Genomic DNA, 57,892 nt, shown 5'->3' on the forward strand with positions numbered 1-57,892 from the left:
GCCCAGGCTGGAGAGCAATGTTGTGGTCTTTGTTCACTGCAACCTCTGCCTCCTGAGTTCAAGTGATTCTCCTGCCCCAGATTCACAAGTAGCTGGGATTACAGGTGCCTGCCACCATGCCTGGATAATTTTTTTGTATTTTTAGTAGAGACAGGGTTTCACCATGTTGGCCAGGATTTTCTTGAACTCCTGACCTTGGGTGATCTGCCCACCTCGGCCTTCCAAAGTGCTGGGATTACAGGCATGAGCCACTGCACCTGGCTTTTTTTTTTTTTTTTTTAAACTTGTTTTATTTTAATGGCTGAACTATGTCATCACAGAGGCCAGTATGTACAGACAAAGGGCGAGCTTTTATTTCTCCGTCTCTTCCTCCTTGGACAAAGTCTTGATGATCTTCTTCTTCTTCTTGGCCTGGAGGTGCTCTTCACGTTGCTTACGTGCTTCCTCGGTCTTAGACCTACCAGCCTCAGCCTGGTCAGCCAGGAGCTTCTTGCAGGCCTTGTCTGCCTTCAGCTTATGGATTCCGTGAGAATCTGCTTATCTTTGAACACATTGCTTATCTTCACCTTCAGGTACAGGCTGTGATACACGTGGTGATCGATATTCTTAGCTTCACGGCATCTTCTAAGTAGTCTGCATAGAATCCTCATTCTCCTCATCCACTTGACCTTCTCTGGCATTTGGGCATTGGCTGTACCCTTTCACTTACCTATGCCCATGTGCCAGCCCTTCCACTGGGCCAACATGTTTTTCCGGCATCAAGCCTGGGAATGGACAGTCACAGGCTTACAGATGATCAGCCAATCTTTGATCAGTTTCCGGATCTGCTGATAGGAGTTGGCATTGGCGATTTCATTGGTCTCATTGGGGTCCAACCAGTACTTCTTCTTGCCACAGTGGAGGACACAAGCAGCTAGCGTCTTCTGAAGCCCAAGCATTCAGAAGAATAGCCTATTTTTAAGAAAACACTAAAATGGGGCCGGGCACAGTGGCTCACGCCTGTAATCCTAGCACTGTAGGAGGCCAATGTAGGCAGATCATCTGAGGTCTGGAGTTCAAAACCAGCCTGACTGACATGGCAAAACCCTGTTTCTACTAAAAATACGAACATTAGCTGGATGTGGTGGCTGCAGCAGTGAAAAGAGAGATAACTTTTATTAACATTTTGGTGTTTCCTCTTTTTTTTTTTTTAGATGGAGTCTTACTCTGTCACCAGGCTGGAGTGCAGTGGTGCAATCTTGGCTCACTGCAACCTCTGCCTCCTGGGTGCAAGCGATTCCCCTGCCTCAGCCTCCCAAGTAGCTGGAATTACAGGTACGCAGTACCACAACCGGCTAATTTTTTGTATTTTAGTAGCGATGGGGTTTCACCATGTTGGCCAGGGTGGTCTTGATCTCCTGACCTCGTGATCCGCCTGCCTTGGCCTCCAAAAGTGCTGAGATTATGGGCATGAGGCTGTTTTGTTGGTTTTTTGTTTTTTTTTTGAGATGGAGTCTTGCTCTGTCTGCCAAGTTGGAGTGCAATGGTACAATCTTGGCTCACTGCAGCCTCGGTCTCCCAAACTCAAGCAATTCTCCTGCCTCAGCCTCCAGAGTAACTGGGATTACAGGCGCCCACCACCATGCCTGGCTAATTTTTGTGTTTTTAGTGGAGATGGGGTTTCACCATGTTGGCAAGGCTGGTTTTGAACTCCTGACCTCAAATGATCTGCCCACGTTGGCCTCCCAAAGTGCTGGGATTACAGGCATGAGCCACCGTGCCCGGCCACATTTTGGTGTTTTCTTAAAAATAGATTCTATTCTTATTTATTTGTGCATGTGTGTGTTCTTCCTATGAGACCCCTGGGCTTGCTCACATGTTGCCTTCTCTCTAGCCACTTTCCTCTTGTTGCCATCTTCTTCTAGATTTATTGAGGTATAACTGACAAATAAAAAGTTGTTGGTATTTGAGATATGCAACGTGATGTTTGATATGCTTGATATTCACAGTGGTATCATTGTGAAATGATCACCACAATCAAACTAATTCACATATCGTGTGTGTGTGTATGTGTGTGTGTGTGTGTGTGTGTGTGTGTGTGTTGAGAAATAAGTATACAAAACAGTATTTTTTTTTCTATATGGAGTCTCGCTCTGTCATCCAGGCTGGAGTGCAGTGGCATGATCTCAGTTCACTGCAACCTCCACCTCCCAGGTTCAAGTGATTCTTCTGCCTCAGCCTCCCAGTAGCTGGGACTACAGGTGTGCACCACCACGCCTGGCTAATTTGTATATTTTTAGTAGAGACAGGGTTTCACCATATTGGCCAGGCTGTTCTCAAACTCCTGACCTCATGATCTGCCCATCTCAGCCTCCCAAAGTGCTGGTATTACAGGCATGTGCCACCTCGCCTGGCCACAATACAGTATTGTCAACCATCAGCACCACACTGTACACAGCTTTTTCCAAAATTACCCATCCTGCAGAACTGAAGCTTTGTACCTTCAGCCAGTGTCACTCAGTTTCTCCCATCTCCCCAACCCCTGACAACCACCATTCTACTCTGTGCCTCTATGAATTCCACTACTTTGGAGTTCACGTGTAAGTGAGGTCATGCACTATTTGTCTTTTTATGCCTGGCTTATTTCACATAGCATAATGTCCTCCAGGTTCATCATGTTGCTGCAAATGGCAGAATTTCCTTCTTTTTAAAGGGTGAATAATATTCCATTATAGAAATATGCACACATATATACATTGCATATACCTATACCTACGTACATACATATATACACATATATATTTGTACACACACACACACACACACACACACACATCTATCACATTGTATCTGTCCATCCTTCCATGGACATCTAGGTTGTTTTCGTATCTTGGCTATTGTGAATAATGTTGCAATCAACATGGGAGTGCAGACATTTCTTCAAGATACTGATTTTAGTTAGGTGTGGTGGCTCACACCTGTAGTAAGCCTAGCATTTTGGGAGGAGATCAGTTGAGCCTATGAGTTCGAGACTAGTCTGGGCAACATGATGAAACCCCATCTCAAAAAAAATACAAAAATTAGCCAGGCATGATGGCACATGCCTGTGGTCCCAGCTACTCGGGAGGCTGAGAATGGAGGATTGCTTGAGCCTGGAGGCAGAGGTTGCAGTGAGCTGAGACCGCACCACTGCACTCCCGCCTGGGTGACAGAGTAAGAGCCTATCTCTTAAAAAAGAAAGAAAAATGTCTGTTCAAGTTCTTTACTCATTTGTAAATAAATTTTTTTCCCTCCTTCCTTCTTTCCTTCCTGCCTTTTCTTTTCTTCCTTGAGTTGGAGGCGCATTCTGTCGATGGGACTGCAGGTGTGCACCACCATGCCCGGCTAATTTTTGTATTTCTTTAGTAGAAACAGGGTTTCACCATATTGGACAGGCTGGTCTCAAACTCCTGACCTTGTGATTTACCCGCCTCTGCCTCCCAAAGTGCTGGGATTAAAAGTATGAGCCACTGCGCCCAGCCTTTCTTTCTTTCTCTCTCCTTTCTTTTCTTTCTTCTTCTTTTTTTTCCCTACTGAGTTGTTTGAGCTCCTTATGTATCTTGGATATTAACACCTTCTGGCTGTGCGTGGTCACTCACATCAGTAATCCCAGCACTTTTGGAGGCCAAGGCAGGTGGATCACCTGAGGTCAGGAGTTCAAGACCAGCGTGGCCAACATGGCAAAACCCTGTCTCTACTAAAAATACAAAAAAATTAGCTGGGCCTGGTAGCACATGCCTGTAATCCCAGGCATAGGACTTGGGAGGCTGAGGAAGGAGAACTGCTTAAACCTGAAAAGCAGCGGTTGCAGTGAGCCAAGATTGCACTAGCCTGGGCAACAGAGTGAGACTCTGTCCCAAAAAACAAAGACAAACAAACAAAAACCAAAACCACAGAAACAACAAAGAAGCCACCTTCTCGGTTATGTGGTTTGTAAATATTTTCTTCCATTCCATAGGTTGTGGTTTCACTCTGCGCACTGTTTCTTGCCCGGCAGAAGCTTTTTAGCTTGATGCAATCCTAGTTGTCTGTCTTTGCTTTTGTTGTCTATGCCTTCAGTGTCATATCAAAAAAATCCTTGCCCAGACTGTCAAAAAGCTTTTCTTTATGTTTTCTTCTAGTAGTTCTACTGCTTCAGGTAAGTTTACATTTTTAATCCATTTTGAGTCAATTTTTGTGACAAGTGTAAGATCCAATTTCATTCTTCTACATGTATCAGTTTTATTGAAGAAACTCCTTTCCCCACTGTGTGTTTTTGGCATCTTCGTTGAAAATCAGTTGGCTATAAATTCATGAATTTATTTTAGGGATCGCTGAAATTTTGGTAGGAATTGCACTGAATCTGTAGGTCCCTTTGGGTAGTATGGACATTTTAACAACATTAATTCTTTCAGGTTCAAGCGATTCTTCTGCCTCAGCTTCCTGAGTAGCTGGGATTACAAGAGCCTGCCACCGCACCCAGCTAATTTTTGTATTTTTAGTAGAGACGGGTTTTCACTATGTTGGCCAGGTTGGTCTCGAACTCCTAACCTCAGGTGGTCCAATCCCCCGCCACCCCCCCACCCCCGCCGTCGGCCTCCAAAAGCGCTGGGATTACAGGCATGAGCCATTGTGCCAGGCTGGAAACATTACTTTTAGCCACTGCCAAACATTGTCATTCTCTGAATGTATGGCAAACTTTGGAATGCATCTTTAATTATTCTTTAGGATATACTTCTAGAAGTGAATTACAGAATCAACGCATAATAATTTAAAAGATATAAGCTACATTATCTTTTTATGATACAGAGTCTTTCTCTGTCACCCAGGCTGTAGTGCAGCTGCACGATCTTGGCTCATGGCATCTTCCACTGCCCAGGTTCAAACAATTCCTTTGCCTCAGCCTCCTGAGCAGCTGGGACTACAGGTGCGTGCCACCATGCCCGGTTAATTTTTTTTTTTAATTTTAGTAGAGACAGGGTTTTCACCATGATGAGGATGGTCTTGATCTGACCTCGTGATCTGCCCACCTCAGCCTTTCAAAGTGCTGGGATTACAGGCATGAGCCACCGCACCAGGCCTGACAAGCTACATGATCCTAAAGTTGTACCAATTCATATTCCAATCAGGAAGATGTGAAAGGTCCTGTTTTCTTGAACCCTCTCCGATTCTGCATATTAGCAGGTGTGTTGGTCTGGAGTTCCATTGCAGATAACAGAATCCACTCTAGCTGAAAGCAGAGTTATTGCCAGTTATTAGGAAATTATTAGGAGGTTTGGAGGGGCTGGTCCAAGCTCCCAGGAATAAATCCCAGAATCACATTACAGAACTGGTTTACTAAGGGAGCTCTGCCACTGTCTGGAAGCCTGGGAGTAAGAAAGTTGTGGCTGGAGGCAGTGGCTCATGCCTGTAATAGCAGCACTTTGGGAGGCCAAGGCAGGTGGATCACTTGAGGTCAGGAGTTCAAGACCAGCCTGGTCAACATGGCAAAACCCCGTCTCTACTAAAAATACTAGAATTAGCCAGGTGTGATGGCCTGTGCCTGTAATACCAGCTACTTACAATGCTGAGGTGGGAGAATCACTTGAACCTGGGAGGCAGAGGTTGAAGTAAGCTAAGATCATGCCACTGCATTCCAGCCTGTGTGACACAGGAAGACTCCATCTCAAAAAAAAAAAGAAAGTTCCATAATGATTGCAGTCTCTAGGCTCACAGTGCCTCTGTCATGAATCACACTATCAAAATGATCCATCTTAACCTGTGAAACTAGGAATTGGACCCTGGGACTTCTACAAATGCCACAGCAACTCTAAACGCCTCTGTCACCTGGCTTACTGGACAAAACAGTGTAACTGACAAAATTATGGCTTCTGCTTCTTAATTCCAATTTTTATTTTTCAAATTTTACATGAGCACATTGTTAGCTGTCAGGGAGTCTGAGAAATGTAGCATTTTACTTTCAAGCTCTCAGCAGGCAGTAAGACATGATCCACAGTGGTTGGAACGGAGCTGAATGGGCCATTCTATAGTATCTTCCACAGCCAACCTCTTTGGCAGCATCCATAAATACCCTTCTTCCTTTTTTCTTTTCTTTTCTTCTTTTTTTGAGGCAAAGTCTCATTGTGTCACTCAGGCTGGAGTGCAGTGGCATGATTTGGGCTCACTGCAGCCTCCACCTCCTGGGTTTGAGCGATTCTTCTGCCTCAGCTTCCCAAGTAGCTGGGATTACAGGTGCCCACCACCTCGCCCAGCCAATATTTTTGTATTTTTAGTAGAGATGAGGTTTCACCGTGTTGGCCAGGCTGGTCAGTAACTCCTGACCTCAAGTGATCTGCCTGCCTTGGCCTCCCAAAGTGCTGGGGTTACAGGCATGAGCCAATGTGACAGGCTCATATATAGCCTTCTGCCAATAAATCTTCCCCCCCAAAATAATAGCAAGACCCAACATACTCTCCTAAGGGACCCATATCTAATATAATTAAAAATGAGCTTATCCCAAAAAGGAGACCCAAGTCTCATTGCATCCATCTCTAAGAGATGTTCGTTCCTCTTCTAGTATAATCACATATTGATACCCTGTAATCAGTAGACTCAGTGATAAAGTTTACTATCCCTCTATATTAAATATTCTGACTTACTCCATATAATATAGTAGGTGGGCTGGGCGAGGTGGCTCATGCCTATAATCCCAGCACTTTGGGAGGCTGAAGCGGGCGGATCACCTGAGGTCAGGAGTTTGAGACCAGCCTGACCAATATGGTGAAACCCCATCTCTATTAAAAATATAAAAATTAGCCAGGTGGGGTGACATGTGCCTGTAGTCCTACCTACTCAAGAAGCTGAGAAAAGAGAATTGCTTGAACCCAGGAGTCGAAGGTTGCAGTGAGCTGAGGTTGCGCCACTGCACACCAGCCTGGGCGACACAGCAAGACTCTGCCTCAAAAATAAATAAAATAAATAAATAAGTGAATAAATAAATGTGGTTGAAATTTTCAGGGTTAGGGCAAGGGTCAGGGTCAGGGTCAGAATTAGCTGGGCCAGCAAAAGTCTGGAAGAGGACAGTTAGAGGATTAGAGAGAAGTCATTAGCCAGGGACCATGAAGAGAAGGCAATGAAGTCTATAGAAGGCTTTGTGTCTGGTGACTGGGCTGAAGTTGCTGTAGGTCAGCAGGGCTGCAAGTTGGAAATCAAAGCTGAATGTGAGGCACGGGAGAGTGAGGACAAATTAGAACTGGAACCCATGAAGGTGTATGGGAACCCACATCTTTGTCTCAGCACCTCCAACCTTAATGCCATGGGTTACTGCAGAAAAAGCTAGTGTCCTCTGCCACAGAGCTGCACATGCACCTAGCCCACGCCCCAGAGGGCCTGAAGGAGAACACTCAGAGAGGAGAACCCAGCAAGGGGTGGCACAAGTGAGTCACACTGGCACCTGGAGACTTTGGAGGCCAAGGTAGGAGGATCACTTGAGGCCATAATGGTGGGCTATGTTGCCCAGGCTGGTCTCAAACACCTGGTCCTCACTCCTAAGTTATCCTCCTACCTCAGCCCCGTGAGAAGCTGGGATTGCAGGTGTCTGCAGAGGGGATTTATTGGGGGAATTGGCTTACATGATTATGGAGGCTGAGAAGTCTCATTATAGGCCATCAGCAAGCTAGAGAACTAGGGGATCCAGTATTGAGGCTCAGTTCAAGTGCAAAGCCCTCAGAATCAGGGAAATAGATGGTATAACTCTCTGTTCAAGGCCAAAAGCCTGAGAACCTAGGGGCTGCTGCTACAAGTCCCAGATTCCAAAGGCCAGAGAACCTGGGCCAGGCGCAGTGGCTTATGCCTGTAATCCCAGCACTTTGGGAGGCCAATGTGGGCAAATCACTTGAGATCAGGAGTTCAAGAGCAGCCTGGCCCACATGGCAAAACCGTCTCTACCAAAAATACAAAAATTAGCCAGGTGTGGTGGCACGTGCCTGTAGTCCCTGCTACTCGGGAGGCTGAGGCAGGAGAATCACTTGAATCTGGAAAGTGGAGGTTGCAGTGAGATGGCACCACTGCACTCTCACCACTTACACTTGAGACAGAGCAAGACTCAGTCTCAAAAAAAAAAAAAAGGTGGCCAGGCACAGTGGCTCATGCCTGTAATTCCAGCACTTTGGGAGGCTGAGGTGGGCAGATCACCTGAGGTCAGGGGTTTGAGACCAGCCTGAACAACATGGAAAAACCTCATCTCTACTAAAAATACAAAATTAGCTGGGCGTGGTGGTGGATGCCTGTAATCCCAGCTACTCGGGAGGCTGAGGCAGGAGAATCACTTGAATCCAGAAAGTGGAGTTCGCAGTAAGCCAAGATGGTGCCATTGCACTCCAGCCTGGGCAACAAGAATGAAACTCTGTCACAAAAAAAAAATGTCAGAGAACATGGAGTTCTGATGTCCAAGGGCAGGAGAAGTTGGATGTCTCAGCTCCAGAGAGAAAGAACAAATTCACCTTTTTTTTTTTTTGCCTTTTTATTCAATGTGGGCCCTCAGCTGATTGGATGGTGTTCATCCACTTTGCTGAGAGTAGATCTTCCATATTCAGTCCACGATTCCAATGCCAATGTCTTCTGGAAACACTCTCACAGATACACATAGAAATTACACTTTACCAGCTATCTGGGCATCCTCAATCCAGTCAATTAACCATCACAAACACATTGGCTTTTCTGCATCATAGGCCCAGTGGGGGAGCATCATGGTAGCCTGGACTTGCTGCAGAGCTTTGACTTGTTCCAGACTCTACCAAAACCTTTGGTTTACTCAGTATACACAGTGCAACAGTGTGGCCTAGTAAGATACATGTTGCCTTCAGAATCCAAAGAGGCTCACAGAGCACTGTGCTACTTTCTTGGTGGCAGAAGGCACCAGATAGAGAAACTTGCCCTTCATTTTGGAAGGAATATCTCAAAATGTCATCCCAGATACGTGACCCCCTAGAAACTTTACTGCGTGGCAGATGCTTGCAGTTTTGTGGAATTCACTTCCTATGCTTTGGGATGTAAGTGTCTCACCAAAATAGCTGGGGTAATTGCTACTTCCTGCTCACCAAGTCCAACAAACATGATATGATAAAAAGTAAATTAACCTAATGTCCTGTGGAATGAAATGCAATCCAGTTCCTTCTAGACCGGAGCAGGACAGAGGGCCTGAAGGGTGATTAGCCCTGAGTCAGGAAACTGAAGGTGGATTGCTGGCCCTGGCGGCTGAAAGTAACCTGTGTCTGATGGTGATAATTAACAGGTATAGGCCAGGTGCGGTGGCTCGTGCCTGTAATCCCAGCCCTTTGGGAGGCCAAGGTGGGCAGATCACCTGAGGTCAAGAGTTAAAGACCAGCCTGGCCAACATGGTGAACCCCGTATCAACTAAAAGTACAAAAATCAGCCAGACATGACTGGGCATGGTGGCTCATGAGTGTAATACCAGCACTTCGGGCGGGGGCTGAGGCAGGCAGATCATGAGGTCAGGAGTTCAAGACCAGCCTGGCCAACATGGTGAAACCCTGTCTCTACTAAAAGATACAATAATCATAATAATTAATCTGGCATGGTGGCGTATACCTGTAATCCCAGCTACTTGGAGGCTGAGGCAGGAGAATTAGTTGAACCCGGGAGGTGGAGATTGCAGTGAGGCAAGATCATGCCACTGCACTACAGCCTGGGCAACAGAGAAAGACTCTGTCTCAAAAAAAAAAAAAAAAAATTTACAGATATAGAGGGGAAAAGCATTCTCCAGTAACTGAACAGCAGCTATGTAAGTAAATGTGGTAATTTATTTCAGAAATGAAACCATATCTAGAATAGCAGTGCAGTGGCAGTTAGTATTGATTAAGTTTACAAAATCCACTGTCATTCTTCAAATTTCATCTGTCTTCTGCACAGGCTGAAAAGGTGAGTTAAATGAGGATAGGGGAGGAATCACCACCTCTTGGGATTCTACCAAGTCCTTGATGGTGACATCAGTCTCTGCAATCCCTCCAGCAAGATGGTATTGCTTTTAGTTTAAGATTTGGCGGGGGCAGTTATGGTGGCTTCCACTTGGCCTTTTCTACCCTAGTAGTGCTCGGAGGTCACGGAGCCATTGTGGGGATTCTGCCAGTTGCTGAATGTATCTATGCCCATTATGCATGCTGAAGAAGAAAATGACAAGCTCAGGTTGGCCAATTACCAATTCAGGACCTGGTATGAGTCAGAAGACTCTATGGAAACATTTAAGGCACCTTCATCCAGAGAGCAAAGCATGCTGAAAATCACACCCATGTCTTGATAGCAACAGAACTACAAAGAAGCCTGAATTTATAGCCTTTGCTAGACCTCTTATGCCACCAGAAGGAAGAAATGGGCCCCTGAAACCTGGAATGGTGGTATCGAGGTAGACCTTATGTGATTTCACTGAAACTCCAGATTCCCCTGAACCCATGGGCCTACAAGAGTGTCCCACTATCCCTTACTGGTGTATAGCAGCTTCCCCTTTCCTGAAAATTCTATGTGTTTCAACCAAAGTGGATGCCTTTCAAAATGATATTTGCTGTCCCCAAAGATCAGTTCGCACCTCCCCTATGGCTATGAGACCAGTAATCAGAGTCAAGTCACAGTGTGGCCCATCTGAGGAAGTATAGGACCTGCTAGGGAAGAAAACAGCAGAACTGCAGGGCCCAGAACTGGGAAAAAATACCCACTGGCAATGGATCTTAAGGGATGAAGGGAGAATATAAGATGCAGTAAGGAAGAGCTTGTTGATAAGAAGGATCCTTCCATGGCTCAAGATTCAGCACCTTAGTAAGGGTTCCTGGAATCGTCTCAGCTGCGGTGGCTCCTGGAAGCTTGGAAAAATTGATGGTCCACGTAAATAAAGGTGGGGCATGCTAGAAAAGTCCTGGAGCAGAGTGCTGGGGGATCGGCCAAAACACTTACCGTGTAAGACCTGAGAAACTGACGCATGAGCAGACAAAAGAGGGCCCAGGGATTCTCCCTTTTATTAAGTTATATGAAATGAGTTAGTAAGGGAGCCATTGCCACCACTGAGAAGCTCAGTATTGGCTGTTCTGTGGGGCCAGATGGCAGCTCTTATTTACCAAAGGCAAGGTGGGTGGAATGACTGTAATGGGCAACAAGGCTGGGAAGGCCACTAGGAGGATTTGACTCCCAGGGATCTCTCATAATGACAAAAAGGCGCTGGTGTTCCTAAGCCAAGAAAGTGGGCAGCCAACAAAGTAATGGCATAGTCAGGTGTGATGGTGCATGCCTGTAGTCCCAGCTACTCAGGAGGCTGAGGCAGGAGAATTGCTTGAACCTGTGAGGCAGAGGCTGCAGTGAGCTGAGATCATGCCACTGCACTCCAGCCTGGGCGACAGAGTGAGAATCTGTCTCAAAACAAAGCCACATACAAAACAAAGAAATGGCAAGTATTTACAAAGTATTTATATGTCCTCCATTAGACGGGGCGCAGTAGCTCACCCCTGTAATCCTGGCACTTTGGGAGGCCAAGGCAGGTGGATCACCTGAGGTCAGGAGTTCCAGACCAGCCTGACCAACATGGAGAAACCTGGTCTCTACTAAAATACAAAATTAGCTGGGTGTGGTGGTACATATCTGTAATCCCAGCTACTTGGGAGGCTGAGACAGGAGAATCACTTGAGGTGGAGGTTGTGGTGAGCAGAGATCGCGCCACCGTACTCCAGCCTGGGTGACAGGAGTAAACTCCATCTCAAAAAAAAAAAAAAGATACATGTGCTCCAGAGGGCAAGAAGTTAAACCCTGAAAAGGTTCAGAAACCAGCGAAGCTAGTGAAGTATTCAGGTACCAGTGGTATGGAGTTCTGGAGTGCTGTGTCCTGGTAAAGACTAAGCATCTGACTACTGGAATCAAGTGACTGTCAGACCCACTAAATCCTAAGGTTAGGTGGGCACAGCCTCATTCTACTGTACCATGGAAGCAGTACATCCAGGATTGGGCTCAGACAGGTCCAAAGGGCACAGTACGTTATATAAATGGGTGGCCCAGACCCATGTCGCCTGCCTCCATTGCACCAATCCTTCTCTCTTAGCTTATACCTATGGCCTTGTGGGAGTTTCCCTAAGCCCAGATGACAGATGAAGAATCCTGGGCTGGCTCAGATTATGGACCTCTTTTTGTATAAATAAAGTATTTAAATTTAAAATGATGTGAGTTTTAATCCATTGGCCTGTTTTTTCCTCAACTGCTTTAACATTCTGAGGAAAAACTAGACATCAAAAGCTACTTTAAGATATAGAAGGCTGGGCACGGTGGCTCACGCCTGCAACCCCAGCACTTGGCGGGGGCCAAGGCGGGTGGATCACCTGAGGTCAGGAGTTCAAGACCAGCCTGACCAACATGGCGAAACCCCTTCTCTACTGAAATTACAAAAATTAGCTGGGCGTGGTGGTACGTGCCTGTAATCCCAGCTAGGCAGAGGCTATAATCCCAAGAGGCTGAGGTAGGAGAATTGCTTGAACCTGGGAGGCAGGAGTTGCAGTGAGCTGAGATGGTGCACTCCAGCCTAGGTGACAGAGCCAGACTCTGTCTCAAAAAGAAAAGGAAAGAAGAAAAAGAACAAAAGGGGAGGGGAGGGGAAGGGACACGTCAGCTATTTTCCTCAGACTGGAGCCTGAACCAGGAACCCGAGATAATCATCAGTAAGACCCCATTTAACATTCTGTTGGTTCTCTAAACTACCCATAGAGGGGGCCATATGGTGCTGTTCTAGATTTTCATCATAACTTTAAGGGAAATTTCCATAATGTCCAGAGCCTCAGAGTTCTGCAAGTGAAGGAGGGAATGTCCTCAAGCTTCTTGCAGCAGGAACCCACTTAGGTGGCACCAATCTGGTTCTAAATGGAACAGTTTATCTATAAAGGAAAAGTGATGGCTTTTACATCCTAAATCTGAAGAATCTAATTCTGCTGGCAGCTCATGCCATTGTTGCCATAGAAAACTCTTCTGATGTCAGTCTCATATCCTCCTGGAATCCTAACCCGCAGGCTGAGCTGAAGTTTGCTGCTGCCACAGGGGCCGCTCCTGTTGCTGGCCACTTCACTCCTGGAACCTCCACTGACCAGGTCCAGGCAGCCTTCTGTGAGCTGCATCTGTTGGTGGATACTGATCCCAGACTGACCACTGGCCTCTTACAGAGGCATCTTATGATAACCTACCTACCATGCCTCTGTGGAACATAGGTTCTTCTCTGTGCTGTGTGGATATTTCCAACCCAAGCAACAAGGGAGCTCATTCAGGGGGTCTGATATGGGGGATGCTGGCTCAGGAAGTTCTGCACATGCCTGGCACTGTCTCCCATGGACACCCACTAGTGGTCAGGCCTGATCTCTGCTTCTGCAGAGATCCTGAAGAGATCGAAAAGCTCACACCTATAATCCCAGCACTTTGGGAGGCTGAGGCGGGTGGATCACGAGGTCAGTAGATCAAGACCATCCTGGCTAACATGGAAAAATTGGCCAGGTGTGATGGTGACAGTCTAATCCCAGCTACTCGGGAGCCTAAGGCAAGAGAATCACTTCAACCACGGAGTGGGAGGTTGCAGTGAGCCAAGATCAAGCCATTGCACTCCAGCCCGGGCAACAAGAGTGAAACTCCATCTCAAAAAAAAAAAAAAGTTCAGGTCCAGTGCCTCACGCCTGGAATCCTAGCATTTTTGGGAGGCCGAGGCAGGTGGATCACTTAAGGTCAGGAGTTTGAAACCAGCCTGGCCAATATGGTGCAACCCCATTTCTACTAAAAGAACAAAAAATTAGCCTAGTTTGGTGGTGCACGCCTGTGGTCCCAGCTACTTGGGAAATGGAGGCAGAGGTTGCAGTGAGCTGAGATCTTGCCACTGCAATCCAGCCTGGGTGACAGAGCAAGACTCCGTCTCAAAAAAAAAGAGAGAAAAGGTCCCCAAAGCCAGAACCTAGCTTTGCACAGTGCCCAGAACATAGTTAGTGTTCATGTAATGCTATGATTCCCCAATGGGAAATTTTAGAAGAAACTGAAACTTCAAACCTTAGTTAGATTAAAAAGCTACAGTCTTGCTGGGCCTGGTGGCTCACGCCTGTAATCCCAGCACTTTGGGAGGTGGAGGGGGGCAAATCACCTGAGATCAGGAGTTTGAAACCAGCCTGGCCAACATGGTAAAACCCTGGCTCTACTAAAAAAAAAAATTAGCCGAGCATGGTGGTGGGTGCCTGTAATCCCAGCTTCTTGAGAGGCTGAGGCAGGAGAATCGTTTGAACCATGAAGGCTGAGGTTTCAGTGAGCCAAGATTGCACCACTGTCCTGGGCAACAGGCGAGACGGTGTCTCAAGAAAAAAACAAAAGCAAAAAACGACAGTCTTAAACGAATGTGTTTGATTAAGATGGATAACAGAGACTGGATTTATATTGGATTCCATTTTAAACCACTAAAAAATTGACAAAATGTATGAAATAAGCATGTTCAGATATCACATTTTCAGCCTAGGGCAGTCACGCTTCAGAAAGGAAATGCATGAATGCCCGGCCGAGTGCTAGGAGCGTTTCCAGGCCAGAGCAAAGGGAGGGAAAGCAAAGTGTAGAGCCTGGTGATGTCCCTGAGTTGAGGTAGCATTGGGAGGTTGGGGAGGCCCAGGTGGCTAGCGTTAGCAGGACAGAGTACTGGAGAGGAGAGAGTTAAACACCGGGAGATCCAGAGAGCTGCAGAAGGCTCCTTCGAGTCTTCAACTAAAGACAAATCAGCACAGGCATGTATAGAAGCCACTTGAGGCCGGGCACAGTGGCTCACCCTATAATCTCAGCACTTTGGGAGGTTGATCACTCGGCATGTCCGAATAATGCCTGCATCATCTTATGACATGTACATCCTGCCCACATGTGTAAAATGAAGCAGAGGATGTATTGTGAACACTGGTGGTCTTGGCCTCTTGTGTTGGTGGCATTGTCCCTAGTCTATATTTCCCATTGTTGTTATTATTATTAAATTGGGATTTTGCTCTGCTGCCCAGGCTGGAGTACAGTGGTGCCATCATGGCTCACTGCATCCTCTAGATCCTGGGCATAAGGAATTCTCCTGTCTCAGCCTCCCTAGTAGCTAGGACTACAGCTGTTGCCACTACACCTGGATAATTTCTTTTTTTGAGACAGAGTTTTACTCTGTTGCCCATGCTGGAGTGCATGGCACTGCAATCTCTGCCTCCTGGGTTCAAGTGATTCTCCTGATTCAGCCTCCCTAGTAGCTAGGACTACAGCTGTTGCCACTACACCTGGATAATTTCTTTTTTTGAGACAGAGTTTTACTCTGTTGCCCATGCTGGAGTGCATGGCACTGCAATCTCTGCCTCCTGGGTTCAAGTGATTCTCCTGCTTCAGCCTCCTGAGTAAACCGGGATTACAGGTACCTGCAACCACGCCCAGCTAATTTGTGTGTGTGTGTGTGTGTGTGTGTGTGTGTGTGTGTGTGTGAGAGAGAGAGAGATGGAGCCTTGTGCTGTCACCCAGGCTGTAGTATAGTGGCCTAATTTTGGCTCACTGCAACTTCCACCTCCTGGGTTTAAGCAATTTTCCTGTCTTAGCCTCCTGAGTAGCTTGGATTACAGGCTCCCACCAGCACGCCCAGCTAATTTTTGTATTTTTAGTAGAGACGAGGTTTCACCCTCTTGGCCAGGCTGGTCTTGAACTCCTGACCTCGAGTGATCCACCCACCTCAGCTTCCCAAAGTGCTGCCATTACAGGCATGAGCCACTGCACCTGGCCATTTTGTCTGTGCTTTTGTTTTGTTGTTGTTGTTGTTTTTAAGTAGAGACAGGGTTTTACCACGTTGGCCAGGCTGTCTCAAACTCCTGACCTCAAGTGATCCAGCAGCTCTGCCTCCCTAAGTGCTGGGATTACAGGTGTGAGCCACTGTGCCTGGCCTATTTTTAAATTTTTTGTAGAGACTGGGTCTCACTATGTTGTCCAGGCTGGTCTTGAACTCCTGAGCCCAGGCAGTCCTCCCAACTTGGCCTCCCAAAGTTTTGGGACTACAGGCATTAGCTACTGTGGGCTGTTATTTTGTATTGTCCAAAAATTTAGCTTCCAACTAGTTAAAGTTGTTGAACTTTTACTTTTATGTAATATCTTCAGTCCTTAGTAACCTCTATATTTGGGATAAATGTTGTCTTTTGTTTTCATTACTTTTTCTTTGGCTTATTCTGTGTGTGTGTGTGTGTGTGTGTGTGTGTGTGTGTGTGTGTGTGTGTGTATGTGCATGTGTTTTCTTAATCCATCTGGATTGCTGTTTCAGTTTTCTATGTGAATTTCCAGTTACCTCCACGGTATTCATTCTAGAATGCTTTCTTTTTCTCTGCTGCTTTTTGCTATCCATTTTCTCATATAGTAAACATCTGTTTCTGGGGAAAAAAAAACACTCAGAAATAACATAAATGATAAAATTAGCAGAAAAGGACAATACACAGATATTATATTACCTATGGTCAAGAAAGTAGAAAAAACCACAGGTGGGCCAGGTGCAGTGCCTCACACCTGAAATCTCAGCACTTTAGGAGGCCAAGGTGGGCAGATCATGAGGTCAAAAGATCAAGACCATCCTGGCCAATATGGTGAAATGCTGTCTCTACTAAAAATATAAAAATTAGGTGGGCATGGTGGTGTGCACCTGTAGTCCCAGCTACTTGGGAGGCTGAGGCAGGAGAATTGCTTAAACATGGGAGGCAGAGGTTGTAGTGAGCCAAGATTACACCACTGAACTCCAGCCTGGCGAAAGAGCAAGACTCCATCAAAAAAAAGAAAAAAGGAAAAAGAACCATAGGCATTAAAAGAAAACAAATTATGTAAAAAGACCCAAATAGAACATTTAGGGATACAGCCAGGAGTCGGTGGCACATGCCTGTAGTCCCAGAAACTTGGGAGGCAGAGGGAAAAGAATTGCTTGAACCCAGGAGGTGGAGGTTACAGTGAGCTGAGATTTTGCCACTGCACTCCAGCCTGGGCAATAGTGAGACTCCATCTCAAAACAAAACAAAACAAAAAAACCCCAGAACTTACGGGGTTAAAAAAATATGTGTAATGGGATTAATAGCAGATTACACAATAAACAAAAGAAGATTCATGAAACATAAGGATATAGTAATAGAAGTTTTCCAAAATGAAACATTGAGAAAAAAGACTGAAAACAATAGAGAGTACCAGTGAGCTATGGGACAAATCAAATGTCCTAATGTATGAGCTGGAATCTAGTAAGAGAGGAGATAGAACAGGGAACAAGAACATATTTTAATATTTTAAATAATAGTGGCTTTAGTGGGCTGGGCACAGTAGTTCATTCCTGTAATCCCAGCACTTTGGGAGGGCGAGGCAGGCAGATCACAAGGGCAGGAGATCAAGACCATCCTGGCTAACACAGTGAAACCCCGTCTTTACTAAAAATACAATAATAATAATGGCTCCAAATGTTCTACATTTGATGGAAACTATATGTCCACAGATCCAAGAAAATCAATGAACTCCAGACAAAAGAAACATGAAATTATACTACATATTACTGTATTACATACATACTATATATTACAATCAGATTGCTTAAAATCAGAGATTAAGAGAAATATTAAAAGTAGTCAGAGAAGGCCAGATGTTATGGCTCACACCTGTAATCCCAGCACTTTGGGAGGCCAGAGGTGGGTGGATCATGAGGTCAGGAGTTCAAGATCAGCCTGGCCAAGATAGTGCAACCTCTTCTCTACTAAAAACACAAAAATTAGCTGGATATGGTGGCTGGTACCTGTAATCGCAGCTACTCAGGAGGCTGAGGCAGGAGAATTGCCTGAACCCGGGAGGCGGAGGTTGCCGTGAGCTGATATGGTGCCACTGCACTCCAGCCTGGCAACAGAGAGATACTCTGTCTCAAAAAGAAAAAAAAAGTAGTCAGAGAAATAAGACATTGCATAGAGCGGAAAAAATATAAAAATGACTGCTGATTTTGTTAGAAGACAAAAAGAAAGCAAGCGAGAAGACGTTGGGGCAATATCTTTGTTGGAAATAGATGCTCGGTGCCACAAAGAAGAATTAGCACTGAGACAAAAGGTCTCTCAGCAGTGCGGTGTTTACTTCCTGGACTGCAGGAAGGGTATTCTCACCAGCCATCTTGCCACGAGAGTACAGTGAACAAAGGAAAGCACACAAATGTATCCCTTACACATTTGGTTGGAGCCAGACCTCACAATCTAAACTAAAACCCGACTGGCTAATAACTTAAAACTGTTCTAAATGGGTAAAAGCAGTGGAAAGCTGGGACATGCTTGTGAGCATGCCCAGCACAGATATTTTGGTTAAAGTACAAGGACATAGAATGTACTAAGTGCCTATAAGCATGGCATGCTTAACAGTTACATAGGATAGCTAATAACAAAGTTGTTAGCACACTTTAACAAGAAAGGAAACTTTAAAAAAGAACTTTTCTACTTCCCACAATCTTTAAACTACTAAAAGAAAAAACATCTAAAAAAAAAATGAGAGTCTGGGCATGGTAGTTTATACCTGTAATCCCAGCACTTTGGGAGGCCAAGGCAGGAGGACTGCTTGAACCCAGGAGTTCAAGACCAGCCTGGGCAAAATGTCGAAACCTTGTCTCAATAACAAATACAAAAATTAGCCCGGTGTGGTCTAGCGCACACTTGTAGTCCCAGCTACTTGAAACGCTGAGATAGGATGATCACTTGAGCCCAGAAGGTTGGGGCTACAGTGAGCTATGATCACATTCTAGCCTGGGTGACTGTGAGATCCTATCTCAAAACAAATTAATAAAGAAAGAGAGGTTATTTTTTGTCCTTTGGTTAGGGAAAGATATTTTAAGATATTTCATCTCTGTACAGGAGAGTTTCTTCTTTCTTTCTTCCCCTTTCTTTCTTGCCTATTAAACTCCTGGCTCATTAAAACTACAAAAAAAAAAAAAAAGCCTGGTGAGATGTCTCAAGCCTCTAATCCCAGCTGTTCAGGAGGCTGAGATGGGAGGATTACTTCAGGCCAGGAGTTCCGGACCAACCTGGGCAACATAGTGAGATCTGGTCTCTTAAAAAAAAAGGGTGGGTGCCTGGGTGCAGTGGCTCACACCTGTAATCTCAGAACTTTGGGAGGCTTGGGAGGGCAGATCACCTGAGGTCAGGAGTTTGAGACCAGCCTGGCCAACAAGATGAAACCCTGTCTCTACTAAGAATACAAAAATTAGCCAGGTATGGTGGTGGGTGCCTGTAATCCCAGCTACTCGACAGGCTGAACTATAGGCACAGATCACTTGAGGTCAGTAGTCTAAGATGCTGGAGACCAGCCTGGCCAACATGGTATGACACTGTTTCTACGAAAAATACAAAATATACAAAAATTAGCTGGGTGTGCTGGGGCGTGCCTGTAATCCCAGCTACTCAGGAGACTAAGGCAGGAGAATTGCTTGAACTTGTGAGGCAGTGGTTGCATCGAGCCAAGATCTCACCACTGACCTCCAGCCCGGGCAACAGAGCAAGAGTGTATCTCAAAAAAAAAAAAGAAGAAGAAGAAGAAGAAGGCAAAATATTTAACAAAAATAGGCAAAAGATTTAAATAGACATTTCGTAAAAGACGGTATGTGAATAGCAAATAAGCACATAAAAACATGCTGACCATCATTAGTCCTTAGGGAAATGCAAATTAAAACCACAATAAGATGCCTCCGCAGGAATACTCGATTGTCTGAAATGAAAATGTATTAGGGAGGATGTGTACAAACTAAAACAATCACATGTGGCAATTTACTGTAAAGTGGTGCACAACTTTGGAAACAGTCTGGCTATTTCTTTGCTTTTTTTTTTTTTTTTTTTGCAACAGTCTCACTCTGTCATCCAGGCTGGAGTGCACTGGCATGATCTCAGCTCACTGCAGCCTCGACCTCCCAGCTCAGGAGAGAGCTCAGGCAATCCTCTTGCCTCAATCTCCTGAGTAGCTGGGACCACAGGCATGTGCCACCACACTGAGCTAATGTTTTGTATTTTCAGTAAAGACCAGGATTTGCTATGATGCCTGCTGTGTTGAAGTGATTCTCAAACCTCAGCCTCCCTGCAATTACAGGTATGCACCACCACCCCCAGCTAATATTTGTACTTTTAGTAGAGATGGGGTTTCACGATGTTGGCCAGGCTGGTTTTGAACTCCTGGCCTCAGGCGATCAACCCGCCTTGGTCTCCCAAAATGCTAGTATTGAGATTACAGGTGTGAGCTGCAGCGCCTGGCCCTGACTCTGCAATATCTTTCTTTTTCTTTTCTTTTTATTTATTTATTTTTGAGATGGAGTCTCGCTCTTTCACCCAGGCTGGAGTGCAGTGGTGGGATCTCAGCTCACTGCAGCATCCACCTCTGGGGTCCAGCGATTCTCCTGCCTCAGCTTCCCAGATATCTGGGATTACATGCGTGCACCACCACGGCCTGCTAATTTTTTTGTATTTTAGTAGAGATGGGGGTTTTGTCATGTTGGTCAGGCTGGTCTTGAACTCCTGCTCTCTCTCGTACGGATCTGCCCATCTCAGCCTCACAAAGTGCTAGGATTACAGGTGTGAGTCACTGTGCCCAGCCTGCAATTTCTTAAAGAGTTTAATATGGGCAGGCACAGTAGCTGATGCCTGTAATCCCAGCACTTTGGGAGGTCAAGGTGGTAGGATTGCTTCAGCCCAGGAGTCTAAGACCAGCCTGGGCAATGTAGTGAAACCCTGTCTCTACTAAAAACACAAAAAATCAGCAGCATGGGGTGGCAAGTGCCTTTGCTTAAACCTGGGAAGTCAAGGCTGCAGTGAGGGGAGATCATGCCACGGCACTCCAGCCTGGGCAACAGAGAGACCTTGACTCAAAAAGAAGAGAAGAGGAGAGGGAGGGGAGGGGAGGGGAGAAAAAAAGATTTTAACATAGATGTCCCAGATGAACCAGTTTCTCACCACTACATGTTTATTCAAGAAAGAAAAATCAAAGCAGATGCTTACATAAAAACATTGTCCACAAAGACATGGAAGCTTTTTAGGGGGAAAATATTTATTTTTCCTATTTATTTTTAAACTGACAAATTAACATATATATAGATATTTGCAGTGTATAACAGGATGTTTTAAAATATGCATACATTGTGGAATGGTTACTAACCATTAACAAATTCACAACCATGTAACAAATTCATTTTACATAAATATGTAAAAAATTACATATTTATTTGTGGTGATATGGTATAATATGAAATATATTTGGTCTTTGTGCCAGTATGTGTCACTCTGTTACAGAGAAATTCCTAAAATCCTTGGAATTTTCTGAGTGATATGAGTGCATTTTGAAATTCACAGTGAGCCTTGTTTGTGGATCTTTTTAAATTTTAATTTTTTATTTCAATAGGTTTTTGTGAAACAGGTGGTGTTAGCCAATTTTTTTTTTTCTTTTGAGATGGAGCCTTGCTCTGTTGCCCAAGCTGGCACAATCTCAGCTCACTGCAACTTCCACCTCCTGGGTTCAAGTGATTCTCCTGCTTCAGCCTCCTGAGCAGCTGGGATTACAGAGGCTTGCCACCACACCCAGCTAACTTTTTGGATTTTTAGTAGACATGGTTTCACTATATTGGCCAGACTGGTCTCGAACTCCTGACCTCAGATGATTCACCCACCTCAGCCTCCGAAAGTGCTGGGATTATAAGCATGAGCTACCATGCTGGCCGGCCAAGCCCCCACTTTTTCTTTCTTGAGACGGAGTCTTGCTCTGTTCCCAGGCTGGAGTTCAGTGGCACGATCTCGGCTTACTGCAACCTCCGATTTCCTGGTTCAAGTGATTCTTCTGCTTTAGCCTCCCCCGTAGCTGGGATTACAGGTTCCTGCCGCCACACTCAGCTAATTTCAATTTTTGTATTTTTAGTAGAGACGAAGTTTCACCATGTTGGCCAGGATGGTCTCCATCTCCTGACTTCGTGATCCACCCACATTGGCCTCCCAATGTGCTGGGATTACGGGCATTAGCCATCTCACCTGGCCAAGTTTTTAAATTAATAAAAATTGTAGGTACCAGGCTCAGTGGCTCATGCCTATAATCCTAGCACTTTGGGAGGTTGAGGTGGGTGGATTACTTGAGGTTAGGAGTTTGAGATCAGCCTGACCAACATGGTGAAACTGTCTCTACTAAAAATGCAAAAATTGCCTGGGGCATATTGATGCCCACCTGTCATCCTAGCTACTAGGAAAGTTAAGGAAGACTTGCGTGAACCTGGGAAGCAGAGGTTGCAGTGAGCTGATCGTGTCACTGCACTCCATCTTGGGTGATAGAGCAAGACTCCGTCTCAAAAAAAAATGTTATTTTTAATTAAAATAAAGGTTTTTGTGTGTTGTTTGTTTTCTTTGTAGAGATGGGGGTCTCAGTATATTGCCCAGGCTGGTCTTCAACTCCTGTGCTCAAGCAATTCTCCCACATGAGCCTCTCAAAGTGTTGGGATTACAGGTATGAGCCACCACTGCTCCTGGTCAAAGCCTCACAAAACCTGTTGAATAGGCTGGGCATGGTGGCTCACGCCTATAATCCCAGCACTTTTGGAGGCCAAGGTGGGCGGATCACCTGAGGTCAGGGGTTCAAGACCAGCCTGGCCAACATGGTGAAACCCCGTCTCTACTAAAAATACAATATTAGCCGGGCATGGAAATGGGTGGGTGGGTGGAGGGGTCATCTGAGGTCAGGAGTTCAAGACCAGCCTGATCAACATGGTGAACCTCATCTCTACTAAAACTACAAAAATTAGCTAGGCGTGATGGTGGGCACCTGTAATCCCAGTTACTCTAGAGGCTGAGACAGGAGAATTGCTTGAACCTGGGAGGCAGAGGTTGCAGTGAGCCGAGATTGCGCCATTGCACTCCAGCCTGGGCGACAAAGCGAGACTCCATATTGAACAAACAAACAAATAAACAAACAAAAAGACTCGAGCTGAGTAAATGCATCCATGGCCAGGAGAGTGGTGCACCCCAGCTCCATGGGGACAGAAGCTCCTGTGTTGGCGACCCACCCTTTTAGACCCCACCCGATATATTTCATCTGGAGGTCCATGTGTGTCCTATTTATTTATTCATTTATTTTTTGTTGATACAAATTTGATGTACATATTTTGGAGGGTACATGTGATAATTTGATACATTCACATGATCAAATCAGGGTAATTGGAGTATCCATCACCTTAAATATTTATGTTGGAATATTCAAATTATTTTTTCTTGCTAATTTGGAATGTACCATCAATTAATGATAACTGTAATCACCATACTGATCTATTGAACACCACGTAGCCTTACTTCTTGTATCAAAATATATTTGTACTCATTGATCAACCTCTCTTCATCATTCCCTTCCTCCCATCTGTGTCTTATATAATGTCCTTTTTGTTTAGGTGAGGCAGAGTCTCACTCTGTTCCCAGACTGGAGTGCAGTGGTGTGATCTTGGCTCACTGCAACGTCTGCCTCCCGGGTTCAAGTGATTCTCATGCTTCAACTTCCCAAGTAGGAGCCCAACACTACACCCAGCTAATTTTTGTTATTTTTACTAGAAACTGGGTTTCACCACGTTGGCCAGGCTTGTCTTGAACTCCTGACCTCAGATGATCCACCCGCCTCGGCTGCCCAAAGTGCTGGGATTACAGGTGTGAGCCACCACGCCTGGCCTGCTCTACAATTTATAACAGCACAAGACTAGAAACAACCCAATGTCCATTAATAAGAAACTGGTTAAATAAGAGTATATCCACACTATGTAGCTGTAAAATAGAAAATGCAGCTGTAAATGTGAGAAAAAAACTTTATATGCTGCCATAGAGTAGTGTCTAGAATATATTGCTAAGTGAGAGAAAAGAAAAAAAATGCAAAGCTGCGAATAGAGTATTATATATTGCTTGTTATCTAAGGAAGTATTCCCTAGATCTGTCCATTGAAAAACACTAGAAAAACAACCAATGCAATAGCAATGAGTGCCTTTCATAACCAGAACGTGGTCTCTAATGCCACTTTCCACTGAATGAATCAGAGGCCTTAAAGAAATGACTTAATCTACATCAGGGCAGAAAATGTACAAGATAAACCTGAAATTTTTTTTTAATTGAAAGCAAGTTTATTAGGAAAGTAAAGGAATAAAGAACGGCTACTCCATAGGCAGAGCAGCCTGAACTTGGAACTTTTATTTTATTTTATTAGAGGTTAGGCTTGGTGAAGTGGCTCATGCCTGTAATCCTAGCACTTCGGGAGGCTGAGGTGGGTGGATCACGAGGTCAGAGGTTTGAGACCAGCCTAGCCAACATAATGAAACACTGTCTCTACTAAAAACACAAAAAAATTAGCAAGGCATGGTGGTGGGTGACTGTAATTCTGGCTACATGAGAAGCTGAGGCAAGAGAATTGCTTGAACCCGGGAGTTGGAGGTTGCAGTGAGCCAAGATCGTACCAATGCACTCCAGGCTGGGCAACAAAGTGGGACTCCATTTTGAAAAAAAAAAAAAAGAGATGAGGTCTTGCCATGTTGTCCAGGTTGGTGTCATACCCTTGCCCTTAAGGGATCCTTCTTGCTAAATCACCTAGCTGGGATTATAGGCACAATCCACCATGCTCCATCTGAACCTGGAATATTCTATCATACCAGAATGTAAGAAAGCTGTCAGGAATTGCTGGAATTATTTCACAAAGATATCAATGCCAAATTGAAAGAGCTCTCATTGCCACAATGAACCATTTGAGTACCAAAAAATCATTATTAAAACAAATCAAAACATTAGCTATAGTAAAACTCATGTGCAGGTACAGATACTAAAAAAAAAATTAGTCACCTTCGGAGACACTTAGGATACCACCTTATTCTGAAAACAAGCAAATAAAGGGAAAGAGGAAAGACTCAATCATTTTCCTGCTCTTCTCATACAAATTATTTCTATTCATTTATTTTTTGCTACAGTGTCTTTCCCTGTTGCCCAGGCTAAAGTGCAGTGGCGTGACCATGGTTTACCACAGCCTTGACCTCCATGTCTCAAGTGATCCTCCCTCCTCAGCCTCCTGAGTAGCGGGGACCCTATATGTCAGCCACCACACTCAATGAATTTTAAAATTTTTTGTGGAGATGAGGTCTCCCTTTGTTGCCCAGGGCGGTACAAATTATTTTTGGCCGGGTATGGTGGCTCACACCTGTAATCCCAGCACTCGGGGAGGCTGAGTGGGTGGATTGCTTGAGCTCAGGAGTTCGAGACCAGCCTGGGCAACATGGTGAAACCATCTCCCCCCAAAATACAAAAAATTAGCTGGGCATGGTGGCCTGTGTCTGTAGTCCCAGCTTCTCACTGGGCTGAGATGGGAGTCTCACTTGATCATGGGAGCTGGAAGTGAGCCGAGATCTCCCCACTGCACACCAGGCTGGGTGACAGTGTGACCCCATCTCAAAAAGAAAATTATTGTTTTTTTTTTTTTTTTGAGGTGGAGTTTTCACTCTTGTTGCCCAGGCTGGAGTGCAGTGTTGCAATCTCGGCTCACTGCAACCTCTGCCTCCCTGGTTCAAGCAATTTTCCTGCCTCAGCCTCCCAAGTAGCTGGAATTACAGGCATGTGCCTCCACATTAGGCTAATTATTTTTGTATTTAGTAGAAATGGAGTTTCACCATGTTGGTCAGGTTGGTCTCCAACTCCTGACCTCAGGTGATCCACCCGCCTCAGCCTCCCAAAGTGCTGGGATTACAGGGGTGAGCCACTGGGCCTGGTGAACATTAGTTTTTAGGATATTCAAATAATTGATCAAGAAAGAATTCCAGTTAATGCTGAGTAAGTGATGGAATTGGAATGAACTGAAGCAATAATCTGCTAAAACTCTTTGGTGAAAAGTGAATGGTAGACATTGTAAAGGAAGAATCAGGCTGACAATTCCATAAATTAACAAGAAAAACAACCAGACATTGTGTGCCTCTGATACAATAGAAAGTATTCTTGCCACCTATGAAGTTTCCTGCCATTGAAGTGAACTTGAATCTAGTCAAGCCTCTAGAGCAGCACTGCCCAAATAGAACTTTCTGCAATGATGGAAATATCTTTGTGTACTGTCCAATACTATAGTCATTACCCACATGTGATTATTGAGTGTTTGGCTAGGAAGCAAGATCAAGGAACTAACTTTAATTTTAGTTAAATTTTAATTAATTTCATTTATTTATTTTTTAAGATAGTATCTTGGCTCACTGCAACCTCCGTTTCCCAGGTGCAAGCAATACACCCACCTCAACCTCCCTAGTAGCTAGGATTATAGGCATGAGCCACCATAACAAACTTTTTTTTGAGACAGGGTCTCACTCTGTCACCCAGGCTGGAGTGCAGTGGCACCATCTCAGCTCACTGCAACCTCTGCCTGCCGGGTTCAAGCAATTCTCCTGCCTCAGCCTCCGAGTAGCTGGGACTATAGGCATGCGACACCATGCCCAGCTAATTTTTTGTATTTTTAGTAGAGACGGAGTTTCACCATGCTGGCCAGGCTGGTCTTGAACTCCTGACCTCCTGATCTGCCCGCCTTGGCCTCCCAAAGTGCTGGGATTACAGGCATGAGCCACCACACACACCTGTATTTTCAGTAGAGACAGGATTTCACCATGTTGGCCAGGCTGGTCTCTAATTCCTGACCTCAAGTGACCTTGGCCTCCCAAAGTGGTGGGATTACAGACATGAGCCACCACATCCAGCTGTCAGTGCATCTCTCGATCTACTAACTTACAGAAAAAACAGGAATATGTTAAATGACAACATGACTCAGGGTAATGTGTAGACCTTGTTCAGATCCTTATTCAAGCAAATCAACTGTAAGAGACCGCTAGGGGTATTTGAACTGGATAATTCATAATATTAGAAAAATGTATCTATACATTTACATATATATATTTTGAGACGGAGTCTCACTCTGTCATCCAGGCTGGAGTGTATGGCTCAATCATGCCTCACTGCAACCTCCATCTCCTGGGTTCAAGTGATTCAGCTGCCTCAGCCTCCCAAGTAGGGAAATAATGCCTTAATAAACACCTTTATACATATATAATTATTAATGTCTGATAGTAGTTTTGTAGAATATGTTAAGAAATGAATTTGCAAAGTAAGTAGAGCAGGCACTTATAAATATATGTACAATACACAAAAATGCTTCTTTTCTTTTCTTTCTTTTTTTTTTGTTTGGCCTCCTGCATTCAAGCGATTCTCCTGCCTTAGCCTCCCAAGGAGTTGGTATTATAGGAGCCAGTCACTACACCCAGCTAATTTTTGTATTTTTAGTAGAGACAGTGTTTGACCATGTTGACCAGGCTGTTCTCAAACTCCTGACCTCGTGATCCACCCGGCTTGGTCTCCCAAAGTGCTGGGATTACAGGCATGAGCCACCACTCCTGGCAGTTTGGGTTTTTTTGAAACAGGCTCTCACTCTGTCACCCAGGCTAGAGAGTAGTGCCCCCTTGACTTTCCAGGTTTAAGGGATCCTCCCACCTGCTTCAGCCTCCTGAGTAGCTGGAACTACAGGCACGTGCTACCACACCTGGCTAATTTTTTCTATTTTTTTGAAGAAACAGGGTATCACTATGTTGCCCAGGCTGCTCTCCAACTCAAACTCCTCTCACCTCAGCTTCCCAAAGTGCTGGGATTACAGGAGTGAGCCACCGCGCCCACATTCACCGTTTACATAAGTAAAGCGGTATTATATACATATTGTTCTCTAACTTTGCTTTTTCATTTCATGTGGCTTAGCTATCTTTTTTTTTCTTTTTTTGAGATCTTTCCTCTGCCCCTAGGATTCTAGCGATTTATTTTTTCCATGTGGCTTAGCTTAGGATATAATATATAGAGGACCACTGTATTCTTTTTAGAAGTTGCATAGTATTCCATAAAATAAACTGATATATCATGTTTTTAAATACCAAGTTTTATTTTAATCTTCATTTTTAACACATTTTAGGATGGAAATTTTCAAACATGAACAAAAATAGAAAGAATCCTGTATGAAAGAAAGAATCCTATGATGAACAACCATATACCCATCACCCAGCTTTAACATTTTATCATTATGTAGTCAATCTTATTTCATATATTCCTTAAAATTTTTTTTCCCTTTTTCTGAGGATATGCCAAGTAAATTTCACTGATTCCTTTCTACTCTCGTTTCTTCTCCCCTTTTGCTGGATTTTTTTTTTTTTTTTTTTTAAATCTCAGATAAGATGGGCACCATGGCTCACACCTGTAAACCCAGCACTTTGGGAGGCTGAAGTGGGTGGATATCCTTGAGGTCAGGAGTTGGAGACTAGCCTGGCCAACATGGCAAAACCCTGTCTCCACTAAAAATACAAAAATTAGCCAGGCGTGATGGGGAGGGGGAGCCTAAAATCACAGCTACTTAGGAGGCTACGGCAGGAGAATCACTTGAACCCAGGAGGCAGAGGTTTCAGCAAGCCAACATCATGCCACTGCACTCCAGCCTAGACAATAGAGTGAGACTCAGTCTCAAAATAAAACTTTTCTTAAATAAAAAATGAAGCCTGGCCAACATGGTGAAGGGCGTGCCTGTAGTCCTAGCGATTTGGGAATCTGAGGTATGAGCATTGCTTGAACCTGGGAAGTGGAGGTTGTAGTGAGCAAAGACTGAGCCACTGCACTTAAGCTTGGGCAACAGAGTGAGACTCGTCTCAAAATAAATAAATTAATTAATTAAATAAAATATAAAATCCCAGATGCATCATTTCACGTACAAATACTTCAGTATGGATTTTTTTTTTTTTTTTTTTTTTTTTTTGAGACGGAGTTTCGCTATTGTTACCCAGACTGGAGTGCAATGGCATGATCTCGGCTCACCACAACCTCCGACTTCTGGATTCAAGCAATTCTCCTGCCTCAGCCTCCCGAGTAGCTGGGACTACAGGCGTGCACCACCACGCCCAGCCAATTTTTGTATTTTTAGTAGAGACGGGGTTTCACCTTGTTGACCAGGATGGTCTCGATCTCTTGACCTCGTGATCCACCCGCCTCGGCCTCCCAAAGTGCTGGGATTATACGCGTGAGCCACTGCTCCCGGCCAAGGATTTTTAAAAGATAACACTTTTTAAGCATAACCACATGCTATCATAGTACAAATCAGAATTTCAAGTAATTATTGGCTGAGTATGGTGGCTCATACCTGTAATCCTAACACTTTTGAAGGCAGAGGCGGGAGGATCACCTGAGGTCAGGAGTTCAAGACCTACCTGGCCAACATGGTGAAACCCTATATCTACTACTAAAAAAAAAAAAAGTCCAGGAACAGTGGTTCATGCCTGTAATCCCAGCATTTTGGGAGGCCAAGGTGGGTGGATCACTTTAGGTGAGGAGTTCAAGACCAGCCTGGCCAAGATAGCAAACCCTGTTTCTATTAAATGTACAAAAATTAGGTGGGCATGGTGGCAGGTACCTGTAATCCCAGCTACTCGGGAGGCCGAGGCACGAGAATTGCTGGAATTTTCGAGGCAGAGGCTATGGTGAGCTGAGATCGTGCCACTACACTTCAACCTGGACGACAGAGTGAAACTTTATTTAAAAAAAAAATAAGCCGGCCAGTTGCGGTGGTTTACACCTGTAATCCCATCGCTTTGGGAGGCTGAGATGCGCGGATCATCTGAGGTCAGGATTTCGAGACCAGCCTGGCCAACATGGTGAAACCCCGTCTCTACTAAAAATACAAAAAATTAGCTGGGCACGGTGGCATGTGCCTGTAATCCCAGCTACTAGGGAGGCTGAGGCAGGAGAATTGCCTGAACCCAGGAGGCGGAGGTTGCGGTGAGCCAAGATCGCACCATTGCACTCCAACCTGGGTAACAAGAGCCAAACTCCGTCTCAAAAAAAAAAAAAAATTAGACAGTCCTGGTGGCAGTGCACCTGTAGTCCCAGATACTCAGGAGGCTGAGGCAGGAGAATTAATTGAGCTTGGGAGGCGGAGGTTGCAGTGAGCTGAGATCAGGTCACTGCACTACAGCCTGGGCGACATAACAAATTTACTCAAAGCTTTATATGACACAGGAGCCCTCAGAAAGGAAGAACCCCCCCACCCCAAGGCATTATTTCTTACAGGAAAATTATAGAGACAATTTCAGTGTCCATCAAGAGAGGAATGAACAGTTAAAGTATAACATATCCATATTACGTGTTAATTGTGGACGAATGTTCAACACATTTTTTAAAAACAATTTTTGTAGGGACAAGATCTTGCTATGTTGTGCAGGTTGGTCTCTAACTCCTGGCCTGAAGGAATCCTCCTTCTTAGCCGCCTCAGGTGCTGGGATTATAGGTTCCAACCAGCATGACCAGCCTTATTTTTGAATATAAAATGTAAGATGAACAATATGTGAATCACCCACATTAGAAAAATACCAAAGAATTCCCAACTTTATACTTTCTCTGTCTCTAACATAAAAATAAGTTTATTTATTTATTTATTTTTTGAGAAGGAGTCGGGCTCTGTCACCCAGGCTGGAGTGCAGTGGTGCAATCTCACTGCAACTTCTGCCCCCAGGGTTCTAGCGATTCTCCTGCTTCAGCCTTCAGAGTAGCTGAGATTAAAGGCACATGCCACCACAACCGTCTAATTTTGTATTTTTACAAAATTAAGACGGGGTTTCACCATGTTGGCCAGGCTGGTTTCAAACTCCTGACCTCAGGTGATTCGTCTGCCTCAGACTCCCAAAGTGCTTGGAGTACAGGCATGAGGCACTGCACCTGGCAAAAAAATAAGTTTAAAATGATATACACAACTATTAATCGTGCTTACCCCTAGGGAATGGGAAAGCAGAGATGGAAAGAGGTGTATTTTCACCTTTTTGCTTTGTAGAGGTCTATATAAATTTAATTTTATTTTTATTTTGGGATGGAGTTTGGCTCTGTTACCCAGGCTGGAGCACAGTGGCACAATCTCCGCTCACTATAACCTCCATCTCCTAGGTTCAACAGATTCCCCTGAGGCCTATATAATTTTAATTAAAAAGAGAGTGAGCATCATAACATTTATAAATCTGAGAAAAACACCATGTGTTTTCTTTTCTTTCTTTTTTTTTTTTTTTGGAGACCTCTGCCTCCCGTATTCAAGCGATTCTCCTGCCTCAGCCTCATGAGCAGCTGGGACTACAGGCGAGCGATACCACACTCAGCGAATATTTGCATTTTTAGTAAAGATAGGGTTTCACTATTTTGGCCAGGATGGTCTCGAGCTCTTGACTTCAAGATCCGCCCACCTCAGCCTCCCAAAGTGCTGGGATTATAGGCGTGAGCCACCGTGCCCAGCCAGTACCGGATGTTTTCTTAACCACTTGATTCTATGAGTTTGTATCCAGACTACGGGCCTGAAATGTTAAAACCACAAATGTGGCCCGGCACTGTGGCTCATGCCTGTAATCCCAGCACCTTGGGAGGCCGAGGCAGGCGGATCACGAGGTCTGGAGTTCGACACCATCCTGGCTAACACGGTAAAACCTCATATCTACTAAAAGTACAAAGAAAATTAGCCGGGCGTGGTGGCTCGCGCCTGTAATACCAGCTACTCGGACGCTGAGGCAGGAGAATCGCTTGAACCTGAGAGGCGGAGGTTGCGGTGAACGGAGAGTGCTCCATTGCACTTCATCCTGGGCGACAGAGCAAGACTCCGTCTCAAAACGAACAAAAAACTGACAATGTACTTATTTATATAGCATTAGCAATGGCTCCCTTATAGTTCAGGCTCTGTACAGAGCTGCAATCAAATAATCACGGTCAAGAATCCAGAAAGAGACCTGGTGGTGGCTCGCGTCCGCAGTCTCGGGATTTCAGGAGGCCCAGGCAGACGGATCACCTGAGATCACGTGTTCGACACCAGCCTGGCCCACAAGGAGATACCTCGTTTATACTAAAAATACAAAAATTAGCCGGGCATGGAGGCACGCGCCTGTAATCCCAGGTACCAGGAAAGCTGAGGCAAGTTAATCTCTTGAACCCAGCGGGCGGAGGTTGCGGTGAGAGGAGATTTCGCCACTGCAGTCCAGCCTGGGCGACAGAGTAAGTCTCCGTCTCGGGGAGAAAAAAAAATCCAGAAAGAAAGAACAAAGCAGTTGAAATTTTTACTTGCAGGAGTTCAAAGTCTATTAACATCTTCTTATCCAGTCCCTGTAGTTCCCTAGAGACTTTCTTATTCCAAATGCCCAAACCTTTCTCAACGCTCCTCCAACCCCCACTCTTTTCTCAGCCCTTCTGTTAATTCACATAAATGTCCTAAGCCTCTGGGTTTTCTGAAGCAACTGGTCATATTTCTGCATCCCAAAAGATCACAAAACTTGGTTAGTGAAGATTCTTCTTTAGTTAAGGGTGGCGAAGCTTGGCCCCATTCACATATTGAGGGTATCTATTTCTCTAAAAAACATTTCTTTTGAGATGGAGTCTTGCTCTGTCGCTCAGGCTGGAGTGTAGTGGTGCGCTGCAACCTCCGCCTCCGGGGTTCAAGCAATTCTACTGCCTCAGCCTCCTGAGTAGCTGGGATTACAGGTGCGAAACACCACGCCCGGCTAATTTTTGTATTTTTAGTAGAGACGGGGGTTTCACCATGTGAGTTAGGCTGGTCTGGAACTCCTGACCTCGTGATCCGCCCACCTCACCCTCCCAAAGTGCTGGGATTACAGGCGTGAGCCACCGCGCCACGCCCCAAATTTGATTTTGTTAATATTTAGTTCATGTGTATCATAGCGGATCGTTCTAACCTGATTCTATTTTGAGAAAAGAAATTAAGTAGGGGGCTGGGAGCGTTGGCTCACTCCTGTAATCCCAGCATTTTAGGGAGACCGAGGCGGGCGGATCACGAGGTCAGGAGATAGAGACCATCCTGGCCAACGTGGTGAAACCTCGTCTCCACTAAAATACAAAAAATTAGCCAGGCGGGGTGGCGCGCGCCTGAACTGCCAGCTACTCGGGAGCCTGGGCAGGGGAATCGCTTGAATCCGGGAGACGGAGGTTGCAGTGAGCCGAAATCACGCCACTGCACGCCAGCTTGGCGACAGAGCAAAACTCGGTTTCAAAAAAAACAAAAACAAAAAGTAAGTAGGGGCATTGCTATTATTTGTATTCCTCGCTTCTTAAATGTGTTTGCTATGTTGAGGTTAAAAAAAAAAAAAAAAAGATTATGGATCTTTAGAACGCCCCAATGCCCGGGGGCTGCTGGTGTTTGTCAAGGTGTAGCTTAAAATGTTTATTCTCATGCTCGATCCCAAATATTCGAATTAAGCCTTTAGTAGTTGTTACAAGTCACCCGCTTTCTTTCCCGAAGAATGTTAAAGATTAAGAGAGGCAGTTAAGTCAGAGCCTGCCCATCCTCCCAGCTCTTAGGGCGATGTCCTTGCTCATTTGGAGACTGATTCAGTCCCCTTTTGACCCCCAAAGTACATGAAGATGAGAATTTTGGAGATGTTTTCTTAGGAAGAACAGAGCTGTGAAAATACAGTTCCGTAGGTCTGGCCAGTAGCTACATCTTTCCATCCCAACAAAGAATAAGCCGCAATTTACTCTCTCTGGCACCTGAACTCTGAGGTAGCGATTAACTCTGATCCCAAACTATCAGGCAAGTAAAAAAAAATCCTGAAGTGATTACGCCTGTTTGGAGGCTTGCAGGGCACTAGGGGATGGAGAAAGGTGAATCGAGGTGCTCTCTAGCTCATTCCTAGCCTGCTAACCCGCCATGTCTAACATAGCTAAGGGCTGCCGACGCCATTTTGCAGGGTGGGCTGCGCAGACTCTTGGCGGGAGGCCAACGCGCTTGAGCGGGAGAAGACGTGGAAGTGTAGGAGGTGGAGAGCCCGCGCTACGAGTAAAAAGCACGCGTGCGCACTGGCGACGGCGGCGGAGGGGTGGGGCCGGTGTACGAGTGCGCGTGCTCGGTGGGAGCCCGCGGAGTACCTGGAGGAGGTCGGGGGCGAGGTAGAAAAGAGTGGGGTTGAAAAGCGCTTGCGCAGGAGGGCTACGGTAACGGCAGGGGAGGGCTCCGGGGCACGCAGGCGGAGGCGGGACTTGAGAAGTTCTCGCGAGATCTTCAGTGCTTTATATAAGCGCGGGGCGCTTACGTCCTTTCCCTGGTGTGAGTCCGTCCTGAGCGGCTGTTCTTTTGAGCAGTGGTCGTTTATCTCCGTCCGCCTTCTCTTCCACCTAAGTGCGTGTCGCCACCCGATGGAAGATTCGATGGACATGGACATGAGCCCCCTGAGGCCCCAGAACTATCTTTTCGGTAACTGCTGGGGGGAGCTGGAGCGAGGCCGAGCGGGGCCTGTTGGCGGTGAGGGTGGGGGTGGGGGGCGGGAATGTGGCTGCCGCCGGGTCTGGTGGAGACCGCCAGACCGGCTAGAGGCCTGAAGGGGTGGGAAGAGCTGCTGGAGCCTTGTATCTGGAGGGATTGAATTCGGGAGGGAGCCGGTGGCGTGAAGGGGTGAGGAGACTAGCGGGTTGAAGAGCCTGTGGCGTGAGTGGTCCGAGGCCCAGGGCCTAAGGTAAAGTGGAATCGGCCGCCTGAAAGTTCGGCCGTTGCCGGGGTGACGCCGCGGAGCTCGGGGCGTGGTTTATTTCCTAACGCTGTTCATTGGTACGCTTCTAGTTTTAGACCCCCGGGCTGGTGGTCCCGGAGGCTGGGTTCACCGGGAAGCACGGGCCTACTTGTTGAAGCAGGGGATAGATGAATAGCCTGGCGTTGTTCTCCTGTGCCCAGGCCTCAGAGTCTGTAGTTGCCGGACCCGGACTTCACTCGCGTGCTTCGGCCAGTTACTGGGGGAGGGGAGGTGCGGCGTGAGGAGGCCGCAACCGCTGGGAGCACGTGGTTGCCACGTGGTTGGGGGAGGGAGGGGGTGTGGGCGCTACATCCGGGGCTCACCGGAGTCTTGGCACACCCGATCCTGGGATGCTGTGGTTCAGTTGAAGTGGGAAATGTTCGGAGGCTGGTAGCACCAGGATTCTGGAGGTCTTTGTTCAGTGCTTGCAGCATCTAATGTGATGGCAGCTCTATTTTGAGACGCTTTTCTGTCTCTACAGTAGGTGGAGGTAGCCCCACTTTGCAGACGATGATACTGGTGCCCAGATAGAAACTCACGTAACGAAGGTTGTACTAAACCAAGACGTTTGACTCCGTAGCGGGTGCTTCGTGAATATTAATGAGGCTTCCGTTTTGGGGGGAGGTCCTCCCATGCCGCCATTTGTGCGGCATTGACCAAACCGCTTTAATAAAAAAACTCGAAGACTGTTCGGTTTGAATCAATTGAAGACCTGAGACTATTCGCAGAATTTTAGGACCGTTCGACTTGCGATAGTCCTGCCCCAAAACGGAGAGTCCCACTTGGGTTTTTTATCTCAATAAGCTTAATTGCAGAACTGTATGCTATTGAGACTTTGAAGTAAGTGCATATCCTGCCTGTAACTTGATTCGTTCATTATCCGTACTGAGACTTGCTAAATTAAATTTCTGCACATTTAAATATGTATATGTATTGGTAACGCTTAGATGATAATAAATGGAATCATTTAAAATTTTTATTCTGACAGTATTTTGAAGAATTTGCCCAGGAGTAGACACATCTATTTAAAACATCAAGGCTTTAATTCCTAGCTATTTTGGATAGCTGAGAATTCTGGTAAATTTGTATCAATACTTTTTGGTAACTATTGGAAGCAACCCTCCTTGTCTTAAACATAATTTCTGAATTTAGTTTCAGGCCTATGTCACTTTCTGTTGCTTTAAAGACTGGTGTGTTGACCCCTGTAGCAAGCTCTGGTTCTTGTACCTTTGTCGTTTTTTTTTTTTTTTTTTGTAATAGTAATCTATTCGTATTTGTAACCATTCTCATTTCGAATTTGCCATTTGGGTAGATCAGCTGTTTTAAATAGTGGGAAGCTTAACATTGGACATTACGTTTGGTTTCAGATAATTGCTTCAGTTTCAGATATACTAAACCACTGTTTCTATATGCAGAATGAGAATATAATAGAAATGAAATACGGTATGATGAGAAAGTGGAATTTATAGTCTTTTATGGGTGTTACTTGTTTGTAGAGATTTCTGTTCAAGAAATCTAGGAATTGATCATTCTGCTTTGCCCTTTGGTAGCTAAAATAGTGAAAAACTAGTTCGAAAGTAAACCTTGATCTTGTTGGTTACCCACACTTAAGTTTCAGTGTTATTTTTCTCCTTGTTAGAGTTGCTTTTTTCTTCATTTACAGGTTGTGAACTAAAGGCCGACAAAGATTATCACTTTAAGGTGGATAATGATGAAAATGAGCACCAGTTATCTTTAAGAACGGTACTTAAACTTTCAAAATAAACTACTTAACCCTACTTGATTTCAGCCTTTTCGTTTCTATTCATGTGGCTTGAGACTTTTCCTTTGCTGACTGCTTATAAAATACTATTTCTTACACCTGGGTATTGTGTGTACCTCACTGTTTATACATCTGTGATAAAGAACTTGGCATCTATACCACTCATTTGGAAACCATGTAAAATCCAATCACCCTCTTTAGTTATTTTCTTTAGTTGGATTATACAGCCCTTGTAAAAGGCAGTGATAATCTTACATGTCTACCAGAGACTAGCCTTCAGCTCAACTTTGAAATTGCTCAGTAAATAATTGTTAGGTGATCTAGATTGTGTGTATGCATATTTATGCATTTCTTAAATTTTCTGAATATGAGAAATTGATTTGCCAAGATCAAAAAACTTGAGGAAAACATTGCACAAATTTGTTTTCCAAAGTAATGATGTGAGGTTTATGTTTGTTTTTTTAAAAAAGTTATGTGCTTTATTGCAACTGCTGGGTCAACAGATGGACCCCATATACAATGGTGGTCCCATAAGATTATTACACCCTATTTTTGATGTACCTTTTCTTGGGCTTTTTTTTTTTTTTTTTTGAGACAGTCGCTCTGTCACCCAGGCTGGAGTGCAATGGTGTGATCTCTGCTCCCTGCAACCTCTGCCTCCCAGGTTCAAGTGATTCCCCTGCCTCAGCCTTCCAAGTAACTGGGATTACAGGCATGTGCCACCACGCCTGACTAATTTTTCTATTTTTAGTAGAGATGAGGTTTCACCATGTTGTCCAGGCTAACCTCGAACTCCTGACCTGGTGATAATATATGCCTGCCTTTGCCTCCCAAAGTGCTGGGATTACAGGCGTGAGCCACCATGCCCACCCCTTTCCTGTGTTTAGATGCACAAATACTATTGTGTTTTGGTTGCTTACAGTAACATGCTGTACAGGTTTGTAGCCTAGGTGTGTGTAGTAGGCTATACCATCTAGGTTTGTATAAGCACGTGCTTATGATTGTACAAATTGCCTAACAACGCATTTCTCAGAACCTAGCCCTGTGGTTAAGTGACGCATGGCTGCATATAATAACATTTGTTGGGGGGTTGTAAAATAGCTGGAACTCAAAAAGTTGAAGTGGTTTTTTTTTTGTTCACAGGTCAGTTTAGGAGCTGGTGCAAAGGACGAATTGCACATTGTTGAAGCAGAGGCAATGAATTACGAAGGCAGTCCAATTAAAGTAACACTGGCAACTTTGAAAATGTCTGTACAGCCTACGGTAAGGGCGCTTTCATACTTTGGATATTGTGTTAAGGTTTAATTCTGTTTTAAGGTAGGTTTGGAGTCATTTAGGTTGTTCCAAGGAGATAGAAAGTGGTTATTTTCTGTCACTGGAGTTGAATGGTCAACTTATGAACATGGAGGTTTCTGCTGCTTGTTTAGTGGAAAAACAGGTTCACTGGTTTGTTGATTTGGTTTATGTGTTTGCCTGTAATATTTATTGTACATTCTGTTTACATATTTAGTGATGAAAAATCACTTTCTTCTAGGTTTCCCTTGGGGGCTTTGAAATAACACCACCAGTGGTCTTACGATTGAAGTGTGGTTCAGGGCCGGTACATATCAGTGGACAGCACTTAGTAGGTATGGTATTTTTATATATTATACTACTTAATTTATTCTCTTTAATGCAGTTGCTTGGTTCCCAGTTTGGATTTCTTAAAGCATGGGTTGGCTGGGTGAGGTTGCTTACACCTATAATCCCGGCACTTTGGGAGGCTGAGTCAGGTGGATCATAAGGTCAGGAGTTCCAGACGAGCCTGGCCAAGATGGTGAAACCCCGTTTTCTACTAAAAATAAAAAAAATTAGCCGGGCATGGTGGCACGTGCCTGTAGTCCCAGCTACTTGGAGGCTGAGGCAGAAGAATCACCTGAACCCAGCAGGGGGAGGTTGCAGTAAGCCAAGATTGTGCCATTGTGCTCCACCCTGGGTGACGAGTGAGACTCTGTCTCTCAAAAAAAAAATAAAAAGCATGGGTATCATACTACTGTCTTCATAGTAGATTCAAATGTGAATCTAGTAATTTATAATTGGAGAGGACAAACAAATTTTTGGGAGGAAAACAACCTTACTCTTGTCACCCAGACTGGAATGCAGTGGCACAATCACTGCAGCATCCGCCTCCCAGGTTCAAGTGATCCTCGTGCCTCAGCCCTCCCCAGTAGCTGGGACTACTGGCATGCGCCATCATGCCTAGCTATGCTTTAAAGTTTTAGTAGGAAAGATTTTGTGATGTTGGCCAGGCTGATCTTGAACACTTGGCCCTAATGTGATCTGCCTGCCTTGGCCTCTCAAAGTGTTAGAGGCATCAGCCACTGTGCCTGGCCTAAATTTTTTTATTTTGTAGAGACAGTCTCACTCAACAAGGCTGGAGTGCAATGGTGTGATCATAGCTTGCTATGGCCTTGAACTACTAGTGGGTTCACCTCAGCTTCCGGAATACCTAGAACTACTGGCATGCTTCACCACACCTGGTTAATTGTGTGTGTGTGTGTGTGTGCGCGCGCGCGCGCGCGCGGGGTCTCACTCTGTTGCCCAGCTTGGTCTCTTGGCCTTAAGTGGTCTACCTTGACCTCCCAAAGTGAGATTACGGGCGTGAGCCACTGTGCTTAGGTTTCTTGCATTTAAAACCTGGCAGTGAACATTAGGCCCCAAAATACCTTTGTTAAAAAGTTCCTTTTCCCATTTGCTCTTTTATTAGTGAATAGAAATCTCAGTTTCAATATGTGTACTGTATACTGTCAGTGTTCTTTTTGTCTGATTTCTTGCTGTTTTGAGTTTTATAATTTCAAATAAATTGTATTTTAGCTGTGGAGGAAGATGCAGAGTCAGAAGATGAGGAGGAGGAGGATGTGAAACTCTTAAGTATGTCTGGAAAGCGGTCTGCCCCTGGAGGTGGTAGCAAGGTTCCACAGGTAGAGATGGCAATTTTATTATAGGTTTTGTATTATAGCTTTTATTATGATGATAAGAGATAAGATCAGCTCTTGTTCATGGTGTACCTTTTCTTTTAAAAGAAAAAAGTAAAACTTGCTGCTGATGAAGATGATGATGACGATGAAGATGATGATGATGATGATGATGAAGAGTAAGTATGATCTTAGAAACGACATAATTCTGGAACCTTAACAGAAAAAAGGAATTTGACATAGTTGTATGCATGAGGATTTTAAGAATTATTTACAAAAAGCAAACCGGTGTAATAGTTAATAATGAAAGGGCAAGTAGTTATCTGTTGTCAGTTTCAGTTAAATGAGCTGAGTTGAAAGGATGGGTCCAAGAGAGCCTTTACGATGCTGTGACTTGTGAATCTTCAGAAGGGTAGACTATAGCATTGTGAAGTTTGATTATGTCTTTTGTCCTAAAGAAAATTTAGTGGATGTGTTACTATGCCCATTAGGTCTGGTATTATTTATCATGAACAGTTAATTAGATTGAGTAGAAAGAAAATCTGACTAAATAGCTCTATATTCATTTTACAAGTTGTTACTGAAGGTTGTTCCTCCCCTAAGGATTTTGGTTTGTGGTTTTATATAGATCCTTATAGACAAAAATAAGATTCTAAAAGGGATATTAATAAGATTTTTGGGGGGACTTAGAATATGGTTGGAAACAGGATTTGATGTGTTTATATTAAACAAGATAAAACTATTATAAACAGTACAGGCACACTGTGGTATTAAGTGGTTTTGTGTGCCAGTGTCAGTAGTACATTGAATACTTTAGTCAGCTTTTTTCCTCAGTTCTGAGATTGGTCCATATGCATTTATTGAAAACATATTAAATAAAATACAAGAAAAAAACACATAGTCTTCTAGAGAATGCATGAATGATCAGATCAGGAGTGCAGGTGGTTCTTTATAATCTTTGCGCATGATGAAGGCAGAAAACAGGAAAAAGGCCAAAAGCTTAAAAATTCAAAAGTATGACCAGTTGCAGTGGCTCACGCCCATAATTCTGACATTTGAGATCGGAGGATCTCTTGAGGCCAGCCAGCCTGGTCAGCATAGGGAGACCCCTCGCCCCCCCAGCTCAAAAGAAAAAAATTCAGAGTACTTGAATGTCAAACTTAAAAAGAAACTCAAACTCAAGGCAGTATTTGACTGTTACTTTTTTCTTTCTTCTTTTTGAGATGGGGAGGCTCTTCATTTCCCAGGCTGGAGTACAGTGGTGTGAGCTTGCTGCAACCTCTCCCTCCCAAGTTAAAGCATTTCCCCTGCATTCGTCCTCCTGAGTAGTTGGGTCTATAGGCATAAGCCACCATGCCCAGCTATTTTTTTTTTTTTGAGATGGGAGTCTCCCAGGCTGGAGTGCAGTGGTGTCATCTCGGCTCGCCACTTCCTCTGCCTCCTGGGTTCAAGCAGTCTCCTTCAGTCTTGAGTATCTAGGATTACAGGCGCCCACTGCCACACCCAGCAAATTTTTGCATTTTTAGTAGAGACTCGCAAAAATGGGCATAATTCATGATGTGTTTTTCTGTGTCTGAACTGGGTGTTTATAGGAATGAAAAGTGTACATAATATCAAGGTCCAAATCATTTAAGTTGAACTGAAGGAAGTGTACTCAGCTATATGCATAGTAGTAAAGGATCCCTTGAGGGAAACAAGTCTATTTTTTTTTTTTGAGACAGAGTTTTGCTCTTGTTGCCCAAGCTGGAGTGCAGTGGTGTGATCTCAGCTCACTGCAACCTCTGCCTCCAGAATAGCTGGGATTACAGGCGGGCACCACCACACCTGGCTAATTTGGCTAATTTCTTCTATTTTTAGTAAAAACAAGGTTTCACCATGTTAGTCTTGAGGCCTCAGCCTCCCCAAGTGCTGGGGTAATAGACATGAGCCACTGCACTGGCAACAAGTCTTAAGAAACTTAAGTGGTTAAGATGGCAATGAAAATGCAAAGAGGTGCGTGAAGATTTAATCTAACCCTTTGAACCCACAGATAAAAGGGGAAATCAGTGATCTCTTGAGAATGGAAAGAGTATGATGTGGGCTTAGTTGACTCTACTATTGATTTAAGAAAGCAAGCTTATGTAATATGCATATTGCTGATGTATACTATACATAGATGTACGTAATATATATATATATGTGTGGCCTTTTTTGGGTGGGGGGTGGGGGAGACGGAGTCCTGCTCTGTAGCCCAGGCTGGAGTGCAGTGGCGCCATCTTCGCTCACTGCAACCTCTGCTTCCTGGGTCCGGGTTCCAGCACTTCTCCTGCCTCAGCCTCCCGAGTAGCTGGGATTACAGGCACATGCTACCATGCCCAGCTAATTTTTGTATTTTCAGTAGAGGTGGGGTTTCACCATGTTGACCAGGCTGGTTTTGAACTACTTGATCTCTCGATCCGCCCGCCTCAAAAAGTGCTGGGATTACAGGCATAGCCACAGTGCCCATCCCCTTTGTAGGTTTTATAGCTGATTTTTTTTTTTTGAAGTAAAGTTTGAGTTCTCTAGCTTTGTCCTTCCAAGATTGCATTTGTTCTCGTTAGCTCCCTTAAGTGTCTGCTGTTTTTGTGTTTTGAGATAGGGTCTTGCTTTGTCACCCAGGCTGGAGAGCAGTGGTGCAGTGACAACTCATTGCCTCAAGATCTTCCTGCCCCACTGCCCTGCTAATTAATTTTTTTAAATTATTTGTTTATTTTTTTAGAGATAGGGTTCTTGTTATGTGTCGCCTAGGCTAGTCTCAGACTAGAACGATCCTCTAACCTCAGCCTCCCAAAGTGTTAGGATTATAGGTAAGAGACACTGTGCCAACTTTTGGCTTTGTATATAAACTTTAGGATCTGTCTGTACAGAGAAACCAGCTTAGGGAGTCTTCTAAGGATTGTATTTAATCCTTATGTTTGGGGAGTGTTGCCATCTTGGCAATATCTGAACATTGGAATGTTTCTATTTAGGTCTTCAATTTTTTAACACAAATTTACTATTTAAATGTACAGTTTAATGTCACTAAATATACATTAAATATACATACATTGTACAGCAGTATTATAGTATGTGTTCATACAAAACAACTCATTGAGCAACTTCATTTCCCAGCCCTTAGCGACCACAATTATACCTTCTTTTTCTTTGAGTTTGACTACTTTCATAGATATATAATAATGAATAGGATTATACACTGTTCTTTTGTGGCTGGCTTACTTTGTTCAAGGTTCAGTCATGTTGCAGCATGTGAGAGGATTTTCACTGTGTATACATAAGACATTTTTATTATTTAGCCGTTAACATTTGGGTTGCTTTCACCTCTTGGCTGTTGTGAACAATGCTGCAATGAACATGGGTGCACAAAAAAATCACTTGAAGGTCCTGCTTTCAATTCTTTTGTATACTCCTAAATTTTGAAAGTACTTAATGTCTTGACATTTTTATTTGTAGTGATGATGATGATGATTTCGATGATGAGGAAACTGAAGAAAAAGTGCCAGTGAAGAAAGTGAGTATAATATAATGCTACAAGGTAGGATTATATATAAATTTATATATATATATAAAAATAACAATAGAAATAGTAGTTTTTTAATGCTATTCGAGTTTTGTAGTTAAGGAAAGTTGGTGTGGGGAGATCATCTATCTCAAACTGAAATTGAGTTATGAGGAGGACTACAGAAAACTTACAGTGGGGAATGGTCTGTTTTCTTTATCCATGTGGCCTTCCCCACAATTTGTTTACTGCTTTTAATTTTTTTTTGAGATGGAGTTTTGCTCTGTTGCCCAAGCTGGAGTGCAGTGGCACAATCTTGGCTCACCTCAACCTCTGCCTCCCAGTTCAAACGATTATCCTGCCTCAGCTTCCTGAGTAGCTGGGATTACAGGCACATGCCACCACACCTGGCCTGTGGTTGCTGCTTTTCTTACATGGTTTGGACAGTTTGTTTGCACTGATGTTGGGGGCAGAGACAGTGATTAAGATTAATTTCTAATTGCAGTCTATACGCGATACTCCAGCCAAAAATGCACAAAAGTCAAATCAGAATGGAAAAGACTCAAAACCATCATCAACACCAAGATCAAAAGTAAGTGGCAACATTTACACAGATGAGTCTCATTGATCCAGTTGGTAAAATCTGTGGAAGAATCTAGTGTGAAATTTAATAGACCTTTATAGAACCCTTGTAATTGGTGTTTTAAAGTTTAAATCAGCTTGTTGTGTGTTGTAAGTACACACACACATGAATATACTAAATGTAATGTGCTACTGGGGTTACAGTGTGGTGGTGGGAGCCAGTAGAATTTTTTTTTTTTGAGAGTCTCACTTTGTCACTCAGGCTGGAGTAGAGTGGCGTGATCTCAGCCTACTGCAACCTTCACCACCTGGGTTCAAGCGATTGTCCTGCCTCCCAAGTAGCTGGGACTATAGACGTGCCCCACCATGCCCAGCTAATTTTTGTAGTTTTTAGTAGAGGTGGGGTTTCACTATACTATGGCCAGGCTGGTCTTGAACTGACCTTAGGTGATCTGCCCCGCCCTCTCAAAGTGTTGGGAAAGTGTGAGCCACCGTGTCTGGCTTGAATTTATGTATGTGTATATATATATATATATATATATATATATAGTGAAGTCAACAGTTTTTTATAAGGAATCTTTGTTGAAAAGTGTGTCTGAGTAGAGCAGAGGTTCTCAACCTTGGCTACATATCAGATTGAAGCAGAATGTTTAGGACCAGACAGGGTTTGGTGGTCTACCCACTGCTCTGCAGAAAATGGAATTTGAAGGAAAAAAAAATTTAAAAGATCCCCAGCAGTACTTAATACTTAAGGAGATACTGTAAAAATGGTCTGGGGTGGGCCCCAGGCATCAGACTATAATGACTTCATTGCTTTCATCTTTGAAAGTAAGATCTTCTGATCTCATTTTTTTTAGAGCTGACTTGATACTGTACATAAAACCAAACTCCCAAATTATTCTAGTTTATTTTTTCTTTTTTTAAAGAAATGGGTGTCCTACTTATGCCCAGGTTGGACAGTACAGTGGTATGATCATAGCTCATGACATCCTCCAGCTGCTGGGCTCAAGTAATCCTCCTACCTCAGCCTCCGGAATAGCTGGGATTATAAGAATGCACCACCATGCCTAGCTAATCATCTTACTCCTTCCTTAAAAGACTGATTTTAAGAACAAATTAATTGTATGGTGTGAATTTATTTAATGATTCCAGTTGTATAATTAGTTTTATAAGGGAATTTTGTTAAGAATATTTGAGGAAATCCAGATTGGATGGGTTTTAATTAGGGGTTGTATTTTTACTACCTTTTGGAAATTCATTTCTTTTTTTCAGGGACAAGAATCCTTCAAAAAACAGGAAAAAACTCCTAAAACACCAAAAGGACCTAGTTCTGTAGAAGACATTAAAGCAAAAATGCAAGCAAGTATAGAAAAAGTGAGTAAAATTATCTTCAACTTGGTTTCCCCTGTCAAATTGCACATGTCTGCTTTGCATATACTTGAATGTTTTCGTTTTGGTTTGGTTTGGTTTACTCTTTGTTCCCTGTTCGTGGTATAAATGTTTTCAAAAATGAATTCTAAAACATAATTGTGTCTGTGGTGATTTTTGCATATGTGAGATTAAATATGCCTTATTTTCCATTATAAAAGGAACATAGTGCACTGGTGGCAAGGAACATTCTGACCTTCCATGTTAAATCAGTGAGAGCCCTTTGCCAGTTCTTCTGGTTGTAAGATACCCTAGAGAACCAGCAGAGGGCGTGTGAGACTTCGTTAAAATTGCAAACAGCTGGAAAAGTAGATGCTGGCTGTTGCTTGGTATTACAGTTAAATATTCATGATTGACTCTAGTCAGAAGTATTTTTCAGCAGATTGAGACATTTGTTTGCTGTTTACACCGAGTTATCACTAGTTAATACATGTAGTAATACGTAGGTTTTGTGAATGACCAGGCTTAAAATCTAGTTTCCTTTTGTTTTAAATAATGGAAATTTGGGAAGAGGATTAGGTCTCCTGTCTGCTTGACTTGGGGATATGAGTAGGATGTAGAATAAATGTCTTAGAAGCACATATAAGAGAAGCTTTAATTCTATGAATAATACTTTTAGACCCCAACTATTGAGAACAAATGTGGGATGGTGAAGACAAATGGCCAACTCATTTCCCCATGTTTTTCTTGTGCTCTATAGGTTTTTCGTGGCTTCAGTAGATTGCTTGTACAGTGATAAGTCCACTGGAAAAACATTTTAGAGCTGGAATGTACTTCTTGTTTTTAGTCACACTGTAAACTCTTTAGCCTTCCTGGTTATCACTGATTTTTGTCCCTTGGATACAATGCTAAAATGACATCTTTTAGATGCCCCTCCTCTCCATTTTAATATGGTCCTATCTCCTTGGTTTAATTGCAGGCGCATTGAACAGTCCTGGGCACTACTGGTAAATTAAGCCCAAAGATGGGGAGAAAGGAAAAGGAGAGACAAATATAGTCCATACTGAGTGTCATCAGCAATCCAGACTGAAGTCTTCTATTTTAATCTCAATCCCCTTTTCTGATTTCCCACCCATGCCTCTTCAGGCTGGAAACAGTCTCACACTTTTGGTTCCCTAAAGCACTTTATTCAACTGTTGTGATTCAGTGAACCTTGCCTTTTGCTTTCTATTACTTGTGTGCATTTGCCTCATCTCTGACCATGTTTTAAATCCTTTGTATCTCCTTAGCTGCTCAATAAATATTTGAATGAATCAATTAAGAATGTATGTGACAATAATTTTGAAATGGAAATTGTTAATGTGAAGTTTATTTTACCTAGGTTACTGGAGGCAGTTCAGTTTCTTAATGCTATACCTGATTCTGCCAAGGTCCCTTGGACATTTGAAAACCCTTTCACTCCTTTAAAAATTCATAAAAGATAACTTACAGGGAAAGATATTCCAAAGTAGTGACGAATTTAAACATTTCAAGATATTTGCTATAGTAATGTTTTGGAATTTTGGTGACAGAGTCACAGGTAATGCCAATATTCTTGTAGTTTCTTGCCTACATCCATAATTTGAAGGACATGGTAAGTATTATTGATTAGTGAAGTGTAGTAATTGTAAATTTTTTCCTCCATTCAACTTTTTATCTCTTTAACTGATGATCAGATTAGTGTTGTGCTGAACCAAAGTTTGTGTTCAATAAAAATTTATTAAAATAACAGTTGACATGGTTCTCCAAAGGAGTGTAATGGTTGTATTCTGGATGATAAAACTGACTTGTTAGATAATGCACATAAGCAACCAACTTGCCATGTTCGTGTGTGTCTAGAATCTCAAGTGTAGCTTATGTTTTACATTCTTAGGGAAGCTGTTTGGGAAGATCTGAAACTCTGGCAAATCTGTTTGAATAGAGGTACTAACCATGCTGCCAAGTAGGGCTTTTTGGCCCTGAAAAAGACATTGAATATTGGAAATTTGAGGGGAAAAGGAATGAGCTGATAAATGTAATAGGGTGCAGATCATAGAGGGATTTTTTAAATGTATCTCTTTCAGTATATTTCTCTACTTAGCTGTAATAATCCTTTTGTCTCAATAGGGTGGTTCTCTTCCCAAAGTGGAAGCCAAGTTCATCAATTATGTGAAGAATTGCTTCCGGATGACTGACCAGGAGGTAACTGGATTTCCTGGGGACATGATCAAATCTAAGTTTATTTGTGTGATTTATGATGATAATGCCTTCACTCTGGCTCTTTAAAAGGTTCCTAACCACAGATGATAATACTTGACATTAAATATATGAGAACTCGGCCAGGTGTGGTGGCCCACTTTGGGATACCGAGGTGGGTGGATCACGAGGTCAAGAGATGGAGACCATCCTGGTCAACATGGTGAAACCCCGTCTCTACTAAAAATATAAAAACTTAGCTGGGCATGGTGGTGCGTGCCTGTAATCCCAGCTACTCGGGAGGCTGAGGCAGGAGAATTGTCTGAACCCAGGAGGCGGAGGTTGCGGTGAGCTGAGATTGCGCCATTGCACTCCAGCCTGGGTAACAAGAACGAAACTCCGTCTCAAAAAATATATATATATATATATATATATATATATATATATATATATATATACATACATACACACACATACACGTATACGTGTATATATACATACACACACACACACACACACACACACACACACACACACACACATATATGAACTCTTAAAGAAGACAGTTGGCAGTCTGAGAAGATAACTTTAGGGTATTTTCCCCAGCTTTCATAGAGTTGGTAAATGATTTTGGTTATTGAATTCAGTTTTACTTTTTTGGTACTATGTTGGCTAAGGAAATTGCTGTGGTTTTTCTTGCTACTCCATTTGGCTGCTCGGGGCAGTCTGGTCTTTGCTTTTTTGGGATTTGGTAGAGATTTTTTCTTCGTGGATCTTATGGGAAATGTTTTTTGCCAAAGTCATCCTAACATGAAATCTGGAAGCCAGACACCAAATTGTGGTTACTACTAGATACATAAGCTTCAGTTAGCTGTTAAATTTTACAATTACTACATGTGAAAGTATTTTTGTCAACATAAAGTTTATGCATTTTTTTTCTCATACAGTTGACTCACAGGTGTAAGGAAAATGTAAAAGTGATTAAGTAGGGATTTGTAAGGTATTGTGTGTAGAGAACAGATGATGCATTTAATGGTTTTTACGTTTTCTGTGTTTAGCTTTTTTCAAAAAATTATGAAAATTCGGCAATTAGCTGTTTTTTTCTGCCATAGTATTTAGCACTTGTTTATTTAATTGCAACAGTGCTTGAATTTATATTCAGGTTCGTGAAACCCTGATGTGGTTAATTTTAACTTTGTGAAGGTTGCAGTGATGGGCTGTAAAATGATCAGATACAGTCTGTTTTGGTTTCTGTTCTGTTTTTTTTCTCTACATTTGAATCCCAAAATGTTAGTGTGGGTTTTTGGGAGTTTATTTGGAATAATAAACATTTATTGAGCATAAGTTATTTTGAAACTCTGCATTATGCAACTGGTTATTCAATATTGAAAATAGTGGGAAATCAGATAAATAACCAGCATGTACTAACAGCTAAGCATAGATGTATTTCTTCAACTGCTGCCAAGAAAAGTGATAAATTTAATGATTAAGTTGTGGTGGTCTTCTGTATTTTATAACAAAGTTTTGTAGCTATTAAATTACTGAACCAGAACTTCTCCCAGAAGTATTATTATTATTTTTTTAAAGTATTTTGGGCCAGGTTGATCTTGAACTCCTGGCCTCAAGCAATTCTCCCACCTCGGCCTCCCAGAGTGGTAAGATTCTAGGCACAAGCCACCTTGCCCAGCCTACCAGAAGTATTTTCTTGCTCTGGAATTTAAAGTGTTCTCAAGTGTCAGGATGAAATTCTTGCAATAAATAGTAAATGCTTAATAACTTGAATTACTATTATAGAGATTATCAAAACTAAATTTCTCCTGTTTTTATGACATAGAGCTGCAGTGTACAAAAAATGAGAATTTATATTTGTCTGAACCTATGAATAGAAGATTTCTGACTGGACATGGTAGCTCACACTTAACAGTCCCAGCACTTTGGGTGGCAACATGGCAAAACTCTGTCTCTACTAAAAATACTAAATTTAGATGTGTGTGGTGTGTGTGTGGTGGCATGTACCTGTACTCCCAGCCTTGGCTAAGTGCTGGGATTACAGGTGTAAGCCATGGTGCTTTTTTTTTTTTTTAATGTGGATGTCATCCATCTAGTGTGATCTTGGCTAAACTGCAACCTCTGTGTCTTGGGCTCAGGCTATCCACCCACCTCAGCCTCCCAAGTAGCTGGGCTTCCTATAGTTGCACACCACCGTGCCCGGCTAAGTTTTGATTTTAGTAAACAAGGTTTCACTATGTTACCCAGGCTGGTCTCAAACTCCTGAGCTGAAGTGATCTGCCCGCCTCAGCCTCCCAAAGTGCAGGGATTTACAGGCATGAACCACCATGCCTGGCCTCAGCATATAGTTTTCTAAATGTATACTTGCATAGGCAATTCAGAATACGTTCTCTAACTATTTGCTAAATCTGGCCAACTCTAAAGCTGATCTCAAGATAGATGAAGTTGGAAGTAACATTGGCCATGTAGGTCTCTGTCCTTTGTTTAATAAATAACATTATTTCCTTAGTAAATAATGTTAAGCTATGAAATATTTATTATCATATTTTATGACTGATTAAAGGGTTTAAATCAGATGACTGATGACATCTGAGTACACATTTTCTTGGAGTCATTTCTTTAGAGTTAACCTGTTTGGTAGAATGAAAATAGATGTTGAACTATGCAGAGACGTTTAATTTATTGATGTCTGTGAAGTGTTGTGGGTTCCTTAACCACATTTCTTTTTTTTTTTTTTCCAGGCTATTCAAGATCTCTGGCAGTGGAGGAAGTCTCTTTAAGAAAATAGTTTAAACAATTTGTTAAAAATTTTCCGTCTTATTTCATTTCTGTAACAGTTGATATCTGGCTGTCCTTTTTATAATGCAGAGTGAGAATTTTCCCTACCGTGTTTGATAAATGTTGTCGAGATTCCATTGCCAAGAATGTGTTGTCCAAAATGCCTGTAGTTTTTAAAGATGGAACTCCACCCTTTGCTTGGTTTTAAGTATGTATGGAATGTTATGATAGGACATAGTAGTAGTGGTGGTCAGACATGGAAATGGTGGGGAGACAAAAATATACATGTGAAATAAAACTCAGTATTTTAATAAAGTAGCATAGTGTCTGTTGGCTTATTTAACTGTTATATACTTTGTCACAGAAATAATTTACATAGTTAAGAATGGCAAATGGTATAAAATTCGAAGAACATCCCTGCCTTCCCCTTCAATAGTTCCTCCTGGAGCTAACCACTTTTTCTTCATAAGGATTGGGTGCTGTGCTCCCACCTCCTGATGATAGTTAACAATTAAAACTGCAACATACTTCCAAATGTTCCATTAGACCTCCTATCCACCTATTCTAGCCTCACTCCCAAAGAAAATCTGGCATGTTCAAACAGCTTTAAGCAGCCTTTCTCAACCTGCATTTTTGTTTTTTTTTTGAGGCAGGAGTGCAGTTGCACAATCTTACTGCAGCCTCCACTTCTTGAGTTCAGGCGACTCTACTGAGCCTCCCAAGTAGCTGGGATTATAGGTGTGAGCCAGCAACGCAGATAATTTTCGTATTTTTAATAGAAATGAGTTTTAACCAGACCTCAAGTGATTTGCCCACCTCATCTTCCTAAAGTGCTAGGATTTACAGGTGTGAGCCACCACACCCGGCCTAGAGCTGGATTCTTTATCTGAATCAAAGCAATTTGTGTTTTGCCTTAAGCTGATTACATGATCTGAGTTGGGTATACTGATTTCTCCTAGGCTGTGGTTTTATACTCCTAGTAGTTGAGGGGACGTTCTCCATTTCTCTGCCTTTTTCCTTGGGAGGTTTGTCTCCCGCTTCTATCCATTCTTAGGCTTGTTTGATAATACTGGATGGTTTTTCTCATTCCTTTTTGTTTAAATTCTGGAAAGACTTTTGTCTTCGCAAATTTTTGTGTTGATTTCTATATACTTAGTGCTTGCTTGCTTGGGGCGTGTATCTGAAATCTAAATATTTTATTCCAACATTTTGAAGTGATCTTGTAGTTTTTGTTTTGAGACAGCCTCGTCCTGTCACCTAAGCTGGAGTGCAATGGTGCAATCTCAGCTCACTGTCATCTCCCGTCTCTGCCTTCCAAATAGCTGGGAGTACAAGTGTGTGCCACCACTCCTGGCTAATTGTGTGTATGTATAATACGTATATATATGTGTGTGTGTGTGTATATATATATTAGAAGAAGCAGGGTTTTACCATGTTGGCCAGGGTGGTCTCAAACTCCTGACCTCAGAATGGTCTGCCTGCCTTGGCCTCTCAAAGTGCTGGCATTAGGCATGAGCCAGTGCCCTTGCCAGGCTTGTTCTTTCATCCTGTGTGTTTTTCCCTTTTCTTCTAGTAGCCTGTTTTATTTAGCAGGTTGCCATTTGTTGACTAGGCTGATAGTTGCTTACATTTTGATCTGTAGATTTTAACCCTTTTTGCCTCTAGGATAGATCTCCAGAGTAATCTCATTTTGGAGAGGGGAAGAGGTTGGGTACAGTACTATTTTGATCAGTTTCTGGGTGCCAGGTGTGTGGTCTAATCATTTGCTGTGGGTAATGGTTGCCTTCATTCAGTGTCCTCTGTCCATGTTTCTTTTTCTATATACCTTTAAGACTTGAGAGGATGGTGTGTTTATTGCTTCATTGGAAAGTACCCCCCCCCCCGCCTTTTTTTTAGTGTAGTGGTGTGATCTCCCACTGCAGCCTTCTGAGTATCAAAGACTACAGGCTTGTGCCACCATGCCCTACTTTTTGTAGAGATGTGGTTTTGCCATGTTGCCCAGGCTGGTCTTGGCACTCTTGGGCTCAAGCGATCTCCCACCTCTTCCTTCCAAAGTGCTAGGTTTATAGGTGTGAGCCATCACATCTGGCTGGAAATTAATGTTATTTTTTGGGTCAATTTTCAGAATGATGAATTGATAGCATCCTGTGAAAGGAGACAGTGAATTTAAGTATCCCGAATTCAGATTTTTATCTGTTTGTATTTCAACCCACTATTTTTTTTTGATGATGATACTTCTTTTTGACCCAGGGAATCCCCTTCAAGCTTGCTCCTACCATAGCAGATCTCAGCCATCTGATTACTCTGATTTCTTATGTGACAGGGTGTTCAAGTTTCATCTTGCTCATTTCTCTTCCTCAGACCTGGGCCCACACCTGCAGGCACCATTTCCCCCAAAGAACCCTAGCTCACTTTAAGGAATAATGGTATTTGTAGATCATTGTCAGGGCAGGAACATTGCTTGTTTATACTGGGTTCTAGGTTAGCCAGTTGAATTAGATCACCAAACCCTTTGGAAAAGGGAATGAACGATTTTATGAGTGCTGAGGAGGACATCCATGCACAGGTTGGCTGACAAGCTTTTCATAAGTCAACAATCAACGTAACTACAGAGCTACCCTCAGTCTCAGAGAACAGGAAAAATAGGTTGCAGTAGTAAAAAGACCATACGGGGAAAGCAGATGAGGTTTCTTAAAAAGGCACAAATACAGAGTAATAGCATGAGGTTTATAGTGGTGTATCAATGCTTGGAGAAACTACGTGGTTTTGACTTAAAATACGTAGTCACAGATAATGATGGGGATACGTACTGAGAAACCCACTGTTAGGCATTTTTGTCATGTGAACAGAATAGTTCCATGAATTTAGGTGGTAGAGCCTACCACACACCTAAGCTGTAAGGTACAGCCTATGCCTTCAAGGCTACAAACCTGTACAGTATAGTTGTACTGAATACTATAGGCACTTATATCTCAGTAGTGAGTATTTGTATCTAAACAGAAAAGGTCCAGTAAAAAGATGGTAAATATTTTTAAAAATGGCATATAAGGGCACTTCAATGACTAGAACTTGCAGAAATGGAAATTGCTGATTGAGAATAAAAAGCCTAGGACAGGGGTCCAAAGTGGCTCCCACCGGATGTCGTGGCGCTTGCGAAGGCAAGGTCATGAGTTCAAGGCTAACCTGAGCAACCTTACAAACTCACACTGATTGGCAAAAAAAAAAAAAAAAAAAAAAAAAAAAGCCTAGGACATTATACTGCTGTAAACTATAAACACGGTATACTTACACTACGCTAAATGCTTTTCTTCATTAACCTTAGCTTAGTGAACTGTATAAACTTTAAAAACTTTGACTCTTGTAATACTTAACAAACTACAGGTGTCCAAAAATACATTTTTTTTAGACAGAGTCTCACTCTTGCCCAGACCTGGAGTGCAGTGATGTGATCTTGGCTCACTGCAACCTTTGCCTCTTGGGTTCAAGTGATTCTCCCGTCTCAGCCTCCTAAGTAGCTGCCATCATACTTGGCTTTTTTTTTTTTTTGTATTTTTGTTGGGGTTTCACAATGTTGCCCAGCCTGGTCTTGAACTCCTGACCTCAGGTGATCCACCTGCCTTGTCCTCTCAAAGTGCTGGGATTATAGGCGTGAGCCACCATGCCTGGCCTCAAAAATACATTCTTTTTTTTGTAACAGTCTCACTCTTGCCCAGGCTGGAGTGCAGTGGCGCAATCTTGGCTCACTGCAACCTCTGCTTCCGTGTTCAAGTGATTCTCCTGCCTCAGCCTCCTGAGTAGCTGGGACTACAGGTGTGTGCCACCATACCTGACTAATTTTTTGTATTTTATTAGAGATGGGGTTTCACCATGTTAGCCAGGATGGTCTTGATCTGACCTCATGATCCTCCTGCCTCAGCCTCCGAAAGTGCTGGGATTACAGGCATGAGCCACTGTGCCCAGCAAAAAAACATTTTTATTCTTTACATTTCTATTAAAATTTTTTTCAACTTTTTTGTTAACTAAGACATACTTTCGCCTAGGCCTACCATGGGGTCAGGATCATCAACATGTCGTTCATCCAACATATTGTCCCACTGGAAGGTCTTCAGGGGCAATGAGAGGACGCTGTCATCTGTAACATTGCCTTCTGGAATACCACCTGAGGCTTTTTTTTTTTTTTTTGGAGCACACTGATAAAAAGTACAATAAATATGTAAATCGGTAATACATTTTTTTAATATCAAGTATGTACTGTACATAATACAGGTTTGTTTACATCAGCATCGTACTATGCTGTTACAATTGCTACAATAGCTCCCTTATAATCTGGGCTCACCATACATGTGGTCTGTTCTTAACCAAACCATCATTATGCAGCTTTTATTTTTATTTTTTGAGACAGTCTCATTCTGTTGCCCTGGCTGGAGTTCAGTGGGGCAATTTTAGCTTACTGTAACCTCTGCCTCCTGGGTTCAAGTGATTCTTATGCCTCAGCCTCCCAGTAGCTAGAACTACAGGTGCGTGCCACCATGCCTGGCTAAGTTTTATATTTTTAGTAGAGACGGGGCCTCACCATGTTGGCCATTCTGGTCTCGAGCTCCTGACCCCAGGTGATCTGCCCACGTTGGCCTCCCAAAGTGCTGGGATTACAGGCGTGAACCACCATACCTGGCCGGCTTTTTTTCTTTTTATGGATAAATTTTTCTTTTTCTTTTTTCTTTTTTTTTCTTTTTATTTTTTTGAGATAGGTTCTTACTCTCTTGCCCAGGCTGGAGTGCAGTGGCATAATCTTGGCTCACTGCAACCCTCTCTTGGGTTCCAGCGATTCTCCCACCTCAGCCTTCCGAGTAGCTGGGACTACAGGCGCATGCCACCACTTTTTGTATTTTTTATAGAGACAGGGTCTCACTATATTGGCCAGGCTGGTCTCAAACTCCTGGTCAAATGATCCAACCACCTCGGCTTCCCAAAGGCCTGAGATTACAGCATGAGGCACTGACCTTTAGGCAGCTCTTGACAGTGCTAGCTTGATAAGCAAGGAGAGGAGATGAGCATTGTACAGGGTGTGGGTTTTTTGTTGGAAATTGTTCAAGGAAAAAAAGGTTAAGTTGAGGGTTACAAGTATATATTGAGTCCATTAAAAGGTGGCCTGGACACTGGAAATACAGGGTTAAAGTTATTTGAGAAAGTCTGAGGCTACTGTCCAGCCAGTTCCTTAATGAAGAGCCAGTTGCTCCCTGACTCATGGACTTGGCAGCAGAGGTCCCAAGTTTTAATGCTGTGCAAATTCTAGGAGATGGCTTTCAGAAAACTTTAGAGCCCATCTGTGCTAAGGGTCTACTTTTCTTATTAAAATACCTGATACTGTTGAAGACAGTGCTGTTGCTTGAGGCTGTTTGTGCTGTGTTCTTAGTCTGGATGTTTTCCCTCTTTGTCTCCACAATATTTGTACTCCACAGAGTCCCTGAATCTTAGGAATCTTCTCAATCAAGATGGGAGAAGTGGAAAACAAGTGGAAAGACTGCAGGGCTTAGTTTACTTGCACACTTGAACAGGGAGATTGAATTTAAATACATACTGTCTCAGATGAAGTTCTAGGTGCTTAGGGTTAGTCAGTAGGCAAGGTACTTAGATGCCCTGCAGGCCTTACATTTCATGGGGTTACCAGTCAACATACATTCTCAACTCCCCTCAGAAAATTGCCTGAGTTTATTAGCTTAGAGCTGAGAATTGAATGCAGGTGTTTCTGATTCTGACCCCAAAATAGCACATAGCTGGCTAGCCCAATCTACCATACTCTTATCTGGACTGGTGACAGCTAGCTGTCTCACTGTCCTCCTTACTCCAGCTATTAAGAATGAAGTGGAATGGTATAACAGCATTCCACTTCATTCTTAGCCATCGTAATGCTTTTTTTTTTTTTGACGGAGTCTCCTTCTGTTGCCCAGGCTGGAGCACAGTGGTATAATCTTGGCTCACTGCAAACTCCGCCTCCTGGGTTCAAGCAATTCTCTGCCTCAGCCTCCCGAGCAGCTGGGATTACAGGCACCCACCAACATGCCTGGCTAATTTTTCTATTTTTAGTAGAGACAGGGTTTCACCATCTTGGCCAGGCTGGTCTTGAACGCCGAACCTCGTGATCCACCCACCCCGGCCTTTCAAAGTACTGAGATTACAGGCGTGAGTCACCGCGCCGAGCCCAGGGTAAAGCTCTTTTTTTTTTTCAAAAAACAAACTGAATTTTGACTCAGTTTCAAGGCCTTAATTGACAACTTGTGGCATATCTATACTATTAAATACTATCCCACAGTGAAAAGGGATTACTGCAAAATGCAACAAAAGATTAATCTCAAAACATGCTCAGCCAGACACAAAGAAGCACATACTGGGTGGTTCCATTTATGTGAAATTGAAAATAAACCAGCACCAGCAGATAAATGATTCCTTGGGATGAGCAATTGGGGGTGGGAAGATTACCTGAGAAGAGGTGGTGGTTATACCTGGATACATCTGTCAGAACTGAACTGTACACTTAAAACTGATGCATTGCAAAACTGGTACCCTTCAAAAAGCTGTTGATGTCTACTTAATTTCCTGTGAAGGCCTGCCTGCAAGGCATGGTCAAGCACGCTGCCTGTTTTCACCCTCATCTCTTGCCACACTCTCCCAGGCTAACCCTGCCAGTCACCTAGCCTTTGTCCACTGGAGGTACTTCACATCTTTTACCTGAAATGCTCCTTTGCATGGCTGACTATCTCCTGTTTCTTGGTCTCAGCCTAAATGTTACCAAGAGGTCTTCTGGCTTCTCCATCTCCCATGCCGTTTATCTCAACCCACTGGTTTTTCTCAAAGCACTGGCAACCAACCAGCATTTATATCTTGGTGTATTTGCTTATTGCCCATCTTCCCTAGTAGAAAAGAAGTGCTTTTTTAGCGCAGGGACCTTGCCTATCTTTTAATGGGGGCCCAACACTGTAAGATCTCAATGAATTGTGATCGAATTTGTAAGAAGTGATTACTAAAATAGTGGTATATATTAAGTGTTGTATGAACATACCAAATTTAAGATTCAGGCATATGGTAAATAGGTCATATTGGTAAATAGGTACATGAAACTAGACTCGAGGGTGTGAATGGTGGGGAAAAGAATGTGTGGTATAAAATGGATTTGGAGTCAAAAGACATTCTGACTAGACGCCTCTTCAGCTGTAAATTGGAAATGATCCTGCCTCCCTACTTCATGAAATTGTTCACAAAGAAATGTGAAAATAACCTGAAAACCAGAATTAGGATTAATAGTTAACAGCTAAAACGTTGGAGCTTTCATTATGTGGCAGACCGCTCATTCAGTACTCAGCTCTGTGAGAGTCGTTACTATTCTCAGCCATATTTTGTAGATGAGGAAGCAGAAGAGTCTCAGACTGTTGCTTGCTGGAATTTCTAAGTTAATGTTGGTGGCAATATTCAAATGCAGTGCCTCTGACTCCTGAGTTTATGCTCTTACTCATAACGTTCTCTTGACTGGACTTCTTGGTCGATTTGTTTGATAGGTGAGATTGGCAAATATACTTCATCTGAACACTGAAAAATATTGCAAGCATTTTAGATAGGGTATACATATGATATACCCACTCCATCCACAAATAATAAAAAATAGTAACCGTATAGAAAATTGGAAGCATGATTCTTAGCCAGGAGATACTTCAAACTAGCAGATGGTAAGCCAAAAATCTCTCTTGACTGGGTTCGTCAATCTTCCTATAAAGCAAGGTCAAAGATGGCAGCAATGATTCAGGTCGCCGGTGGGAGCATTTCTGTCCATTTCTATGATTGGTCATTGCATCCTAACTTGGGAAGTTACGAGTAACTTTGCAAGTCCAGTTCTGGCTATCAGAACGTCTAAGTAAATTCAGCCCAAAAGCTTCACGCAGGAATTTTTCCCATCGCTGAGCACCTGGTTTTGAAAAGGTTTTCTGCACTTGTGTCCAGTGTTGAAAAATAGGCTGTTTAAAATAGCCTCAGCTTTGATAGGGAACTTAAAATAGCTTGCAGGGAGCCCTGATATTTGGAACAATTACTAATGTTTTATATTCATGGCTTCGGGAAATAGCACC

The 57,892-nt window shown here is 43.3% G+C and overlaps 1 protein-coding gene and 2 pseudogenes across 11 annotated transcripts; 2 read left to right on the forward strand and 1 right to left on the reverse strand.

The window, feature by feature from the left end:
- Positions 1-351: 351 nt before the first annotated feature.
- LOC100385175 (large ribosomal subunit protein eL19 pseudogene) lies at positions 352-938 on the reverse strand (annotated as a pseudogene).
- A 6,170-nt stretch (positions 939-7,108) lies between these two features.
- LOC144581644 (small ribosomal subunit protein uS2-like) lies at positions 7,109-34,209 on the forward strand (annotated as a pseudogene).
- NPM1 (nucleophosmin 1) lies at positions 34,130-50,096 on the forward strand. 11 transcript variants are annotated; one of them, XR_013532513.1, is made up of 11 exons: positions 34,130-34,284; positions 36,261-36,340; positions 37,503-37,622; positions 37,894-37,987; positions 39,213-39,319; positions 39,422-39,492; positions 42,782-42,839; positions 43,333-43,419; positions 44,682-44,783; positions 45,757-46,997; positions 49,742-50,096. XR_013532513.1 is itself a non-coding variant. In XM_002744543.6 (11 exons), the coding sequence occupies exons 1-11, from the start codon at positions 34,227-34,229 to the stop codon at positions 49,778-49,780; spliced, it is 891 nt and encodes a 296-aa protein (XP_002744589.1). In that variant the 5' UTR covers positions 34,130-34,226; the 3' UTR covers positions 49,781-50,096. The 11 variants fall into 11 exon arrangements, 10 of the variants coding, with proteins under 10 accessions (XP_002744589.1, XP_035146385.1, XP_078221915.1 ...); XM_002744543.6 differs by having other exon boundaries at positions 46,923-46,997; XM_078365794.1 differs by lacking the exons at positions 34,130-34,284; positions 49,742-50,096 and adding exons at positions 34,632-34,828; positions 35,079-35,145 and having other exon boundaries at positions 46,923-47,324.
- The last annotated feature ends 7,796 nt before the right edge of the window (positions 50,097-57,892 follow it).

Source organism: Callithrix jacchus, chromosome 2 (genome assembly GCF_049354715.1).
Source record: "Callithrix jacchus isolate 240 chromosome 2, calJac240_pri, whole genome shotgun sequence".
NCBI classification, from domain to species: Eukaryota; Metazoa; Chordata; class Mammalia; order Primates; family Cebidae; genus Callithrix; species Callithrix jacchus.

What these genes read in the sequence shown, in the direction of transcription:
- NPM1 (XM_078365788.1), top strand. Translation starts at nt 34,726, where the DNA reads ATGAATAGCCTGGCGTTGTTCTCCTGTGCCCAGGCCTCAGAGTCTGTA. An exon ending in ACCAGTTATCTTTAAGAACG is followed by an intron (nt 36,341 to 37,502) that starts GTACTTAAACTT and finishes TTTTGTTCACAG; the next exon opens with GTCAGTTTAGGAGCTGGTGC. An exon ending in CAGTGGACAGCACTTAGTAG is followed by an intron (nt 37,988 to 39,212) that starts GTATGGTATTTT and finishes ATTGTATTTTAG; the next exon opens with CTGTGGAGGAAGATGCAGAG.